Below are 65,990 nucleotides of genomic sequence, written 5' to 3'. Positions count from 1 at the left end.
TGCAGGTCTTCAACAACTCACCCGACGAAACTGCTTTCTACAGACATGTCCTCAACCATGAGGACGTGAGCAATTCCCTCATCATGATCCAGCCCACGCTGGATACGTACACCTTTGACCAGGAAGGTGGACAGCCTGTACTGCTCGACTCGGCCTCGATCCAGCCCACTCACATTCTGCTGCTTGATACCTTCTTCCACATTCTCATTTTCCACGGTGAGACCATCGCACAGTGGAAGAAGGCCGGTTACCAGGACCAGGAGGGATACGAGAACTTTGCCCAGCTCTTGCAACAGCCAAAGGAAGATGCCATGGTAAGTTGAGCACCCTACTCAAGCGCATCTTGATTCAAATCATATACTAAAACCCTGTCTAGGAGCTCATTACGGACCGATTCCCCTTGCCTCGTTTCATCGTGTGTGACGCAGGTGGATCTCAAGCACGTTTCCTGCTTTCAAAGCTCAATCCCTCGACAACACACACTACCGGCGCATACGGTGGCGTGGGTGCACAAACGGCACAGACCATCTTTACCGACGACGTTTCGTTGCAGACTTTTATGGACCACCTCATGAAGTAAGTCTGGCCCTGACGATCATGCCATTAAACAGAGCAATGCTAACATGGTGGTTCCTCACCCACAGGTTGGCTGTTAGCGGCACCAACTAGTAGTAGTCGACTTGAGCTGGTAACTTGTAAGCAGTGATGCAATTGGGTCCCCGGAGAAAGGGAGTGGACAAAGCGATGATGACTATGTGATAGTTCTTTTTTTGTGGAATTTTCAAAATGGACAGCGCCGTTGGTTTTACCAAGTAGACGGGGGCTACAGTGCCGCAATATTTATACAACTGATGAATCCTTTCATGGCAGCTAGCCGCCATTGATATGAGTATGGTGATGACGGGGCTCAACTTTTTGAGACTGACTGGCGGAGCGAGTGGGTCGTGCCCCTTTGGGCAGATCATTGCAAGCGTTGAAAAAGTCTCCCAACCGCTTGCAGCACTCTTTATGTTCCAAGATTGACGAATTTTATAGACGGGCTCTCTGACATCTTCACCTGCGTCGTCGTCACAGACGACAACGTCATCATGGTGTTGGTTATTCGTTTCACCCGTTACAAATGCACAATGGCAAAAAGTCAAATGGTTATGGTAATGATTAGTTTGCTTGCGCGTGGTTGTCTGGTATAATATATACTTTGGTAATTTTAGTGCTCCCTGTTTTGTTTTGTTTGTTTTTTTGGTCCCCCGGATTTGCATATATAGGTTACAAGAATAGAGAATAGAAAAGAGAAAACGAAAGAAACGATAAAAGAAACCCCTTTAAACATCCTCAAACTCAATCTCGTCATCGCTCTCATCGCCTCCAGCGGCATCTGCTGCAGCGGTGGCTGTTGGTGTTGGCTCTTCAACCTTGACCTTCTTTGCAGGTTTGCCCTCGGAGCCCGATGAGGCCTCGCGTTTCAGCGACGACTTGGGGGTCTCCACGGCCGGGGTGCCGCCTGCGACGACGTCCTCAAACATGCCCTCATCATCCTCGTCGTCTTCGTCATCCTCCTCCTCGGCCTCGGCCGCCTTCCTGGCCGCCTCGGCCTCCTGCTCCTTGGCGAGCTTGGCAAAGTAGTCGTCGATCTCGGCGTGGTCCTTTGCGTCCAGCGCGTCCTTCTTGGTCTCTGTCGTGGCGGTGCTGGCGACCGCGCCGGCGAGGGCGCCGGTCCTGGCGGGGTCCAGCTCGTATGCGTCGCCGCTGATGGTACTCTGGGCGATCCAGCTGGGCAGAGCGTTCTGTTCTGCGTGCTTGGCCTTGCGCTGGCGCTCAGCCTCCTTGTCGGCCTCGGAAGGCCCGTTTGCCGACAAGAGGTTGATGTCGATGGACTTGGGGCCCGTATCAGCCAGACCCTTGACGGCGGCCTGGCGGTGGGTGGGCTCGACAGCGACGCTGGCCACAACCTTGTGCAGGGCATCGCGGACCACAGGGCGCGCGGCGTTGTAGGCTAGGTCAAAGGTGCACTCAGGGATGACGACCGAGTCGATCTGGGGTAGCATGCCGGTGATAAACTTGAACTGGTCGTTCATGCGGGTCGACTGCTTGTGGCCGCCACCGCCGCCATCGGGATCGTGCTTGAGGACGGAACCACAGTCGTGGCATAGGAAGCCTCTTGCGCTGGGCTTGTCAAGGACCTCCATCAGCGAGTACTCCTTCTTGCAGCCGACGCGCAGGCAAAAGTACTCCTTGCGCTCGTCGGCCGGCACGGTGACACCCTGCATCTGCTTGTCGACCGTGTAGACGCGCCATTTTATGGCGTCGATGGTCTGGCGGTAGTCGATAAAGTAGTACATGCGGTTCACGGGCCGTTGCTGGCCCTCCTTGAGCTCCGGGCGCGTGTGCACCGTCAGGAACCGGTCCTCCTTGAGGCGTCCGCACAGCTTGTGCAGGTCCTTTGTGTTCATGTTCATGAGGTAGGCCAAGTCGTCGTCGCGCAGAGCCGAGTGAATGACGAGCGCGTCCACGACCAGTATGTGCTTGGTGTCGTAGAAGGCGCGCACGACGGAGCGCACCAGCGTTCGGGCGAGATCCATGGTTGGGGGGCCTGTCAGTCAGATGCCGTGGTGAAATGGAGCAGGTCCCCTCGTCGGGTGGACTGCGACAGTTTTGGCAGTCTCTTTGATATGTCGCCTGAGTTCGTTCGTCTGGCTCATCCGACTAGTCGAACCTGCGGGTATTGTGTTTGTATGTCTTCTCAACCACACAAACTCAAGTCTGCTGGGAAGCGATCGTCTATCGATTTCGAGATTCGAGAGGGGAGAATAAGCTTCGGCTTCCTGACCGCAGCACGCGAATGGGTGCTACCTTGCCCCAGCAACAATAGTCATTGTTTCTTCGCCGATGGCGGCTACTTTGGGCAATGTGCGGGTTTTTGCGCAGGAGTCGAAGAAACCTGCATGGGTTTCCGAGGTTCAAGGTGTGCCTTTGTAGCAAGACGAAAAGCTTCCGTCTATAGTGTGTGTATGTTAGGCGCTCGCTGCTGGGGGTTTGGTGGCGCAAAGCATCAAAACGGTTTCAAGAAATTGCGCCCTCGCTGTGCGACTCGACTCGTGGTTTTGTCGGATTGGTGGCAGACAAGACTGTTGCGAAGCTTGGATGGTTGTGGTTGCTCGTTGAAGATGGCTACCTTACCTACCTAGGTTGGCGGCGGACATGGAGCTTCAGATGCCTGCCCTCGCCCACCAGCCAGGTTTGCTTTGACGAATGCGGCGGAACGGAGTACCCACACTTGTACAAAGGAAAGTGCTGAGTCAGCCAGGTTGATGTTAGCCATCATACCCTAACCCTTCTGAACCCATTTCAGGCACATCATGACATCGTCTATTTCCCCAAACTTCACTTTCCATTCGTCACTCTTACATCTTTTATTTGTGCTGGAATTTGGCAGTAGATAATTTGGTGTCTTTTTCACCTCTCTCTGACTTTAGTCTTGTAGCCCAGTTGCTATTTTCGCGCCGTCTTTCGTTGACAAACACCGAACTATACATCTGCAAGGTACACGCCAAAAACTCAAGTCTATAATCGTGTTAGTTTTAGACTTGTTCCAAAACTAATGCGGAAATTTTAGAGAAAGCAAAGGGAAAGTATTCTGAGTATGTACTCAAAAGAAATTCACTTGTTGACTAGCTTCGGATTTCATCAGCCTCTGAACGACAAACATGGCACTTCACTTCCCAATCATTTATCTGCTTGCCTCACACATGGACCCGGATGAACTGTATTCCACCGAGGAGCAAATACCTACTCTCACATACGACGTGAGGGAAGCAGAGGTTGTGATTGGCAAAGTTGGCAAGAGGGAAAGGGCCCTGTTTGAGCTCCGTAGGATTGGTCTCAAGACTAGCGAGGTGCCTTTGGGAAACCTCGAGGCAAATGAGCCGCCGAAAAAGCGAAGGAGAGTGTCAGAGAATGACGACACCCAGGGCCCAGAGGCTAAAGTGGGTGACAACGCAACGCCTTCGACAGTGGGAAGCCTCATCAAGGTGGCCAAGTTGGCGTGGTTTACCGACTCGATAGCCAAGGGAGAGGTGCTTCCCATAGACGACTATGTTGTTTACCAAGGCATAAGCCTGGGACGAGAAGAGCCGTTTCCACCCGTCAATCATATCGCGGCTAGCTTTAAGGAAGATACCGCAACCTCGCCAGCTGGTGCTGACAGCTCACATTCGATACCTTCGTTCAAGAGACGACGAGATCAACCACAATCCTATATACCTCACCTGATGCCTGAATCAACTTCAGAACACGACGCCGCGGAGAACCTGCCCCCAGTACCAAGCTACCTCCATAGCGTATACTCTTGCCAGCGGCCCACACCTGCGAACCCTCCAAACTCGGCCTTTATTGACCAGCTGAAGGAGATAAGAACCACTAGGCTTCTGAACGGAGACTCTATCGGCGTGCGGGCGTACTCGACTGCAATAGCCACCCTGTCAGCGTACCCGTACAGCTTGACGACACATATAGGTACGTGTTCCTGCGCAGCCAAGTTTTTTTTTCATATTCGCCTGGTTAGGATCGAATCATGCTGACAAACTCCATAGAGGTCCAAAGGCTGCCTGGATGCAACGAGAAAATCGCTGTTCTCTATCAGGAATGGAAACATACCGGCAAGATTAAGGAGGTCGAGGAGGCCGCTCAAGATCCCAGACTCAAAGTTCTCCGGGATTTCCATGCAACATGGGGCGTAGGCGACACGACCGCCAGGGATTGGTACAACAAAGGATGGAGGGACCTCGAAGATGTCGTAGAGTATGGCTGGGATTCGCTCACACGCGTCCAGCAGATCGGCGTTAAATACTACGACGAACTGCAGCTCAAGATACCCCGGGATGAGGTCGAGAAGATCGCCGACATAGTTCTACAGCATGCCAACAAGATTCGAAATGGTTTTCAGATGGTCATAGTTGGCGGTTACCGCAGGGGAAAAGCTGAGAGCGGCGACGTCGACCTGATCCTCAGCCACCCAGACGAGTCTGCGACAGATAGGTTCGTTACGACGCTCGTAGACAGTCTCTCGGATAGTGACTACGTCACGCACACTTTGAGCTACACGGTCAAGAACTCGGAGAGAGGCCAGATGCCTGTGGCTTGGAAGGGTAGTGCTCCCAAGCCGCCCGGTTCAGGCTTTGACACGTTAGACAAGGCTCTGGTGGTGTGGCAGGAACCAAAGCCAGGTGCTAAGAAGAATCCAAATCCCCACCGGCAGGTGGACATCATCATCAGCCCCTGGAAGACGGCAGGCTGTGCTGTCCTCGGCTGGACTAGCGGGACCACCTTCCAGCGAGATATGCGCAAGTACTGCAAGGAAAAGTTGAATCTCAAGTTCGACAGCAGTGGGATCAGGTCACGGGCCGATGGCCGGTGGGTGGACCTGGAGAGCAGAGATGGCGTGCCGGCGCCAGATATGCTCACTGCCGAAAGGAGGGTTTTTGAGGGACTGAAATTGGAGTGGCAGCCGCCAACGGAGAGAAACACGGGCTGAGCAGCAAAACGTATGGTGTAACACTCGTGTGAACCCTTGGAAATGCCCGGAATTTGACTTGATGATCTGATTTTCTGTTTTGTCTATCATTACTCCTGAATACATCGAAAATCCGAGTTACGATGATGCAAATTGCACCTAAAGGTGCACAACTAAAATACTGGACCGGTCTGCTGTTACTCGTAGCAACAGAGAAATCACTGACCAAACGACAAGCTGTAAGCGGCGTAGAATGCCATGAACTTCAGGGACAGGTCAGCCAAGGCGGAGCCGATGAAGCCGCTGTTGGAGTGTGAGAGGTTAGCAGATAAAATATTAATAATAAAATAATGACAGTAATCAAAGCCAGAGACGGATTAGATACTTACATTCCACGACCCTTGGGGCCGAAAGAAGTGTAGCCGCTGGCGTAGATGATGCGGGAAACAACCCAGCCGGCGCCGAGCCCGGCGCTTGGGATGGGGTACTTCAGGCCTGAGATGAGCAGGGCACCGAGGAAAGGTGTGAGCTGCAGATTTATTAGAGTTGGTTCAGTTATAATGTTCCAACAGTTTCCCGTTTCTGTAAAGAGGACGCATAAAGAAAGAAAAAAAAAAGAAAAAAAAGACAAAAAAAAAAAAAAACAAAGAAGAAAAAAAAAACTTACGTTCTCGGTAAAGTTGGTCTGAGCCCGTTGGGCGCAGTTGAAGGCAAATGCCTTGGGGTCCTTGGCCGCGACTTGAGCTTCGGCGTAGGCGATGGGGTACGCCAACCCTGATTCCTTGCGGGCCTTAGACGACAGTACCATGTGGTACGTCTGGAGGAAAAAGGACGAGGCAGCGGCCAGGAGGACGTAGCTGACGATTGTAAAGTAAGTATGTATCTTTGTTTTAGTTTCATGTATCTTTTCCCATATATTTTGTCTTGTCTCATTTCACCCCCCCAAGATTTACTCCATTTGGGTGGGTGTGTTTGGCCCAATGTGAGGGCGGGTAAAGTAGACAAGCTTTGATTTAGGCCATTTTTTTTGGGGTAGCCTCCAAACAAAACAAACCCATCTGATGCATGCTGTGCTACGAGCAAATAGGATCAAAGGATGTGCTTACCCGTAATCTCCGGGGAGGGTCAGAGTGATGGCTGCTGACATGATTGCTGGATTGAGGCGAGCTGAAAAGTTCAAGATGTCTTTTTTTAGTCGTCTAGACTAGCTGTTTTCTGCAATGATGCAAGAAAGAAGGTTTTTGGGGTTTGATAGGTGAAGAAGATTGCTCAATCTGAGTATGAGATGATATACAATAAATGGATTGCGTGATCACAAGGTGAGTAGGGATGCCTTTTATAAGTCAGTAAGAAAGAATGTTTGACGGGTTGTTTCAATTTATTACTGACGGAATCAGAACCGTACTTGGCCAATCGAATGGGGTTGGAATTGCCTAGAATTTGCCCGACGTACAGTAATGGGTCTTCTGGAGCACCTGTCCTCAAGGCGGAAATAAGTCAGTTGCGGATCCTCGGGGTCTGGAATTATCCCGGCAGCGGAACGAAGCCAACTGTGATGAATAATTGACTGAGCAGTAGTACGGTACAGTACCTGTATTATGTAATAAAAAGCAAGCACTTTACTGTAGAATAGTACCTAAGTTAGCCAAACCCGGGGGATTTGGTGTGGCCCGGCAGTTGGCGGAATTCCGCTGGCTCGATCCGAGCCAGTTTCGAATTTGCTTTTTTTTTTTTTTTTTTTTTTTTTTTTTTTTTTTCTTGTAGAACACCCCCTATTTTGACCTGAGCTACGAAGTATTAGTTCGTTGCCCTATTTTTGGAACGTCATTCCCATCTCGTTCTTTAGGCGACACTCTGACCCGACCGGCTGTATCATTCAGGCCGATCCACGCCGTTCGTCCATTCATGTTGATTGTTGGGGAAGTCCCTGAGTTAAACCATTGTTGATCTTACTAGCGTACGAGACGTAGATACGTACATACAAGTCCACACTTGTTCACACTGAAGCCAATCGTTTACTCCCGTACCGGTACCAATCCATCATGCCGCCTGCTTTTCAACGTGAAATCCCAAGAAGCCCAGCTCAGTATGGTACAACTCCGTCATTACCGCCAGATGAGGGCTAATTTATCTGTAGTCCAAAAAAGAAAGCAAAGACACCTGACTCCCAAGTACATAGATCCAATAGGAAGGAAGAAGAAAGGCCAAAGCGGCATCACTAGAAATAGGAGTTATCAAGCGAAAAAAAAAGGTCGCGTTACATTCTACGTCCAGATGACCAGCTTTATTTAACGCTTTCTCCGGCGTTTCTTCAGCTCGGTCATCTCATCAATCTCTGCATCCATGTCTTCTGGTTTCTGCACCGTAACAGGCCCAAACGGTCTCGACGACGAAACTCTCTCAATCCCATTGTTACCACCAAGAAAGTCCGCGTAGAATTTGAGCGCGTTGAAAACCTCCTTGCCCGTTGGGATGATGGCATCTGGAGGAAGCAGGAAGCCGTAGCTACCCCTGTCCCTCAACTTGATCTGGTAACTATACCTGGCGTGCATCTCATGGTAGAACCAGTCCATGGCCGATCCACCGGGCGGCTCCATCCTATGTACCCGTTCCCTGTGGCCGCCATGTCGCGAAAGCACAGCACCCTCGCAAGCCGAGAACACATCGTACTGCTCGCCACTTGATAGCCGGATCGCCTTGGCCAGGTCGGCGGCGAGCTCTTCGAGATTCTCAACGTTCGGCGGCTCCGGATCGCAAGTGTACTCGAAGGGATAAAGAATCTCTTGAGAGTACGAGTGAAGGTCGATAAATCCAACAAACTGGGTGTTGTGATCCTCCACCTCCTTCTTGGCCCATTGAGAGAGCTCCCTGGCCTCCACAGCCTCGAATGGCTTCTGACCACCGTAATCCTCCGAACATGGTTCGCGGAGGTTCTGGTTCCACTCAAAGTCGAATGCGTGGTTGAGGTCAAGGCCCCGGCAGAAGTTAAATGGCGTGTCTTGTCTCGACTTTCGCCAGAGACGATCTGAGTCCCAGCTGTACACATATCCATCTGGGTTGGTTACTGGGATGAAAACGACCGAGTAGTTGTTCAAGAACCGAGTCAGAACCGGTTCCTGATCGTAAGAAGTGATGAGGGCCCAGACAAGATAGTTGACCGTCGCAGTCGCGATCCACTCGCGGGCATGCAGGCCGCCGTTAATGACCACCGTCTTTCGCGGGGCCTTGTTCTTGTCCGCATCCTCGGCATACAAATGATTACCAACCCTGAGCGCAAGAATCTCGCGGCCCTCGAACGACTTGCCGATGGTTTCCAACTTCACGATCTTGGGGAACATGGACTCGAGAAGACGCATCCATTGGTGGATGACATGTAGAGGTTGGTAGTCGCGGAAGAAGACATTATCGAACTCTTCAGCAGAGTCAATCACCGAGGGCTTCAACGTCTTGCTGCTGCTCGGGTCGAATCTCGCATCATCCTTCACGCGTCTGTTGTAGGTTGCGGCAACGGCGGAGGGAAGATCGGGGATCAGGGTCGAAAAGTTTCCTCGGAGAGAGACGGGTAGGAGGCTCAGCAGCGGTGTGACGTCGTTTTTGTGTATGCGGATGTCGACGTGGTTGCGCGTGAAGCCCCAGACGTCAAGGAACAGCCGGTCGGCGGCATCGGCAAGGGCATTTTCGTCCTCCTGACTCGAGACGTTAAAGCGAAGAACCGTCTCTTTGGAATACCTGGGATTAAGGGCGCCCATTCCCCGTGCTGGTGCCGACTTGGATTTGGCCGAGCCCGGCCGACCAAAAATCAACTCAACGGCCGAGTTGCGCAACCATGTAAGGAAGGGGAAAACGCCATTGTTCGCATGGGCCTGCGGCGGTTGGTACGAAGCGTAGCCATGGTCTAGTCTTACACCAGCAGCCGGTACGGTTGGACAGAAGACGAGGGCTAGGGCTAGACAGAGCAGGATTGAAGTGGTGAAATATGGCCTGGAATGCATCTTGGAAATTTTGGCAAGCCTTTGTTATTGTTGTCGTTGTTTTCCCAATCGCGATGTAAGGTTCGGCCCGTTCATCAAGTTTGCGCCGAACCGGACACCAGTGGCACCGGGGAGGCTTAACTGGGGGGAAACCCAAAACAAAAGATCGAAGAAAACCAGAACTACCCAAGTTGCGCAAAATGTCAATTGAGACTATGTAAATAAAGATAGAAATGAAATGACGCAAAAGCAAAAGATCAATCAAAACGGATCCCGCAGCCTATCGTATCGATGGCGAGAAGGTGTTTCGTGTGTGAGGACGATAAGCCGACAAAGATGGGGGACCGTACCGGCCGTTCCTACAGTTGTGAGAGGGGCTGACTTTCCAGGCTCGTCGAGCGAGTTCGTAGCACAGCCTGGGTGTGGACTGTGGACTAGGATTTTGAGGCAGGAGACCCCAGTTTTCACTCTGCACTCCCGCCCCTTCCAGTCCCGTCGGCAAATCCAAATGGGCATACATACAAATCCAGATCTTCAACCAATCTTCAACTCAAAGAGTCTGCATCAGGCTGCATTAAAAGTGGACCCTGAACCTGCCATTCATTCCATCGTAGGCCCATCGTTTTCTGTAAGTAATAACGAAGTGTTTGCCGACTCCAATCCAATACCTACGTACCCAACTGCCGGCAGTATAAGTAGTATTTTTTCTCATGGTGAATGCCTGAAAAGACTAGGATACCAAAAAGTAAACCCGGTAATTATTTCCAAATACCTAAACACGATAGCGGATAATATTTAGAAGCACAACGAAATCGAAGCGTAAAATAAACCGAATACAGGAAGGATCACTCTAATTATATCCCCTTCAGTCGTGCATTGATCGATATCTATCTAGGTAACGTTGGCCTGGTCTAGCTTTGCCATTTTGCTGTTTTAGTTTATTCAATTCGAAGCTGACTGATGAGGCGTCAAACGGCCGGATTTAGTTTTTATATTTTATTTTTTTATTAAAAAAAAAAAAAAAAAAAAAACAAATCAACTTGTAGCAATGTTCAACATTGGAGTAGATGAACCGCGCTGTAGACAACTCGGTGGGTTTCCACATGGGCCGCAAAATCATACTTTTGCGGCACAGCAACCGTGGCTTGCAGACATGGGCACAGAACACCGAGCGCCAAGGGCCAAAACGTTGAGCGACATGGACTAAGCATAGAGTGCTCGTTGTACGACGTTCAAAGTAAAAGTACGCAGGATGCAACTTGCATCAGTGGCCTACGCATACGAGCCATACCAGCTGAACTACGATAACATAACAGCACGAAACCAACGATAATAATAAAACATACCAGTCGTACAAGGAATGGCAAGGGACAAGGCTCTACTCATAGTATATCAGAGATGAGATTTTTTTTTTGATACGAGTGACCAACCACCTCTGGAAATTCTCGAGGGATGGTTGGTTGCTTTGTTCAAGGTAGTCGGCTGTTCTTGCACAGGAGCGCTCGTTACTTCGTGGGGCCACAGGAGATCGCTGGGTTCTCGCGCCATTAGGTGAATCTTACAGCACAGGCGTTCCTTGCTGACCTCCCTTTATACGTCTTGACGTGTCCTGGACGCCCCCAAAAAGATGACAGCAATTTCAGATGGTTGTGTGAAGTGCTTAGTGATTTTTTTTTTTTTTCTCACTTTACCGAAATGGAAGAATTCCCTGAATCTTTGTTTACAATCGCTAACTTATCTAGGTGCCAACCTACCTAGGTACAGGTAATTAGCACATAGTTTCTACAAGTACCACCTTACCCAAGCAACCATCTGTGGTCCATTCTCGGTAACCCAGAAAGTTGGATTTTTCTTCATCCCTGGCGGACTGCACGGTGGGAGGTGGGCCCCGCTGTGCAGCATTCTCCGTCCTGGTTGGTTAAGCTAAACCGGCTCGCCCCTTGTCCCTGCACCTGCCTCCTTTCGACTCCTTTCCGTTGCGTGGGTAAGGTGGTCCAGCCCTGAGCTCCCGCCCGGCCTTGTAGCGCACTTTAGCCCTCGTTGTAACCCTTTCCTACCTAGCCCAGCACCGTCCGACAGGCCAGCCTCGTTGTCAACCCGGTCCGTCCATCAAAATCAGTTTTTATTATTCTCGCATGCGCTGGCATTGAGTGATTGATCGAATTATCTGCCCAACTGCGCGTGTCTGTCGTCCTTCGTTTTTTTTTCTCTCTCTTCATTTGTTTTTACCTCCCCAATTCAAACAGACACGCATGCGCGCTCGTTCCCGTCCGAATCCATCCGAAACAAGGACCCCAAGGTCGGCCAAATGTCATCATTGAGCCCATTCAAGCATTAGGTGAACCCCCAAGGGAGAGCTTCTGCCGGCCCTCCCAGCTTTGCTTGTGAGCATAACTCCCTGCTCTGCCATGATCTCGTCGTGAGGGTCGTCAAACACAGCTTGGCCCCAGCCTAGCATGACCGCCCGCACTTGTCGCCATGCCGTTTCTTCGTCGCCGCGGCGTAATCGCCAGCGAATCCGATATGCGCCGCCATGCCAATTCCGATGAAGTGCTGTCGGTCGATAATCAGCCGCCCGCCCCCGAGACGACGCAACCGGGCGAACCTACCTTGCCCGACTCACCACCTTCAACTCCGCCCGACCCGGCTGCCGGAACAAGCGCCATTCTCGCGCCTACCACCACAACACCTCCTAGCGAAACCTCTCCTGACGCTGGACAGCCCTCCTTGCAGCCGATTCCCTCGATAAATCTACCTCAAAGATCCCAATCGCCTCCGCTGCCGGATGATGCCAGTAAACAACGTCGTTTTTCCATGCTTAGGTTCCGCAATGCCTCCGACTCTCAGCTCGCGACAAGGGCAAGACAGCAGGCACAGGCTGAGAAACGGCCGCCGATGCCCCCAATCTCTCTTTCGCACCAGCACCACCAGCCACGTATGTGATCAATCGAAGATGGAACATCCTTAAGCCCCTGCTATCCCACCAAAGTTCTTTGCACTGGCCCTTACGACTCGAAAATGCATGCTAACCCTATAGTTACTAGCCCCCGAGATAATCAAAACCTCCCCGACCGTCGATATGAATACAATGCCACTACCGAAGAAGTCTTCCCGCATGAAGCTTCCATGGGGCATTGGAGACAAAGACGAGAGCAAAGACGAGTCCGGAGAACAGGTGCCACGTCCAACGACCAAAAAGGACCGCAGGAAAACGCTCAACTTTGGAGCGACATCTAGCAAACAGAGCGTCACCTTCGATGTACCCGGGAGGGCTAGCACTTCCCACCAGCCCCCTGCTTATGGTGACGATACGGATGGAAACGGGCTCCCCCTCCCGGCAACCAGGCTATCCGAGTCCTCGAGATCGGATGGCAGCTCTGGCGATCACCGCGTGTACGGCAGCACGACGACCACGACCCACACAGTCCAAACCACAACCACCTTCTTTCGACTCCCACGCCGGCGACAAAAACAACCGGAACCTTTATTCCCGATAGCTCACCTGCAGAAGGGCGGCAGCTCTCAGTCGGATGTGCAAAGGCCTACCACGGGCGCTTCGCTGTCGACTGCCACGCCTGATTCTTTTAGAGCAAGTACATCAGGCCGGCCTGCAGGTCAAAGTACAACGCCGACGCCCACCCCTTCAAGACCCACCTCGTCCAGGCTCACATCTTCTGCGACGTCCCCTGCTTTTCACCTTTCCCACAAGGCTAGCGTGTCGCCTGCTACCGCGCTTTTCAGGCCTGAGTCGAGAAATTCAGGCCGATCTTCGCCATCCAAACTGGCTCTCAACAATAGAGGGAGGTCCTCGACTTTCAGCTCGTTAGGAAGGCAATCGATGGACGATGGTCTGCACGCGCCTCCGCGCACTTCGACATCTACAGGGCGCAAGAGCTTTGGCGACCTCCTTGGGCTGAACAAGCTCCGTCAAAACAACGATCTTTCGGGCAGACATGGTTCACGGACACCAGCCACACCTGGCTCCACAACATCCAAGAACAACTCACTTCAGATCGCTCGTGAGCAAGCGCTTGTTCTTCCGGAGAGACGAGATGACGATACACCGGCGAAGTATCTGGCAAGGTTAGAGGAGGTCGTCAGTCGCAGTGTTGTTGCGAGTGCTCTTTCCAAGAGCGCTGACGCATTCTCCCAGGCAGTGTTACGGAGCTATATGCGCAGGTTTAGCTTCTTCGGGGATCCAATGGATATGGCTATCAGGAAGCTGTTGATGGAAGCCGAGCTTCCCAAGGAAACGCAGCAAATCGATCGTTGTCTGCAGGCTTTCGCGAACCGGTACCATGAGTGCAACCCAGGCATTTATACCAACCCCGATCAGGCTTACTTTATTGCATTTTCTCTGCTCATCCTACACACCGACGTTTTCAACAAGAACAACAAATACAAGATGCAAAAGGCGGATTATCTCAAGAATACACATGGAGAGGGGATCTTTGACGATATCCTCGAGTGCTTTTATGACAACATCACTTACACGCCTTTCATCCACGTTGAGGATGATCTGGATATCAACGGGGAAAGGATAGTTGCCCACAAGGCCAAGAAGAAGTCACTCTTCAACGCTAATCAGGATCCGGTGAAGAGGGCCGCTAAGGAACCGATCGACCCTTACACCTTGATCATCGACCAGAAACTTGACATACTGCGACCTAACCTCAAAGATGTGATCCCCCTGGAGGACACTTACAGCTATCTGGGTACTGCACAGTCTTTCAACCTGCAGGAGCTTCAGAAGACTTTCTTTAAGACGGGCATTCTTCAAATAGTGTCGGCCAGGTCGCGGCCGGACGCTTTCATGTCTGAGAAGACAGCTACCAATCCAGAGGAAGCGCAGCAAGGAATTGTGGACATCAAAATCACCAAAGTTGGCCTACTCTGGCGCAAGGATGTGAAGAAGAAGAAGACGAGATCGCCCTGGCAGGAATGGGGTGCTATTCTGACAGGAGCTCAACTATACTTCTTCCGCAATACGTCATGGGTAAAGAACTTGATGCACCAGCTCGACAGCCATATCAAGCATGGGAACGACGGCATACCTGTTATATTCCAGCCGCCACTAGAGCACTTCAAGCCCGACAGTTTACTTTCTACCAATGATGCGGTCGCCCTGCTCGATTCGTCCTACAAAAAGCACAAGAATGCTTTTGTCTATGTGAAGCATGGGGGCTCCGAGGAGGTGCTTTTGGCGGATAATGAAGAAGAGCTGAACGACTGGCTGGCGAAGTTGAACTACGCTGCAGCGTTTAGAACGTCGGGTGTACGGATGAGGGGCGTCGTCGGTGGCAACTACGACGGGCAGACTCGTCGGGCGATCAGAAGGCTAGAGTCTGACTCCTCAACCTCGGTCCAGACGCCCAGCGGCGAAGTGACCATCTCAAGGAGTCGTATCGACCATAACCTAGCACAAGATATTCTCGAACGTCGGCGTGAGGTCATGTCGGAAAGAGTTTCAGACGCCAACGAGAGGTTGCAGGAGCAGGAGTCCAAACTGGACGCACAACTGAGAAATGCTAGGCACCTACAAATCCTGGCTCCAATCATGCCAAAGACGAGGGATCAGATACTCTTGTCGGCGGCTCGGATAGCTGCAAAACTAAAATGGACGCGCATGGAGATGTGGAAACTAAAATGCCATCGTGACATCCTCCTCATGGACCTGGAAGAAGAGAGGAAGCTACTTGGTCTCCCGCCGGCCTTGATATTGGGGCACATTGCCAACCCCGAAAAGCCGGCTCTGGGCCGCGAAATATCAAAAGCCAGTTCCTCTACTGTGATCCAGCAGAGCCCCAAGTCAATTTTGCAGGCGCCACTCCGCATAGCCCCGCCTGCTCCCGGAGATGCTCTTGACTCACCTGATGGCGATGTTTTCCAAACCCCGCCAACCAGCGCGACGTACCACAAGCACAGTCTGTCATGGGAAAAACCAACCGTCAGTATTGACCACGCAAGTCCCAGAAAAGAATCTAGTGCTAGTGCTACTGGAACGCCGATGTCGGGAACTGCATCACCGTCGCCAAATATGACTAGTTCGGCATCCCCTTTGGCAGTCACAGGCCTGTCGGTTGCACTCCAAGCACCACAAGCTGCTGGTAAACCCAGTGATGAGCATGATGCGGCCGAGAGGGAGCTGCTTGAACAAACCGGGCTCCTTGATAACGAGTCGTCGAAAGAACCCGATAACAAGTCCTCTACCGCACTTTCCGGGGATGTTTCGGACAGCCGAGAACGAGAACTTTGGGAGAATAATTCACCTCTGCCAGGATCAGGCTCTGACAAGCAGGATCGCAATAAAATTCGGCGCAGTCTTCAACGAACGCTTCGCGAAAGTGCTGGGCACTTGTCCCATGTACGCAGTCGCAAGGGCAAGGAGCCCGCTGCTCCTTCGAGTGCCGACGAGGAATCGTCGCGCGACGAGACAAATGTCCTCACCAGAGGTACCGGCTCGTTCGTCGTCCATGGCAAGAAGGCGTCCGTCATCAATTTTGGCGGTGATTTGCAAGGGAGCGCCGCGGACCAGAGGCTCAGGAATCGCAAGACGCAGCAGACCATGGATACTCTGCGCATCGATGTGAACTCGACGCAATTTTCTGGAACTGATCCCAGTCCCACATCGGCAACCGCGGCCCCGGACTTTAGGACGATTCTTCAATCGCCCAAAGACTGTGAACGCCGTGAATCAGCCGCCAGCGCAAGCACTGCCACCGCTATGAGCTTTCGTGAGCTTCATAGAAAGTACTCAACAGCCCAGGCCACAAAATCTCATGGAAACCTCTCGCTCCCGGACGAGGATAGCGATGCAGCTCTTAGTTTCTCGGATGGCCGGAGAACCCCGCTACCTCCGATCGAACATGACTCGGATGAGGAGGCAGACTTGGCCAAGGAGGTTCGGCTGAGGCTGGGATTGACCTTGGACCAGGGAAAGAGAGCTGTCACTAGTGATGAGGACGAGGAGGATGTCGAAATTGGAAGCAACGGTGATGAGATGAGAAATGGCGGTTTGCGCAGCCCTGCTGAAAGCACATTGCAGCAGAGGTTCTACACGCCAGAACCACCGTTGTCGCCCACATCTGAAACGAGCAATGATCGCGACATTGATCGTGGCCATACACAAACGCCGCTTAGTTCGCCGCCGCAGCTCCAAGCCGTGAATGGTTAGTTGGGCAAGAGACAACCAAAACAGAACTTACCGAATAACCATTATGCAGGTGATGAAAATGGCACAACAAAACAAAAGTATCCCTATCATTTTCTCTCTGTCTTCTCTCTCCTTTGTACTATTAGGCATTTGCGATGTATTGGAGGCGCGTTCGAGCTCCTCCGCCTCGACAAGGGATGGGAGACTGGGCATCAGCGTATAATGGCCTCATTCTGGGGCCCACAGTTGATCAACCCTTATTGATACCTGCAAAGGCATTCATTTGTATCTTCATACCTTTTTTTTTCCTCTTTCCTTTTATTCTTACCGTTTTCCTTTGTTTCTTTTTATCAATTTCCCTCTTCCTCTCAATCGCGAACTTGGGTTTCGCGCAGGTTCTGTTATTTCGGCGGGCAATGGATCATAACCACGGTTGGCCTTTGGTAGGAGTAACGATGGATGGGATAGATAGTTAATTGCAAAATAGGCTCAGCGTTTTCTGTACGATTCCCTGATTCTCGAGAACTGAACGTGTGCATGTTGAACTAAAAAAGAATTCATTATGAGACGTCGGGGTGCCGCCTTAGGTCTTTTCCCAACTCTGACCTAATGGATGATGCCGTGGCGTATGTATCGGCGGTGGTCATATCGTCATTCCGACAGATCCTTCGCACATCCGTTTATCTACCATTCTTTATGTTTTGTTTATACACCGATCCAACCAAACAAAAAATGACACCGTATTCGCCAATGACCCTGGTTCCCAAGTAATGCTTTTCCCAATCTTGCGTACGAATAGCCTTTCGTCCCTAGATCTTTCAGACCTCCCCTGGTCTCGCCATTTCATTTCTTTCCCTTCTTCTTCTTATTGCTCGCACCTCCTTGCGGTACCTTTTCGACCTTGACTGCCCCGGCGCCGCCCACCAGCTCGAGCGTCTCGCCTTCCTCCTTTACCATGCCGCCTTGCGTAGAGTCGGCGACACGTTTCTTGCCCTTCTTTCCCTTGGGTCGATACGTGCTCCTGTCACGCAGCGGCAGCCATCGCTCTGGGTCTGGTTGCTTGTCTGGGTCGTAATCCTTGGGCAGCTTCGCACGGCTACGGCGTTGCTTCTTGGCCGGCGCCTGTATTTGTGCTGGCCCATCTGCTGAGCGCTTCTTGCCGGCTACCGGCGTCGGCGTGAGGACTGCAACGCCAGCGTCGATGAGAGCAGATATATCCACGCCCTCAGTCAGCTTATCGACGGGAGTGAGGTTGTCGATGTAGGGCTGTGTACGCGAGCGATCGCTTGTGGCGAAGCTAGCCACAAGGCCAGCCTCGGCAAGGCGGTCACGCTGCTGCTTGCAAAGCAGAGCAAATGCGTCGCCAGCAGTGGCGAGATCTTCCTCGTCCTGTGAGTGCAAGAGCTCCATGCCGGCATGGCGGAGTAACGACGTCGCGCTGCCAGCTTCCCTGGTTGTTTGGTGCTGCCAGTACGTAGCTGCCCGGGCCAGCTCGGCGCGGATTGCCGCGCGACGGCCTTGTAGGCGATATAGGGCCACAGCGAGAGCGACCAGACCTGGGGCAAACCTCACGTCTGAGTGATCTTGGCTTGTGGCCGATTCGAGACGCCTGAAGAGAGCCTCGAGGAGGGCAAGGCCCGGCTGTGGATTTGCTGTTTGGATATAGAGCTGGATGATGGTGAGGAGTAGCCCAATGTCGTCGGGCCTTGATTCGAGTAGCGGCAGGATGCTCTTCAAGGCCTCCTTGCCAGTCTGCAGGTGAGAGACTGCAGCGGCGTGCAGAACTCCGAGGTTTGTGGCTGCGGGCGAAATGCTAGGTGCGTCTGGTGATTCCCTCTTCAGGGCAGACGCAGTCCTTGAGCGAACACCGCGAAATTTTTGGCATTGCAACTCAATGACCTGTTTGTTTCGTCTTAATATTGAAGCTTGGCACTCAAAAGGTTTGCTGTTGCCTGTTGGTATTGAAAGGGTTTCTGCTTTGCGAGCCGTCATGTATGGGTTCTCGCCGTGGTTGAGCACGAGTGAGTTGTTCTGTGCCACGAATTTTGCTGACTCGTCCGATATACTGCCAGTTTAGGCGCAATTAGAAGAAGAACTAACAGAGAAGACAGAAAAAAGGTAGAGAATTGGGCTGTCTGTCGAGGGTGTCACAAGAAACTTACTCAGATATGCTTATTGAGCTCTGGCACTCAATCGCTGCATCGTTTTTGCCGAGCCTGGTAAGGACATAACTTGCCTGCACCAGGATAGGGATCAATTCTGCTTGCTTCTCTTCCTCGCTTAGCTCTTCTGACGCCTCGCACAAGGCTCTCGACCTCTTGAGCAGTACTTCGGCCTTGCCGTAGTCACCCCTTGCCATGCAACCGCACGCGGCATTAAAGGCAGTCTCGAAAGTCTCCATGTCCCTCCTCGACGTTTGCCTCTCCGACTCGGCGACCTGGTGACCATTGCCAGCCCATTCGAGCTGGGCGGCAGCTGCCAGCATGTTGATCCGGAGCTCGCCCTCTTCACCGGGCTGGCCTTCCCTCGCAACCGTGTCTAGCAATTCTTGGTAGCTCCTGGCGGCCTCGGCAAACCTCTCTGCTCGGTAGGCGACCTGGGCAGCAACGTGCCGGGCACCACGCATACTACTGCTGTGCCCGGTGTTGAAGTTTGTGCAAACTTGTGCTGCAGCGTCTAGCTGGCCGGTCTTGTAGAGGGAGTAGGCATTCTCGAGGGCACAGTCGGTGGCGAGGCGGTCACCACCATCGGCTATTGTGCGAAGAGCATCATGGTAGCGGTCCAGCTTGACCAGGGCCACAACCTTGGCCTGTTGTGCAGTGCGGACCTCGGGGCTGCTGGGCGAAGACGAAGACCGGATTGCGGCGTTTGCCAACCTCAGAACCTCATCGTGGTCGTCGATCTCAGTGCCCCGGAGGAGCGAGTTGAGTGCAGAGACGGCGGGGTCCGCCATGGTTGTCTCACAGCTGAACTACTCTGTCGGGCGGGGCTTTTTTTTTTGTGCTTTTGTGTGTTTAGGCACAGGCTAGATGAAGTGTGCTAGAAGTAGTGAAAAACTGTGAGGCATTGCCCTTTGGGGATATGGCACGGGAAAAAGAAATCTTAGGTAGTGCTTTTTTGGGAGTGGAAAACAGAGCGTTTGTTTGCTCGGGAAAAGAGACCAAGGACAGGCAGACGAGCAATTGCTGTGCGTGACTTGGAAGTGGTCCTGCTTGCCTGCTTTTGCTCTGCACTTTGAGAGCGCTACGACTCGATCAACGAGCTGTGAGGGGACCATTTCCCCGCTATTTTTTCAGTGTGGGGCTGAGAATTTTGCAGGGTTTGAGAGGAAAAATTCAACTGGTTGTGTGATTTGCTGGTCATGCATGCTGTGTTTAGTGTGTTTAGTGTGTTTGGTTTTTTTTTTTTTTTTTTTTTTTTTTTTTTTTTTTTTTTTTTCTTTTTTCTTTTCTCCGCCCAGGTTTGCCGTTGCTGCGAGTAACCAGCGCAATTTTCAAACGACCAAGGATTCAACATCTCCGTACTTGGTAAGATAAAGAATTATTTAAGATGCCAATTGCGGAAAAAAAGCAGATCTGCAACGTGACTTTTATTGGATGCATATACTCTCCAAATCCAAGTAAATCTGTTCTCGATGAGGCACCTAAACAGATCGGCATAAGGCATGCTAGTCCTTGTTCCCAAATTCTGAAGGTCAACTTCACGTCATTCACGACTCTCCAGTGCTGTTTGTTCTTGGACCAAAGGGATTCATGACAGGGAGGAAATCTCAACGGCATCTTGAGACTGGCTGTACTTCCTGCCAGCTGGAGCTGCTGGCAGCTTTTGCTACAGCTGACAGACAGACAGACAGCGCGGCCTTGACATTGGATGGAGCCCACAGAGAGAACCCTCAATACCTCCCCGCCGGGTCATCCCCGCCATTCATAGGCCTCAGCGCCCCGACTATCCGTACCTTAGGTAGGTACCATACTGTACCTTACTCCGTATCCGGCCAGCTGAGCTGCAGTACCAAGTAAGGTATCCATCCGTCTGTACCTTTGGGTGTGAACCTGGACAGGCCTCCATTTGAGATGAAGTCCCTGCCAAGAGTCCCTTGAATCTATTGTTTTGAATCATTTGCTTAAAACAAGGAGCATCCTCCGAGCTTGACCTCACCGCCGAGCAAAGAGCCTCCAGATCGTCCTGGATCTTGGTTCCAGCGATGGATAAGGCTTCAGTGGGTATGTTGGCCTCACGTGAGCTGGGTAGCACCCAGAGCTGTCCGAGTCATTTGAAATGGTGTTTTCCTTCCTGAGCCGTCGTCTTTCAGGGATTTCTCCCAGCTTGGTGCTGTCAGTTGAGCTCGACATCATGGATAGCCTGTCCTGTCTGCTTGCGACCGAGGTGCCACTGTGGCGTTTATTTTGGCTGCATCTTTCCTTGCTTCGATATCTGGGTCTTGATTTTGATCTTGATGTTGACCCTGACCCTGATCTTCTATGGTCTTTCACTTGCGGCCGGACCCTAGTTTTAGACGACTTTTGCTGTTTGTCCTTTGAAAGCTTATGCTTGCTCTCGTCCGAGCTGGTTGTTGAAAACCGCCTAAGATCGCCCACGGACGTTGGCGACACCAGGGAATTCCGAGAAGTCGCATTCCCTAGCCGTTGCGAAAGCTGATCAATGGCGCTTACCGCATCGACTCTCGAAGAGTTGGAGAGTCGCTGGAGTGATTCGTAGTCCAGGAACGGTTGCTGATCCTTGCTGGAGTGCATAAGCCCGGTGATGGCTGCATTCAGCTTCTTTAGTGTTTTGCGGATCAACCCTCTCGAGCGGCCTGGGCATCAAAGTTAACAAACCACACCTCGCTTCGGTTGATCAGTACACCTTTGAGGGTTGGTTCCGTTCCCGCAACTTACCATCGCCCTTTTCGAGGCGTTTGCCATTTTCGCTTAGTCTAGACGAATAAGCTCGGCGGATTTGTGACCGATCTGATCTGATAGAGCTCCTTAAAAGGGAGGATGCATCATCCGGGTCGCTGCCGTGCTGCTTCTTGAAGACTTTGAGCAGTCTGAGGCAGTTAGTGTAAGTATCAAGAAGCTTGGCGACGCCTTCACCAAAACCCATGTTGGTCGATCAAGGCGGTTGATACCGTCATCCGCGATTATGAAAAGAAGCAAGCAAAACAAGGTAGTTAATAAGGCAAGACAGACAGCCCGGCTACTGCAACTAGCGCTCGTTTGAGACTGTCGCAGACTTGATCGCCCATCCACCACAATCGCTCGACACCTCGACGAACCATCAGTCAACATTCCCCTCCCTCAGGTGAAAGGGTCCGTCCTGTGGCATCTTGACTGGACCAATAGTGGTGCGGAGCAGAGCCGGGCGTCTAGCCGTCCAACCGTAATTGTCAAAACAGCACTCGGCAGCTGATATGTTGCAACCAATCAACCTGGTCACGCCATATTCTGTGTGTCTTGCGGTACCTTGGGTACCTACATTAGTTGAGACTAGAACTAGCAATAATTCCAGTACAGACTAGGAACATTGAGTAGCGCGCAGAAACGGCAGATATGAACTTAAATCTTTATCCCGTGCAGGTAGCATTTTTGTATTTACCTACCTACCTATTTGGAGAGTCCATCGCCAAGCCAACCCTTTTCTGCTTCCACTGTATTACTCCTACTGTACTGTGCGGTAGGTTCGGCCCTCTCCCATTCTACCATGAACTCACTGCGTCATTTCTCACCCTTGCTAGGTACTTGGCCTTATGCGTACCTCTCTCTGAACAGATTAAAATCAACGAATCAAATTTCTCCTTTCTACTTTCAATCTGAAATACAAACCCCAGGCGTGCTTCAATATACTGTACTTATGTACATATTCCTTATCTCGCTGTTAGCTGAAGGGTCATGTGCCCGCTCTTGAAGCAAACATAGCTATTGTTCCTCTCAGTTGTGCATACTGAACAGGCCAACTAGAGCGATCGGATCAACACAAACCCACTCATCTTCGCCTGAGAACGGTAGTTCTGGCATAACCCTGGACCAAACACCCCTTGCGAGGCGGGCGTGGGGGTCGCCCAAAAGTACCCGAAAGCCCTGTCACACATTACATAAAAAAAGCCGGCAGCGGGTAGCACCATGTGAAAAGGGGTACAATGGGGCCAAAACTGTGACATGTCATAACGCGATAGGAAAAAAATGCATTACATGGAAGGGCGTATTCCGGCGCCTCTCTTGGAAGCCGTTGCCACCTGCGGTTGCCAAGACACGGGAAAGTATCATATCTCTACGGAGTACCAGCAAAAGAGGAGTTGACCATGGCGGGATTGGGGAACCCTTATTTTTTTCTCTGCTGCTCAAACCTCCCCAGCAAACACAGGATCAGCAGGTACCCGCCTATCCGGTTTGCTGTACTGTAAGCTTTTGTTATCGCGACCTGTGATGACGCCAACCGGGAGCCTCCCGGAGGTGGCGAGAGACACAACAAGTGAAATAGAGTGAGACAAAAGATAGGGAGCAAAAACAAAACTTGCGAAAGGGCTTTCTTCTGCTCGTTGGACTATCTTATGTCCCAGTTCTGTTGCCATTCAACCCCCCCGCCGCTTTCGGCTTGATGCAGCGGCCATCAGCCATATCGGTAAATTGTGTTACAGCTGGCGGTAGCGGGTAGGTGGTAATCGTGTCCTGCTGGGCGTCTGTGATTGGGGGATCCGGACTGACAGAAACAATGCATCAGCAGCTGGGCTCTGATATGGTAACCTCCCCTTCCTTTTCGGATATGAAGCACCACGTTCCGAACGAGGGAATCACCGTTGAGGCTTCCCGCCCAGCCTGGCCGATAGAAAATCCGGATTGCATGCATGCGCTGCGCTGGATGCGATGCGGAAACGTGACGAAGACCCTCCCAAAAGCGAATGCACAGGAAGTTTTGTGAGCTTCGAGGTACCTGAGCCGCCTGATGCTGCCAGAGAGGTACCTACTTGCATTAGAAAGAGCTTATCTCGACCCCCACCACCACAGCGTCTGGCCTCGGCTGAGCGCATGTGCGAGCGACTTTTCTTCTGGAAGTGGACTGCGCAGGCAAGGCAGGGTGATCCTTGTCACCGCTTCAGGTACGTGTGGAATGGATTGCACGGTTCATTGTTTTGTGTATCTGTATTCTAAATATTCCACTTCGTCGCGCAAATTTAACAGAGCTACGATTGAAAAAAAAAAAAAAAAAGATAAGGTGAAGGGGGGATGGCGAGATGAATTAACCTACCTAGGACGAGAAAAAAGAAAAGAAAAGAAAAGAAAGGCATGGCAAAAATCCCCTCAACAAGGCCGACAGCCAGATACCCTGACTGCTCCCACCTACGTAGTTCTAGACTGGGCGTTCAAGAACAGTGCTCGGTTAAAGGGCCCACAGTTCATCCCCCACGAATTGGATCTGACCCACTCGCCACGAATGGGCATCATCATCTTCATTTCATCACTGTTGAATTTACCACGACAGTATTCCCACTTTTGCATCGCCTGCAATGTGCTTAGGCCCAGGGTCTTGTTTGGTACTTGACAGTTCTTGGTGCAGTTTTACCTATCTTTTCCCTCGGCCATCGGGCGATCATGATACGCTGGTAAAATCCCGCGCTGTCAAACCAGCCGGGCCGACAATCCTTTATTCATTCTTGGGGGGAATTGGGAAAACGGAAACGAGCAACAATCTCGAAACTTGACTGGAGCGATGTGACGCCAACAAAGGCAGATAGGCTTTGGCGGCAAGGGTTCTTTTTTTTTTTTTTTTTTTTTTTTTTTTTTTTTTTTTTTTTTTTTTTTTTTTGGTAGGGCTGTTTGTGCGGTACTTAAGCCGAAGCCAGTAAGACAACAAGCCATCCATCCAGCCAAATGACCACGTTCTCTTTCCAACTGCCATTTGAGCGCATCCAATTTTGCAGTGTACTTACTGTATAGTAGGTTCAGTATAGTAAGTATCACATCGCATCGCATCGCGTCGGCTTTTGGTGGAGGCAGCGGCATCCAGGACAGGGCGGCTCGACATGGCACAGCATGACCTCGATCGAGGTGGTTTTTGCAGAAGAAACGTGGGCGACCGGCGACAAGCGAGAGCTACGTACAACGTACCGTAGGTAGGTAAGGTAGGAAGGTAGGTTAATCGCCTCCCTGCGAGACAGGAACCTGGACGAGTTGGTTGGTGTGGGTGGTGGGCTTGGGCTTGTGTCTGGCTGGGTAGGTGGCCAAGTAAAGGTATCCATCCCATCGCAAGACCCCTGCCTGGCAGCCCTCCTCCATTTGCCTGCCGCGTGGAGCCCCCCAGGTAAGGTACCTCTCTAAAAGTACTTATCCACGGATAGGTCTAGGGCACGTCAATTGGTCACTTTTGACAGGAACTATGAGGCCATTGATGGCCAGGAGGATGCAATGCAACTCCTACCCTCCCTTCCCTGTCACTTCTATCAAGGACCCTCCCCCATGTCGCTAGGTAGGTAGGTACTCTTCTCTTATCCTTTGCTCATAAGGGGTTGTCTGTCCTCCTGATGTGCCTTCTTGAAAAGAATGCGCCCAGTTATCATCAACAATCAACCTCAACCATTCAATTTCGACGGGCAAATCTTTTGATCTACCTACCTTAGGTACCTACCTTAGAATATAGAAAAGTTACCAAAAAAGGTTTCCAGGTCGGCGCCTGCTCTACCAGACAGAAGCTGCGACCCCAGCTGGCTGCAGGCCTGGCAGCGTCTCACCACCTCCCTGTTCACCGCCAGCCAGCCGCGAAGCAACATTTGCCAAAAGCTTGCTATCTTTGAAGATAGGTACGCTGCTACTGAATCAATCAACCACTGTGCAATCTCGTCATTTCTGCGCCTCTGCCGCGCCAGCATCACGACATATACCCTGCAGGCGATATCTTGCTCACTCGGCACTCGAGACGAATTTCTTCTCGGCCCAACTTGGATTATCACTCAACTCACGCCCCACCCACTTAGGCCAAAGAGCAACAAAGCAGGGTCACCAACCATCTTTTGTGATCGTCGCCTGCCTATTCCCATCCTTTCCTTCTTCATGCTGCACGTTGCCGCGCCGTTGGACACGCATTGCCTTATCAGTTCCGGTGCCTCAGGGTAGCAGGGTCCTACCTCCCTGCTTGCCTACCGTACTCTGACAGAACACTTATCTGATCCTTGTGTCTGACCACGCACGCCCGCCCTTCTTTTACCTACTACATACCTACCTACCTCTACCTGGTACGACGAGCGACCTGGACGACAAGCCTGGGCTGCTTGCTGGCCAAAGGACCTGGACAAAGAGGCACATTTCTCAACCAGACTTTTTATTTCGCTATCGTCGCGGATTTTATCTGCCACCACTCAACTGCACGCATCACACTGCCTTGGATTGCTTCCCATGGAACCCCTGCGATCACCCCATGCGCTACACCATTATACGGTGTTCTGATGTGCCCTTTTTGATAAAACAAGTCACCCTTTTTTTGGAACCTTTTCTCCCTCCCCGCTTGCCCCATCATTCATTCTCTTATCACCCGTCATCTCCGGATGCAAAATAACTAGCCCGCCCACCCCACTGTTCCGTGGTCCAGACTAAGTTAGTCAAATCCTGGAGTAAACGACCTGGACTTTTTCTGACCCCATCGCCGGTCATTCTAAACCATTCCATCGACACTTCATCCAGGCCGTTCCGTTCACACCACGCGCAATATAACCGTGACCATGTCATCACACTCTTCACCCTCACCACCAGCGCCGTCTCAAAACCCTGTGAACCAGGGAGACAGTAAGTTCCCGAAGGGCTACTGCCGTTATCTCCTTACCGATGAGGGACTTAAAGGGCAGCGGTGCGGATGTGCTCGCTTTGCACACAGAAACAACATCCCTGGTGCAATATGCATATGCGGTCATCAGTCATGCTTTCACACCAACGAACCCTACGTGCCCGAGCTGGACCACTTGAAAAATGAATTCAGACTTCTGAAGCTCGAGTTCGAGAAAAACGGCAAGGAGCAAGTTGCCATGAGGAACAGAGATCGCAATGACTGCATCCCTCGGCTCGGAAGTCTAGAGGAACTTGTCGAGAGGAGCATGGGTGAAGTCAGGTCTGAGCTTCTGAATGCCTGGTCAAATATCAGTCAAAGCTGGAACAGCATCCGGGAGCTCGAGAGGAAATTACAACAGCAGAACGAACGTCTTACCGACCTTTTGTCTACGGACCAGAGGCGTACTGGGGATGTCGATGTGTTGAGGGCCGATGTCAAGAGGCTTGAGGACCGCGTGAAGGAACTTCATGATGCCGATATTGCTCTAGAGGAAAGGGTCGAAGCGCTCGAGACTGCCGAGGACTTGGAAGAGTCCGCAACACCATTGAGACCACGACGCTCTTCAATAATCGAGCTAAACCCGCGCAACTCGGCTCCGGACGTCACTGCCTTCAACTCACCTGTCAGGAGCACACCGGCTATCAGACCACGTAATCTTCTACCACTGGCCCCTGAAGGAGCTACAACGTGGACAACGCATATATCTCTGCTCCCGGATAAGACAACACCGTTCCCTTTTGAGAAGGACACCAAAGCATATCAACGTTGTCTATCACGAGGCTTGCACCAGACTGTTGTGGTAAATGGGTTCAGTGCCGAAGCTTTCAGCTCGGCCGTGACCAATGCATTTGCTAGCCTTCTCAAAGGTCGCCAGTGGATGCCCCTAGAGGCACAGTTGTGTAATGCCAAGACCCTGCAAGGCCTTCCGATGCTGCGCCAGCTCTCTGATTCGCTGGTGCATGGGAAGTACGACTACCAGTTCCTCCGCAGGTACTGTGGTGTTTGCGACCCGAACGGAAGAATCGAGTCGCTGTATATCGCAATGAGATTTGACACCCTGTCATGGCATGCGTTGCGTCAGGCACCCGTTTATAAGGAGAGACTCGAGGCTTGCTGGGAGTACGATCACCAACTCGACCACGACAGCGCCCTCCTGGATGACGATGACTTTGGGGGAAACAACAGACCATCGGCGGGGGACTTACTACCGCCGACGGTCGCGAGCAGTCTCAAGCGCACTGCGGCGGAGATCTCGAGGTCTAACAGCTTTGGGTCGTCAACGCCTGCGGCTGGATCTGTTACAATCACATCCGAGGGTGAGGGACAGTCCCGACCCAAATCGCAGCGGGTTGCTCCTAACATGGTTGAGGCCCGAAGACGCGCCGAGAGAGTTTGATACTGGTCTTATTTAGCCACATCCGCACTGGACTCGAGCAGCAATTTAGTAACGACAGCAAAAAGCCAAACACGACCCATTAACAACACATCATTACCCACCACGATCACGACCGGCTAGACTCTATTACCCAGCTTGCCCACGGTCGCCACAATAAAACCCCGCATACTCACATAGATTCGCACGCACTCGATTTCGCCTACCACAGAAAACATATCTGCATCACAACTTGAGCTATAGAACCTCACAAGGAGATTTACGATCGAAGGGGACGTCGGATATGATAAGACGGCATCTTAGGATTACTTGTTTCACCTTGTAAGGACATCTGGCAACTATTGTTTATATAGATACCTTGGATATTCGGTGTTTTTCTTCTTTTTTTCTTTCCCAAACTAATTCCATTGCATGGTCGAACGAGGAAAATGGATCTTTTTATAGATTATGGAGCTATTTATAGTTAGATGCGCACTTAACATGTTAAGTAGTAAAATAGGTTGGTGCCTGTCTATCAACTCTACTCTCATTCAATTCAGCATGATCTCTTCAGTTTCTCTTCGTTGATCTGGATTGAGTCTTAAACTTGAACGATGGCACTGAGGACCGAGATCCCATTTTAGTCTTGATTGACGTTGCCAAGTTTAGTTATAGGTTATAATTAGACAAAAGGGTTAAATCCTTCCCATGGATACCTAGGTACAGGTAGGTTTGTCTTCTATTAGTTGATTGGCTGCTTTAACCAATCAAATGTGGGGTCATATGCCAATTCAGTCGTGTGGTCGCAAAGCTCGTCCCACCTTGACGCGCCCTGAACCGAACACCACTCACTCACTCACCTATTTACATCTTTTCTAGACTAGTCAGGATTCCGTTGGTTTCTTCACAAACTTTGACTGAGCCTCAAGACAGATTAAAGCTTCAACTTTACGTTTCGCATTTATTTCCAACCTCTAAAACCGCGCACCCACAGCGTGTCACCTTGCTCGCACATAATCATGTCACCCAACAACTAAACTTGCCTCATCCTGCCTACCTACGTTACCTATCTCCCAGAAACTTTCGAACTCGTCCTGTCCACTTCAAAAACTTGACGGTCCGAAGAAATCCGAATCGTGAATCCCAGGGGACCACATTCTCTTCTGCTAAAGCCGGGAAGGCTACTGCACCTAAGCAAGTTTAAGCAACCAGTGAAGATTTGCCCAACATGGACGACTTCGACATCGAGATGGGGGACGTCGAGACGTTCCCTGCTACTAGCTACGATGCAGACGACATCCTTCCAGTCGACGATGATATCCTCTCCGCCGACGATGCACAGGTGCGCTTGTCGCGACGACACCCATTCCCACAGATCGAGCGACCACTGACCGAGGCGTCGATCCTCTTGCTAGGAACCTGGAGAGGTAGACGAGTCGCCGAATGCGACTACCCCGGGGGCAGACGACAATACAGTGATCCCGACCAAGGTCCACCTACGCGGGTTGGACACCATGTCCCCAGAAGATATCAAGTCATACTTTAATCAACACGCCGGTGGCATGCGATATGACCGCGTGGAATGGATTGACGACACGTCGGCAAACCTCCTCTTCGGCTCAGAATCGGCTGCGGCGGAGGCGCTGGTGTTTTTATCTGCCATAGAAATCACAAACCCTACAGCACTGCCACCGCGTGAGCTGCTTTCGGCCAAGCCCTATACCGCCAAGCCCGACGTTGTATTACAGGTGCGCTTTGCGGTGGCATCTGATCGCAAAGTCGCAGGTGCTGCGGCGCGAAGCCGGTTCTACCTCTTGAACCCGGAGTACGAGCGTCAAGAGCGCAACCAGCGTAGGGGTGGACACAGAGGAGGTAATAGGTATCGCGATCGCGACGACTACGACCGGCGCTACTACAATCGGAATGATGGCGGCAGGTATGATGAGCGATACGAGTACGACGACGAGAATGCGGCGCCGTTTGACGTCAACCTGTACGACGATGACGAATCCTCTTTGTCAAAGCGCAAGCCGAGGGCGAGACGATCACGATCGCGGTCAGGGTCACGGTCGAGGCCGCGCTCGGGCGGTTCGGGATCGGACGGCAGCGGGCGGCCTGATAACAGCGGCAAGGAGCTTTTCCCGGACCTCGGCAAAAAGAAGGAGCGGCGCAGCGGTGTACGGAACCGTTCGGCCTCGCCCGCGCGTAGCGATCGCGACGGCGACGTCAGAATGGACGGCGAACGCACCAGGTCTTCGGCAGTCCGGAACAGAGACAAGGCTCAACAGATAAAAGAACTCTTCCCTAACAAGCTTGCCTCGGGTGGCAAGGTGGCGCAGATGGACCGGGTCGATAAGGTCGACAGTGTCAGCAAGCGCCTCAGCGGTATGTTGCGTCTTTTCAGCTACTAGCGCGACCACAAGCGTCTCGTTGGCGAAAATGAGAACGACAAGCGTCGCTACTCATTAGAGCCGCAAAAGTGGATCTTATCTAAAGCAAGTTGCTTTGGAGTTGGGGGTCAGAGACAATGAAGGGCCTACATAACAAGAGCGCCCACATAAACACAGAAAAACGAGACTGGCAACATAAGAATGTATGTAATTGAGCGAATATTTATTTCTAACGCGAAACAGATCGAATCACGACGAGACCTCAACCAGCGACAAGCGTTACAACAGGGAGTGGCGATACGCTCAACATTCGCGGCATCTCGAGATCACAGGCTGGCGATGCTGGGACAGGCATATCCATAAAAGGTCGGGCTACGGCTAAGGAGCTGTTTCCCGAGAAGTTGGGTAATGCCGGAAAGGAGCTTTTTGCAGACAGGATAGAAGGTCGGGGTCGTCCTAGAAGAAAGGCCGAGGACTCGTTTTATTAATAACAGTCACTGGGGGCATGGTGTGAGTTATAGTGCCCTGCTAAACCGCTTCTTTACCCTCATGAGAATGCGCTAGAAAAACTAACTGGCCTGTCTCAGACCTTTATTCTTGCGCAGCATCGTCGAAGGCAGTAGTACACCGAGCGAAAGATTCAAAGTTTATCAAACTCTTAGTCTACAGGACATCTTTTACTCCATTGTGTTGTCTGCTTCCCGTCATATGGATAGTTGAGACATTGGGCATGGGCTCAGGCAAAAAACAAAGACCAGCTCGCATTATATTTGACTACTTGATGATACCCATATGCGGACGGCCAATCTCTACACGGAGTGGCTCTTGGGTGGTTATGGGAAGACGGAAAATCAAATGAGATAAAACCATCGTGGAAGTTGGATCGTTCAGGACCAAATACTTTTAGAGCAAGGGAGAAAAATAAGCCAGGCATGAATGAATGCTCGGTCTTTGCAGCGGCGATTTCAAGGGTTAGAGGCAGCTTTTTTTTTTTTTTTTTTGCCTCGACTGATGACCAACACAACTGTCCGCAAGAATAGACGGACCATCTTTAATGAAATGGGAATGAAATATCCTTTAGTGGCCTCCTTTTTTCCTTCATAAGGTTGGTGGAACATGAGTCTTTTTGATGAGCATCTCAACGGGACTGCTTGCTGGATCTTTGACTGTGGAAGACATTGCTGGGACCTTTGACGCGTATTCTGATGGCCAGCTTTCTCTTAGCTTTGCTGCTGCTATCGACGAAATCAGACAGACCCTGGCAGTAAGTAACGCTGCTCAGACCTATCTTACTATTGTTCAAGGCCCAGGTTATGCAGTCTTGGGTCGTATTACAGCTTACCATGACATCTCCCGGCTATCAGGGGTTTCTTCTCAGATTCCCCATCCACTTGCCCATAGTCATCTTGTCCCCGAGACACCTATATTAAACAAGTCAAGGCATATTATGATGATTCACATGAGCTCAAGGGGGTTTGGTTGCGTTTGGCAGTGGAGTGGAGTCGTGGTGGTTGCCTCCCCTGGTGTAGAATTCCTGTCTGGGAAGGCACAACTGATACAATCAATCTAATAATTGGCAAACGAGCAGAAACTGCACTGTATGGTAAATTTGATGACTGAAGTTATCACTGAGGGCCTGAAACCGAATGCGTGCTTTCTACATCCCATTCGACTGCCCGCTGATTGTAAAAGTCACCACCGCTCTATGGGAGCCTCCTCAGACCTCATCGTCACCTCGACTACCTACCTACCTAGGTAGTCATATCTGTTTCCACTTGAATTGCACACCTATAGTCCCACGGCCTTCCATCGTCGGCACAACCTCACAAGGTTACTTTCCCACTCACTCCTATTCAGAGCTACCGATCGATCTGCTTCCATCATGGACAAACACCCTGCTGTTTTAGGATGCAGATCCAAGCGAGCCCATTCGTTTCCTTCAGAAGGCAAAGATGACGAGGTATCTGATTCCCTTTCCCTATACCCACCATGGCCACGTCATTCAACCCGTCCTCGCTGATTCACCTAGCTGACCTTGTCGCAGCACAAGACGCGATCAAAATCACCTCGGAAGCCACATCGGCCACTCGTGGCCTTCGCTGCCAAAGTTCTCCCCCTGACACCCCTCGGAGACAAGCGAGATCGCTCATCGCCCGGTGGCGTTGAAGACACCAGCAGCAGTCCAACCCTACTTCATCCCCCTATGATCCAACATGCGGAGCACGAGCACTTGACATTCGGCCCTCTGCCCAAAGCCAAGTCTTTTGATTCTACAACTTCCCAAGCCTCATTTGCTACTCAGGCGAGCGAGATGCTCGATCCATGGGATGCGCCAGCCTACGACCCTCGCATCGGAACAGACCTCGATTCCTGGGACAACCCACCGCTGCACAAGATTCTTGACACCCTCCAGGTCGCAATGATGAATCGCTGCCATGACGCGCACGCCACCCTCCCGCAGGAGCTCAACGGTCTCGTGTCCCAGCTGATAGAGGCTTTCCCCGTCATGAACCGCAAGGTCGCCATTGCCAAACGGAAAGTCGATCAAGTTACGGCCGCCCGGGAACGGGATCTGGGCAAATTTCGAGAATTGTCTCGCGAATGGATTGGTCGTGAAAGAGATTACAAAGCAGAGATCCGAAGACTAGAGAAGTTGCTCGCCAAGGAGAGTAGCAAAGGAATGGAGGCCGTCTCGCTGGCGAGGAGTCGCTCCGTTGTCAACCGTAGTGATACCATGCGTTTCGTACGCAGTCTGGATCAGGTGGAGGAAGAGGTTAGGACAAGTACGGATGGTCAGCGTCACACCTGTCTGTTCCTTGCCTAAAAACTCTCAATAACTAACTGTGTATACTGATATAGATTTCGACACTCGAGCGGAGAAGAGTGGTGACATACAGGACTCGGCTACTTTCACGGCAAATCCTGCTTCAGAGCTGTTCCCGTTTGACGAACAGGCTCCATTTCATTCTCTTAGGCTAGGTACATGATTGCTAACTTATTCAAAGAGCTTGTTCAACACTACACCAAAGAACTGATGAATTTCCGGTATCAGGCTGACGATTTTGTAATCCAGAACCACCACGCGTAGCTTTCGACAATAACCATGACAGGGAGATCACAAAGAAGATGGAACAGGCCAGAAATGACAAGAAGAACCGTGAGGTCATACTTCCGAATCATCCAGGGCGCCCTCATGACAAGGGAGTACGTCTGTTTTCGGCCCATCTCTGGCAGACTAGAGACCAGAGAAAAAGTGAGCGTCAGAAGAAAATAGCGTCATTAAAGCGACTCGATACATCCAAGCGACCACGAGCGCAGCCATCTAACACCAGTGCCAGTAGCCCGGAGCCAGTTTCTCAAGGCACGAGCAAGGTGGAAGATAGTGTGTTCGGAGGAGACTCGGCCCAAGATACTTGCGAACATCTGAGGACAACCTTAACACCGCATGGGAACGAGACCCAAGGTGGTCAGGCTTGTGAGCATGGCAAACTTAACCGCAGCGAGTGAGTTCCACTTGTTACTCATAAATTTCATAGAACATGACCAGGGGGCTGCCTAGCCTGCTTTGGCCACCACCTTTTGTCGCAGCCAACTTCGAAAGGCATGTTGGATGTCTCGCTAACATAGCTTTACCCCCCCTCCCAAAGCACTTCGGACTTGGGACGGCGGCTTGGCCCTGTCGATTCGGCCTCTTCCTCCAGTGGAGACTCGGACTTGGATGCCGGCGCCCAATGTGGCTCTGCCCCCATGTACTCTGTGCTTCCTGAGCGCAGTGATACCGTCACCCAAGCAAACTACAACGCCAGCATCCAACCAGATTGCTCGTACCATCAAAGTTGGCGACCGCTTAGCCACATACTTCAGATAGATCAGATGTCCGGACAAAGACGCTTTTCATTTGAACTAGGCGAAGACTCTATTGATCTCAGTCCCATGCTGGCGCCGAATGAATACACGGGTTATCCCTTCCCCAACATGAAGAGCGATGGTGATGCAGACACACCAACCGCCACATCCGATATGACTCCCTCGTCGAATTTGGATGCAGCATCTCTCCCACATGCTTCTGGTTTTCTGGGAACATCCCCACAAGGGTCTGGTAGAGTATGCGCTGATGAACTTACCGATTTTGAAAATCAAATGGCTGCCACCCCGATGGCTGCACCCTTTAACCTTCTCCCAACCACCCATTTGCAGAACCATGTCATCGGCTCAGAGCACACCCCTACTGCTGAGAGATCTAATTGCAACAAAGCAGCCAGAAATACAAACAAGAATAGGAGGACAGCTAAGTATACGTCGCACATCAAGGGGTCTGCGGAACCTTTGGTGGCTCATCAGGGAAAAATCCCCATCAACAGAGATGCCATAGCTGCGGCTGTTGCTGCCTCGTCCAAGGCTTCTTCAAGCAGTGGGGACTTCATTCCTGAAGTGCAGGCCACCAAGACCAGCTATCTCTCTTCGACCTTCCATAGTGACGTCTAACACGCAGGTAGTGACCGGCCAGGAGACCGGTCAGGGATCAACTTGCGGCCAAAGTTTCCCAAACAGCAGCAGCAGACACTATCTCGAGAAGCTACGGGTAAAGAGCAGGTGCCAGTTCAAGCTTGGTCTCTCTTTTTTGCTGTCGTGCCGACCTTTCTGGGGTTAGTTTACAGCATAACTCTAACGACACCAGGTCTGGGCGCAAAGCGTATTCGATTTTTGTTGGGCCGGTCAGGCATCCCGCCGATCTCGCCCATGAAAGCCTCTGCTTCTTTAACAAATTTGAAAGAAGGTTTGACGATGCTTTGGGAACAGCGGCGACTTATTTACGGAGCTACCCATTGCGCCAAGGGCTGTCCACTCTCTGTTTGCGCCTACGCCTGTGGTCCAGTGGCCCACTTGTTAAATCACTGAAGGCACGGATAGTGATTCGGGGAGCACCAGTCTACTACGGCGGCGAGGTAAGCTTTCTACTTGTGCCTAGCAGGATCACTTGAGTCCCCGCACATTCCCACAGATGGGCTTCAACAACAATTCATTCTAGCTCTTACTGCCACGATCATGTCACGAGACCTCCATCAAGTATGAATAGAAAACAAATGTCAATATAGTCAGCCCTGCGCAAGATTACACCATTCCAGGCACAATTTCCGTTGAAAAACGTTACTTTGGTGGCTCTCATTCATCAGCTTCTGAAGTCCACTCGCCCACGTTAGAGTCGAAGGTTGAGCAGGAATAGTGCCTAATCATCCTATCTTGTTACTGTTTCCCAACTGCCTCTCTGCTTGGTTCTTTAGCATAGCAGCTTGAGGGAATAAGCTGGATGCAAGCCTTGGCGGGTCTCATCTAGGTTGGATGATGGAGGCAAGTTGTGGCGAAGGATAACCTTAAAAAGGCCAAGTACCTTAATACAGACACACCCTCGAGGTCAAAGCTGTTGACTTGTACCTTTTTCCAAAAGTGACTTGGTGGAAAAAAACGTATTCTAGCTGGTCAAGGCTTCTGGATGCTCTCGTGCGATTGGTGTCGCAATGTGTCAACTCTATAACGGTGGCCCGGGCGTGCATGGTCCAGCTATTTACTTGCCTTATGCAACATTGTTAGCACAACACGGGGGCGCCCACCGCTCATCGGGGTTGCAGAAAGTTCGAGGTCTAAGCACATTCTGGAGCTGGCCGTTGTCAGTTAGGCAGGACATCATCATGTATTTTGCCTTCGGCTACAGCTCCCGTTTCTCTCGTACGATAAAGCTCTGTTTGCTGAAGCTTCTTTTAAAGCTCTGAAGAAAACGCCTTGCATGGCACTAGCAGGTGTCTATTAGATGCGCCGAATCAAGGCCGTGGCCGATTTTTTTTTTCCATTTTGATCAGTGTCAAGTGAAGAAATCAGCTTGGCAGGTGAGGGAGGGATCAGAATATCGTACGATGATCTGGCCCCCCACACGAACTTTTCAGAGGCGTCCAGATCAAAAGGGGATAGCGAGCTGCGCCCGGCTAGAAAGGAGAGAGGTTGGGGATGGGCTATTTTGAAGCGCCCAAGTACCTACACAACCTATACGGTCCTGTTTCTACCCAATGTGCCCATGTGTTCTGAACTCTGTGCACGCACTAAGAGTGGCGAATCTGGATGGGTCCAGGGCAACCAGCCCTATCATATCACTTGTCAGTTGACGGTCTAAGTCTAGGCGATCAATATCATCATCGATGGAATGGCTTGCAGTACCTCACTTCCAAAGGTCCCCCTCCCTTCATGCTGTCACCATCACCATCTTTTTTTGTCCCGCCTGATGACGCCTCTCCGGTCCAGACTCGTTCGGCCAAAGTATAGATGGTTAAGAATAGACAGACAGACGGGATGGTCCGTCCCGCCAACCCTGGTGTATACGTCAGTTGGGATCAGGGATGTGGAGAACACAAAAAAAAGGGGGGATTGCGGAGATGGAGTACGGGGGTGGGTAAGATGTAGGCTCCGCGATTCGCTCACCAAGCCGCCAGTGAGTGTGGGAGGGGGTAAAGATCCAGCTCAGTAAGCGACGGCGCGATGGGGAGCTCCCTTTTTTTTTTCTTTACCGCGGCTCACTCAACCTCTCAACAAGTGGAGTTGACAAAGGCAAGGCGGTGTACCTGGCATACGTCAGACTGAGAGTTCAACCCAACAACCAGGAAGAGGAGGAACAAGAGCTTGGGCAGCTTGACTCCCTTGCGATTCGCCTGTCAAGCGGCCAAAAGTCAAAATGTGTATGTTTGTCGATAGGGGACCTGTAGTGCTGGGATGAACCCTTTCCCCACTCCAGCCTCCCTCCCTCCTCCCTCACTCACTCCTCCTTCTTTCTCCTAATCCTCGGCATACTCACAAAAGAAAAAAAGGAGTCTGCAGCCTGATCCTCCGCTCGCGATTCGTCCATGAAGCGGCAAACGTTAAGCGGTTTATTTCCAGGCTGCATCATTTTCTCTTTTTTTCGGATGGTAGCCAAGGGGGGAGGGGTATGACGACGAGACGTTGCTCAACGTCGACATTCGCCTTGTAGAAATGGAAGTGGGCAAATATGAAGTTTACCATAGTCGTTGGGATGAAGGCTGAACCAGGGGCTGGCATGATCAAGGTCTGCGATTTGCCCACGAAGCGGTTAAAGTCGACTGCAACAAGGTGCAGACGCAGGAGTACTGGGGTCATCCATATACATGGTGAGGCGATTCAAGGCACGCGATTCGCCTATCAAGCGGCAAAGAAAGAGAAAGCAACTTACCCCACGACGCAGCCGTTTCTCGTTCTGTTTCTGCGGCGATGAGGCCCGGCGTGGCGGTGTAAGTAAAGACGCTTCCGTCCTCGCGATTAGTCCACCAAGCGGTGGAGGGCAACCGACATGCTTGTTCCTCGGTGTAGATGCAGTCAGGGTGCAGATGAGCTTTTTTGGATCCTTTGGGACGAGCATCATGGCATCCTTTGCGATTCGCTCAGCAGGCGGCTACGTCTTCTATAAGCAACGCGGGTGATTTCTCCGAGGTTCAAATCTAGGCTCGCGATTCGTCTATCAAGCCGCCAAAGGCAGAGGAGACGAAAGAAAGAAAATACGCACACGCCCATCTCAACCCGAGGTTGATGAACATAATTTCGGACGGGATGCTGCATGATAGATCAGTCCTGGCTCGCGATTCGTTCCCCAGGGCGGTTGTATTGTTCAAGGCGGCCACGCGACAAGCATAAAGCTTAAGTAAGAGGAGCAGAGTGATAGAGGGAAGAAAAAAGAAGAAGAAAAAAAAAGACAAACAGACGCGCAGTGCATACATGAACCTCGGGAAGCAGTTGATGAGGCGCGCCCTCTTTCGCGATTCGTCAATCAGGGCGGCTGAACGTTTGTTTTGAGTGAAAAAACCAAACATAAGTCCGCAGCTGTCAGCTCATTTGTCCCGAGGATGATAGGGAAAAAGGGTGCAATTGCTCCTTCTCCCTCCCTCCTCACATTTACGATTCGTCCACCAGGCGGCTAAAAAAAGGAGGAACCGTTCCCGATGAGATTCCTCTCGACTTGCGATTCGCCCATCACGGCGCCAGTCCAACACCCTCTGGTAGCCTCGGCCCCTCCCTGTCGCTTGAGAGCTTTTCCTTCAGGCCTGACTGGCGGGCAACGGTCCGTCGACTGGATGATGGGGGTGCTTCCCCCGACCCCCGTCCGGGGCAGGGGTGGTTCTTCCATAATGATCCCGTCATAGGATGACGGAGGGGATAGGGGGGGCGGAGGAAAAGAATAAGCACACACTGCTGTCTGGTCCTGCACACACCATCTTTCAGGCACAGTAGACGGCAGCTGCAGCAGCGACAACAACAATGAAGAGCAGCAACCACACAGTAGACGCAAGCACGCAGGCAGAGTGAGTCGACAGGAGGCAGGAAGCAGCATAAACTACATGCTTATAATCATCAGTCAGCGGCACCCTTGAGTGTTCGCCAAGACTCATCGTCCCCTCTTACCGAGGACCGTCGGTCTGGTTCAGCCGTTTAATTTGTTCGGCACCTCGGTCCTTGGGCTGTGATTTATTTATTCTTCTTCTCTCTCTCTTTTGAGCCGGGAAAGACGGTTGCATGTAGATGGGATGGCATATTGATTATAGGGAGGGGTTTGTGTGTGTGTGTGTGTGTGTGTGTGTTTTTTTTGGGAACCTTTTTTGGCTGGTGTATCCCTTTCGTGTTTCTCGACAGCGGCATGAAGGATGATGTTACGACGGCTTGGACGGTTGTACCCCACCCAACCAAAAAGTTGTGCAGCCTAAAATCATCAATCATGTCGATGCCAAGAACCATGGTGCCGGGCATACAGATGCGATTGGTTTTCGGAGATGTTGTGCCAAGCCGGGTGATTTTTTGTCTCGAGAAAATTAAAAGGACTGACGAAATGAAAGGGGGAGGAAAGAATTAAAAAATTTTTTATCGTGATGCGCCTCTCAATTGATCAGGTATACATCGTGGGGATCGTAAAAGTAAGTGTACCCTATGCAAATTTCAGAACGAACCAGAAAATCGCTAGAACCCAAGGACAGATTGCTTAGGTCGTAGGTACTACTTTACTACTGGTAGACTACCTAGCACAGCGGGAAGGAAAAAAAAAACACTCAGCCCCATGTCACCAACGTCGCATGGTCGAATCAGATTGGACCCAGATCGCTGGGACAAACCCGTTCGTCCCCGCCTTCGGGAATCGGACTGCGGGACCTGACCCGGGAGAAGGGGAAAGTGGTCTGGTTGGTACGGCGATCACCCGCATCGGAACGGCTTCCCAATCGGGAACTGCACTCCGAAGGTGACCTTGGTATTTAGCGGGATACAAAGTGACACAGTTGTACAGTACATGGGCTTGTTTTTTTTTTTTTTTTTTTTGGTGTGACACTTGTCGCACGTAATATTTGGGGGTTACGTATCTAGGCACTTTGCTTTCTTCTTCTTCTTTTTTTTTCTGCAAAGAGAGAAAGAGAGGACTCAACTTCGACAGTAAGAACCCACTTCAAACAAATAAATGACAAAAGCCTCGGTTCAAAATTCGCTTTCCTCAGAAATAGCCTCCCAGAATCCGGTTTCATAAATCTTACTGCTTGTTTTCTTCTGCACAATGACCATGTTTCGCCTCTGACTTCAAGTAAGAAAAGACGCCTAACGTACCCGTATGTAACGCAGCAATTGTCTTGCCGAGGATGTCTGTGAGCTGAAACCTACATGATGGCAAAAATAAAAAAAATTCAGGTTGAACCTGCATAACTTGAAAAAACGGCGATGACATGAAAGAGAAGGAAATAGAAAATAAAAAAAAGCACACGCCCTCTGAGAAACTTTCACCAGATCATCGGCTCAATCTGTCTGCCCACTTTCCAACGTTCAAGTCTTGGCAGGGTCGTTGGTGCTGGGAGTTTGAGAAAATGTGTTTTTTTCAATCAGATGAAAAGATGATGAAGCCAGAATTGCGGTTGCAACTACCCACAGGTCGGCAACGTTCGGCATTCTTGATTGCTGGTGGTGTGGTATTCAACCCCGACTCCTCAGATCCGAATACAGAGATGATGCAGACCCCTTGACGGACCGTTTGCCTCTCCATATCGCTCGACCCTCTCGATGAACCGGACGAAAAAAAAGAACAAGATAACAACAGAGAAGAAACACTCGGCAATGTATGGACGCGTGTACTACAGAGGTGATTATGAGTAAAATGAAGCCAAGTATCGAGCATTGCCCAAAGCCTTGGGAGATGGATCAGTAAGTGTCTAGTGGAACTTGGGGAGGCAAGATTCCAGACGCTGAATCCGACTCTGTGGCTCGATCGTTTGCGCAAAGCGGTTTCTTCCCTTCTATCCTCTATGTCTGTGTTTTCTCGTTTTTTTTTTTTTTTTTCAAACGTACCGTTGATCGAATTCGTGTTTTTCTCGTATGCTTCTGGGCGCAACGTTACGCGTTTCTTGTTACCATGGCGCATCGCAACTTTTTTTTTCTTGCCACTTCAACGCTCACATGAACTAAAAAAGAAATCCCAAATACCTGTAACAAACGGGGTGCTTTGTTGTCCTTTTTTGCTGTTTCTTTTCTCTCGCTTTCTCTCTTTCTCTCTATCTCTCTATCTCTCTATCTCTCTATCTCTCTCTTTTTTTTGTTCTTTGAAAACGCCGGTTTACCCGTTCGTGCAGTTTGTGACTGTTTGAGGCGTCGTGCACTAGTGGTTTATCCCACCCCCTAAAAAAAAGAAGTCGAGTAAAAAAAATAGGTACTCTAAGAACAAAACGTTTGGAGAAAAGTCGGGCGGGCTACTGGGCAAGTCTCAAAAAGGTTTGGTGAAACAGTGGTCAGCCCGTAAGGAAACGAACCTCACCGAGCCGGTGTGTGTTTGGTGCATCGTTGAGACATGATGATTGGGGAATGAAGGAATGCATTATTCAGATGTTTTGTTTTTGGACACAATTCCCATGGTTTGCAGAATATTTGCTTGCTCCGGCCGTCATTTAGGTTGGGTGTAAGGTACCTTGCCTGAGTGAGTGAGAGTACCTTGCCCTACCTACCTACCTACCTACCTAAATCAAGCTACTGCTTACATCATTTAGATTGACCGTGCCACACATTTCGTAACAGTAAAGCCGACAATTCCGCTTTGTCACGTCGTTTGCTGACTTTTTTTTTTCTCCCTCCCAGCGCAAGTGCCAAGACAAGGGAGGTTTTCCTCCGTTGTCATAGCTCCCATTTGGCTTCGTTTTTTCGGCGGTTCGAAAAAAAATGACTTGGAGGGCTTAAGAAGATGTGCACTATTATGACGACAGTGGGAAAGTCCAGAGTGAAAAAAAAAAGATCTTCGTAGGTGAGGCCATTGGTTTGCGCTGCGGGGTTTCCCCTCCGAGATCCAGACCGACAAAGCTTGTTGAACCGGACCGACACCGGCTTATCGAAAATGTCCCCTGGTTCGCCAACCAAGTAAAGCAAGAGAACAAAGGGTTGTCCGCTAGATTTTTTTGAACAAGGAACAAACAGAGAGAAAGAAATGAAAAAAAGCCACCGACGCCTAGAACCATCTCATAGATCCAGAACAGAGGAAAGAGCTTAGGGGGTGTGTTGAAGTGAGTTGAGCAACCAGAGACATCTCCACCGTGAATCCCAGCTAGGTATCTTTTTTGGAGTAAGAAAGTCATGTTAACTAGGAAGAGTGGCATTGTTTAGTTGAACGGTGTGCGGAGAAAGAAAAGAACCAAGGACAAAAAAATCGTCCGAACTCTCCTCACCAACTCCAAGCTTAAACAGACAGAGACAGCTCAGCCACGTCTTCCCCCCTGAACTAGATGCATCCTTTAAAGATAAGGTGCGGGAGCTGCCGAGTAGCTCAAATTCCCAACCCATCAAAAATAAGACAGACGTAAGAGACTGTTCGGACTTCCTCTAAGAGATGGTTGGAAACGCAACTACAAACACACTAGGTTTACTCGGATGGTTGTACAATAGTTACATTGCACGCAATGAGCAGGCCCTGTTTGATTCGTATCCACAAAACAAAAGGTGAAATTCTGCGGAATTTACCGGTAGCCTCTTTGTGGGCGTTATGGAAGACGGGAAGAACACAGAGGGAAAGTAGCAGAAGAAAAGGTTACACACAAAAAGAAAGGAAACAAAATAAAGCACCGAAACCACTTGCGATAGGTTAAATGGCAAGCAACCATGCTGATAGCGTGGTTAGACCCACAAGAATACTCCGTACTTCCAAAGCGCTGTACTAGCAAAAAAAGCCTTCATCACCGTATAGACAGGGCTCCCTTTACAAATAAATGTCTCTAACTTACCAGGAATACCTTGCTTGAAGTTCAATCAACATGGAGGTGAGGTGTTCGAGGTACCATAGCCAAAGGGTGTCAGCCAGTCAGGTCAGCTGGTACCGCATACAATAAATCCATAAATAGTAAAAATAAATGTGTCCATCACAGGCTTCGCGACGACTCCTCTTTTGGAAAAGAGGGCAGTCCGAGCAGTCACCCAAATCAAGACAACTTCATACTTGGGTGTGCATATCATCCTGCAAATCGACAGCAAGGGTATTGGTTTTATTTATGACCCGTAATCGTTCATGTCTCACTTAGTAGAGCCGAATTGCCCGAGAGAAAAGAGAAGAGGAAAAAAAAAAAAAAAGCAGTGATGCCATCCATGAACATGCATGTCTCACTTGCCTCGACAATGCAGATTGCCATGGACAATAGCGAGAAGAAAAGGATGGGAAACCCAAATGGGAAAGAGAGACAGACTGGCGTTGACAGGGCAAGGCATCCCTTTCTCTTCTGCTCCACCTGGCAATCCAAGAAAAGAACTATGGACTGGGGTTCCCAGACTCTGGGGATTTTCTCTCCCCCTCCCATCACCCCCTATCGTAGTAGCTTATTTGCTGGGGGGGGGACGATCCGCCGTAAACGGGATCCACAATCCGGCCGCACTCCATCCCCATTGATCCACATGTTTCCCCCCCTCTTTGATACGGTGCCCTTTGAATACTACGTACAAGACAGACAAGGCCGCCCTGGGCAAGAAAAAGGCCCATATGTGGTGTTGTAAACGCCGCCACACCAGAAAAAAAAAGAGAGGGGAAAAGGATATTAGTTCCCAGCCGCAGACTGGGGTTGTGGTGGGTGGTGAAAAGACGGAATTTATTTAGATGGGAATCTTTGGTCGACAGGGATCAACAATGACAAATTCCATGGAACTTTGCAATCCCGAGCATGGGATATCTTGTAAGTGTGTGCTACCTACCAAGTAAGTAGTAGTATGAGTAGAGAAAGTGTGTGTGGGGCAAGGCATCTTTCTGACTCCTCTAAACCTTTCATGTTCAAGCCTATTTCTTTCCGATGGATGTGCACCAAAAAAAAAAAAAAAGCCAAGAAAAACCCGCACCGGTCTGGGCTACGTGCCTTTCATCACCGTGCAGAAAAACAAAACCTTACCAGAAGAGCTCTTTATGTTCCTTGCCACCATTTCTGGCAAGGGTGGAATGCACGAGGAGGGGAAAGGGAAACAATGTACACCCCCGAACAGAAAAAAAAAAAAAAAAAAAAAAAAGAATACGACCGACAGGCTCCCGGAAACCCGTCCGGGACCCAACTACTACGTATGCCCGCCTACCTACGCAGTGAACCCACATACCTACTACCTCCCCAGCCCAACACAACCCAAATACGACCCGCTCGCGGCTTTTCCGTCCTCAGCTATGTGATGAATGAGGAGAAGGTAGCATTTTCGGTATTAGTCACTTCCTGGTGGAACATCGGGGTTAATGTAGAGAGTATGATGGTTAGATGATCACTTGGGCAGCGTAGTTTACTTGGCTGCCTACTTTTGGCCAGACACTTACAGACACACAGACACAGACACATCAAACACCGTTTCTTATTTGCACCGATAAAAGAGAGCGAAAACGTGTTGTAAGGAATGACGAACCATGCGATTCTTATTGATCTCTTGGTTGTTTGTAGGTATTTGTTACTATTATACTATTTCGCAGAGCCGGGCCTCGCCGACGACTTTTGTAGGTAAAAATATTAAAACTGCGCGCGTCCCTTTCCTTTGTTCTCCCCAACTTTTTGCCTCTGTCCGGTTCGTCGCCTGTAGGGGGTATATGTGCGAGAATGAAGAAATAAACAAAAAAAGAAAACCCACCAGCCCGAACCCCGATACTCCTTGAAGGGGCCCCTTTGCTTTGTGAAAAGAAAAGGGGAAAAAAGAGAAGCCGTTCCTACGCCGCCGTGATAAGAAAAAAAATCAAAACGCTTTCCTAAATCCAACTCCGCGCTGGAAGCCCATATGTGACGTGTTTGAGTGAATGAATGAATAAGTGAATGTTATGGATAAAGGAATGAGAAAACAAAATCCCTGAAAATGCAGACCGCGTCAACCCGATAGGGGACATGGCCAAACAATAAAAGGAAAAAAACGGCCGTAATGAAACGTGCCGCACCCGCGATCAAATGAATGATGCTGGTAGTTGACCCTGGTTAAAGAGTATGATCAAGGCTACGATTATTGCCTATCATGGTGTAGTGTGATTGAGCTCCGGTGCGAGTTGATGTCGAGTGCAAAAGATATTAATAATGATGATATAAGTGACCATACTTTTTGTTGTTACATTGCAACTTTTTTTTGTGTTGTTTTCTTCTTTTGTTGGTTACTTTTTTTTATGGTGTTTTTTTCTTTTTCTTTTTGTTCTGATCGACTCGCGAGGACTTTTCAATTGCTGTGTCAAGACAATGAAAGATAGAATGCTTGATATAGACAAACATTTAGTTCATGATGGAGGCGATCGAGCACTTGGCCGCGGATTTGGCCTCGCGGGCTTGTCCGTTGGGGCGGTAGCTCTCATCGTGGCCTTGCCAATGCTTGGAAATGGGCGACAGAGGGGGCAGCGCCTCGTGGAACGAGTTCCTTCGGCTCTCGTGGCTGATGATAGGCGACGGTGCCAGAGAGTGAATACTGGGAAGCCTTGCGGGAGACCTAGCCTCGTCGGTGCAAACCGACTCAACCTCGTGGGTCAAGCACGGCAGTGACTCACGAGACACTGGGCGGCCATTGTTGGACCAGGTCCAGCTCTGCTCGCCAGGCGACGGGGCCTTGAGCTCGTGGTGCCCACTGTACCTGTATCGGCGTTCATCCTGGTAGTCCTGGAGCGTCTGGCCATAGCGACGCTGATGGGTCTGGTGGTGGAACTCGTGCTCCTGGGGATGGCTGTAGCTCGACGATCCTGGCAGAGGCATCTGGCCGGCAATTTCCCGCGGGTCAACCCTGGGAACATCAGGCATACGGAAGCGCTGTCCATTGCCGACTGATGCCATCTTTGCAGCTGCCTTGGCATCCTGCTCAGCTTTCCTCTGAGCCTGCTGCTTCTTCTCTGCCATCTTCAGCTTGTTCTGGCGGCCGCACCACCAATTCTTGACCGAGTTGTCAGTACGGTTGTGGAGGGTCCTCGCGATGTCGGCCCAACGCCTTCCATTCAGGTTGACCAGCTCGATGATTTGTCTGCCCTCCTCCTCGGTGATGGGCCTGTGGTCGATCGATGGCTTGAGGTTCTGGTGGTACCTCTCACGGCACTGCTTGGGTGTCCTGGCGCCGCTCATGGCGTTCGAGATCTGAACCCACTCATAAGGTCCGCCGCGGGCACGAATTGCCTCCTGGAGAGCCTTGTCCTCGGCTTCCGTCCAGGTGCCCTTCTTGGAAGGGGCTCTTGTTGCGCTTTGTCTAGGTGAAGGCATGTTGAAGTCTTGATGATAATGTGGGGGAGAGAGGCTGTGTATGAGGTGTTAGGCCAGAATTTTCTTGAATAAAAAGGGAAAATAAAACAAGATAACTTACGTGTGAATGCTCTCTGTAACGATCGGAGGAAGGTGTCCAAAGCTCTGGCGTTGACCGAAAGTTGGAGGTGTTTGTAATGGAGCGATGATGGTAGGCACGACTCTGTACGACCTAGGAAGTGGCGAAGGGGCCTCTTTTATATGCCCACTTGACGAGCAAGAAACTGGCGAAATGGGTGGTAGAGTCATTGAGCCTTGCAGGATGTATATGCCGGCAGTTTGTTTTTATGTTATATATGTTTTTGTGTCCCGCGTTGCCGAGCAGCTGAGGGCACAAAAAAGCTTCTCGAGTTTAAAAAAAAAGTTTGTGTCGACGAACGTGACCCGGGTCGCGTTGAGTTAATGCAGAAGCGCACGAGGTAACGACTTTCGGTGTATAAGTCGAGAGGCTGGACTCGGAAACTTTATGTTGATTATGAATGTCCTTGAACTTGTTCTTGTTATTGTAAATAATTCTGATGTAAATATAGTATGTAGTTGTATATCGTCGTTCTTGAAGAAACACGGATTTTCAAAGTAGGAAGCAGTAGTGTACGTTTGGTAGCTCCGGGGACGGGAGACGTTTATATCTTTGACAGCCCCAAGGACAGGAGACGTCCAGTAAGGATTAAGGCTACGGGAGTAACAACTGGGCTAGCGCTTTTTGCCTGTGCTGGTCAAAAGCTCGGAAGGCAGAGAGTGGGTTGCAGATGGGTGACGCGAGCGCCTGGGCCACAGGGGTGAAGGTACAAGGATAGAGAACAGGGTATAGGAGCAGGGGAGTGGACGAAAGAAAGTAGGTACGTACCGCGGTACCTGGAGGACAAGGGTCGAGACCCAGCTTGCAGGGGGGTGTGGTACGACACAAGGATCTTGAAGTACCTGGAGCTTTTTGTGGACATGCAGCGGCAGAAACAAGAATAATAATAATATTATTATCTTAAAAAAAAAAAAAAGAATTGAGACTAGTTCAATAGCTTGTCAGTGCGCGACAGCTTTCTCGGATCGACTTGAAAAGGGGTGCAGGAAACCTCATGCAAATCTACACTAGACCTGAGTAGGATAGGTAGGGTAAGGTTAATGAGGGAGTGCACCTTGCTGGTTGGGCTTGCCTACAAGGCCATAGGGGTAAACCTTGGGGGTGAATTTATGTATGCCTCTCGGTTTACCTGACTGCGAATCCTGTACGTTACCTCATCCTATCTGTCTCTTATGGATCTTTCCGATATCCTCTTCGTAGTGGTTTAATGCAAGCATGGGTAGAATTTTGTGGCTGCTGTAAACATGTGGACGTCTAGATAGGTAAGGTAGATAGACACCTTAGGTAAGGTAGTTATCATATGCTGTGTAGGCCTCACAGGCCAGCTAGTTGCCGGTCTACAATTAATTCATCAAGCAATGTCACCCAACAAAGAGACTTGCATCTCGTCCTCCCGTCTAGTTTATGAACCCGTAGTCATGCAATGATGCAGAAAAAAAAAAAAAAAAAAACTGACGCACGTACCAACAGTTTGCTCTTTTCGGTTCAGAGATAGTTTCGGCTAGTAGTGACACCTTTGATAATTATCCCCAACCGCAGAACGTAAAGAGTGTTCTGGAGACGGGCGGGAGTCGGCTTTACCCAGGCAGTTTGGGTCTAGGCAAGACAGTTTTCCAGGGCAGAAAGGGTGGCTTGAGCGGTAAGGTAGGTGGTTGTAGATACCTCTCTAGAACTAGATAGACTGGTGGTCAAGTCGAGTACTCTAGGCCCGCACAAGACTAAGAAGCGGCCAGGAACTTCATTTCCATTGCCCTGCTTATCTCCTGGACGCCTTCCCTGCTAGGCAAAGTTACTCAGGGTAGAAAAGGTCGTTGAGGAGGGGGCGTCCACAGGTTCAACACGGACCGTTCACTGGCTTTTGGTTTGCATCATTCCATTGCCCCCCAAGAAGCCACGCGCAAGCCAACAAACCGAGCTGCCGCCGAACGCTTGTCAAATTCCACTAGGGCATGTCTTGGGGTGTTGAGCTTCCCCGCTCGCTCGCCTACCCGTCTACCCGTCAGGTAGAGAAAGAAAAATAAGAGACGGTTTTGGAGCCATTGTCAGACACAAGCCATCAAGCCGAGACCAAGTAACTGGGAGTGCATCCCGAACCGAACGAAGAGGAATATCCCGCTCCGTGGAAACTCGTTAGAAACGTGCTGCAAGCAGTACGATAATCGTAGAGTGCTTCTCGTGTTCGATATCAATATTGTTGCTAAGAAAAAGAACGGGGCCACTGAGATGGACTGCAGTCAGATTTGCCTCGTCGCTCCATCCATGCATCCATCCTGTCTTCCCAAACCATGTTTCTGGATATGCAAGCTGGTTCATCCCATCTGGAGCCTCCGGGAATCGTGTGCAACTCGGTTATGTTTCTGACAGCTGAAGGTAAACAGCATTAAGCATAACGTACCTAGATGACCGTAGGCCGCTGTCGAGTTCAAAATGGGTGACATCAAGGACATCCCTTGGTCGGCAAAGTGTTCCGTGACCTTCTTTAGAGGAAGCAAAGAGTGCTATGTGTACCGACCCCGGTTCATCTGAGCAACCAAGAGCAAGCAGACAAGGAGTCTCCCGTCTCTTATCAGTTTTATTGAAGAGCCACCGGCGGCTTGGCAGAATTCCCCTGACAGCGTGCGTGTTTGCATATGAACTTCAATAGCATTGAGCACCTAATTGCCCGACGGTAATTGCACTGCTGGTTCTTGGTAAGCCACGAGGATCCGCTTTTTGCTCTCTATGCCGAATGCAATGCAGGAATAATGAGATTCAAATCGAGGCATGTGAACTGAGTTGAGTCGCATGGAAGCCATGTAATTAGTTGACTTGTGATTTGTTTGTTTGCTTGATTTATTTCGAGTCGCATCTATCTTCATAAAAAAAAAGAATGCTGTTATTGAGTTGCAATCGACTTACCTTAGGTAATTTGCTGACAGACTTTTTTTTTTTTTTTGCTTCATTCTTGTATCTGATCTTCCTTTCACAATTTGATGAGGCGCCGGGATTTATCTGCTGCCTTGTCCAAGATTGGAGCCAAGCAAACAAAGTAGGTACGGTGTAGGTACACGAATGTGCATTGGTGGTAGCTCTTGCTCGTTGTCTGGCAAAAATTCACACTCGCTAGACATGGTAGGTATGGAGCACGAGTAACCCCTGGTCGTTCTCATCAAGATCCACCCCTGCCATTGAACGCCTGAACAAGATCTAGACAGGGATCCCATGTTACTATATGCCCCAGCCCTGGTGCTTTACCTCCGTATGGGAATTGGAAAGTATCGAAGAGAATATCTTACAACTGCTTGATTGGTCTGCAGCCTCGTCAGGGAAGCTTCGCCTCGGCCACCTTGAAATTACTGAGTTTTCGTCTATACAGGCATCCAGTTTTATCTTCAATTTAATACTGACAAGTATGTGATGCATTCAGGGCACACCGGCACTATAAACCTACGTCAATAAGAATTGAGCTGCATCAGCTTCCCGACCGCTCGAGCAATGTATGTATCCACCTACCTGGCCGAGGTCCAACTAACATTTTTCTTTTTCTGCTCTTTTTTTTTTTTTTTTTTTTTTTTTTTTTTTTTTTTTCTTTTTTTCTTTTCTTTCCTGAGACGACGTTTGACAGCATTGCATCAATGATGACCAGAACCATACCTATGCCTACCTGCCTGCCCGCCCGTACGTACATTAAGCCGTTCTCTGCGTGGCGCGCATTGACAAACGGTTCCCAAGGACGAATCGCATCGAGGAGGGACTTGAGGAACTTCAAACCTAACGGGAGACTGGCGGAGAAGAAGAAATTCATCCAAAGCAACGCAAGCATGCTACGTACCTTTTCCCATCGCAACGTAGCTCATTGAAGCGGCTATGCAAGAGCAATACTACCATTGACAGGGACGGCAGAAGGGTAGGTAGAGCAGGGTAAGGCAATCACGTAAAGCAAATCTCAATGTGGGGGGCAGAAATACCTAGCAGGCTAGTAGTCAAGGGTACTTCGGGACCGAGCAAACAGAAGCTGGTGCCCAAAGTACCTAATAAAGCCTAGCTCTTGTGTTCGTTCTAACAGTGGAGCCCGAGAAGCGGCACGCCTTCCATTGTTTACCTTGGCTCTTAGAGTTGGACCCACCCAAAAATCTCCACCAAGAGCAATGATTTGTCAATTGTCGCCAGGAACTCCAAAGGTCAGCCACGTTAAGCAGTTCGCCCCAAACACGTTGAGCAAGCCGTTTCGCCATGGTGCAAGTGAGCGGAAACTTGTCGATAGTTCATACCGCTTGCTACCTTCATTCAAACCCGGCAAGAATACAGACAACAAGGATTGAATCTGGATTCTGCCACTCCTCATCCTATAATCAATCCTGTTCTATATTAAAACCTACCTAGGTATCTGAGCTTGTGGCTGCTCACTGTCTGCCAAGCCTTGCTCATACTTGGAAGCTCATGACACACGAAATCCATCTCATTGAGGATACGATACTTACTTCATTGCCAAGTAGCTAAGGTACCTTACCTTCTAGCTAGCTATATCCGGACTTTTCTTCAAGTCAGGCGGAAGTACTGTAGGTACGGTCGGAGTCATGCATCACCGTAATTAACTCTTAACTTTTGCTTCTATTCCAAGTTCGCTCACCCGACCCCAGTCCCCACACTCCACCGACCCTCCCATGTCCAAAGACGGCTAGGCGATAATAGCTGGGCGTCATGGTGTGGTTACACTAGCTGACGGGCTGTCCGTTGTGCTCATCCATTCTGTCGGGTCCGTTGGGCATGAACCCCAAGACCTCCAGAATACCCATCCATGGACGAAACAGGGTCTTGGGCACAGCCTGGCGATGGGGTGGTGCAAGATTCGCTTTCATTACCATTCTTGATCACAAATGCCTGCCTCCGTGAATTGATGGATTAACGGGGGGGCACTCACGATTTGAGCAGATTTGAGTGGTTGCCGACAGGAGATGTCAGAGACATGCCCAAAGACAGTGTTTAAGCTTGTCCTCCCAACAACGAATGAACCGGGCCCGAGGCGCTTCTGTCCTAGCCTTGACCGGCAACGGGGTGGCTTCTGACTCTACCACTCGCTTGGGACTCCAGTCGGATGATTGCAGGTGTACTAGGGCGACGAGACAAGACGGTGGTTGTGTACCCACGAGAAGCACCTAGCATCCGATATGAGGGTTGCATTGCGAGAGAGTTGACGTGCTGCGTCGCGGCACTATCTGGATCACAGAAAGATCCACGACAGGCATCGCAAGTAGGTAAGGTAGGTATGCACGGTATGTATGTGTGTACAGTATGTACAGTATACCGCCCAGCATGTCTAAATACCGGCCAAGACTATACCATACTATTCTAGGAGCTCAGGTCAGCCAGCAAGCCGGGTACCTAAGGTAGGTACCGCAGGTAGGCGATGGTCGGTGGGTACAACAAGTCAGGGGCCTCACAAACCGTCCGGACAAACCACAGTACTATTAAATTGGTTACTTATAGGAGGAGTACTTTTGATCGGGCTGATGTGATGCAGGGAATCTCCAGCCTCACTGCAACGCTGTGAGGGGGAACATGGATGCCATCCTAATGATACAAACGACTACAACAATTAATATACTGTAGAAATCCTCACAGAACCCAGATGGAAAAGAAGGGTTCATTCAGCACGAATGAACAAAGCTGGACGACGCATCATCGATGGATGGATCAACGACGGCCTGGACCCAGAGAGGGAATGGCCCAGTTTTCAAGCGGCTGAACCCTTGAACCCTGTCGCACTCCAACCCAGTGAAGGAAGGAGCGACCGGGAATGTTTGTTTCCGTGCGGACTGATCGACAGGCAAGTGGGCCTCGATAGCAGCCCTGATATTCATCCATCTATTGCCATCTCACTGGTGCAAAAGTGAGGATGGTGGTTGCTGCGAGGCAAGCAAGGCAAGATTCTGTATGGTACATTCGAACTGGTGTTGGAGAACAACTTTAAGGGGGGGAAAAGCCAACACTGTTTGGTCTATCCCAATCACCCAGATGACCCCTAAACCGCCATGCGGGTTTCCATGAATTTGACTCATCATGGGTCGGCTTTACTTTACTTTACATTAACTACAGTAACTTACTTACCACTGAGTGATTGTTTCGTCAAAAAGGCCGAGTCCAGCGGAGAAGTAGTGAACAAGAGGGGGGGAAAACATCCATCGTACTCGAATCCATTGTGCCATATCCACTCTGCCGCAGTCTTCCAAAATTGTTTCTCTTACCCCTGCTTCCGTCGTCGGCAGGAGATTACCGACGCTGGGGGGAAAAGCTCAGTCCCGCCGTGCTACCCTCCACCTCCCAGCGAAGCCCTTGGTGGAACCACAGTTTCGGCGGTCGTTCAGTAATCAGCAAGCTCCTAGGCATTGCATCTGGGAGACTTGGCTCGCTGATTTACGGAGTAGCTACCTTGCGCTACAGTATAGGTGCATTTAGATGTGGAGGCGTTCTGCATCGTCATCTCCATGATACGAATTGGATTGGATTCGATTTCATTGGGGGTCTTCTGCAGGCAACACGACGACTCTCATTTCGGTTTCTTGTTTCAAATTTCTGGGGACACTGTCGCCATCGTCATTAAGTTGCCTAAGTCTACGGAGTATCTGCACAGCATCTACCAGTTGCAGTCCAGTTCAAGATTAATTGGATTGACTATGGAGGCTGGAGGTAACCGCCATTGGCTCGACTGGACCGGTAAACCCAAAAACCCTTGCAAACGCACATCTCCGTCGACCAAAACAAGAAGAAAAAGAAAAGCAAAACAAAAAGGAGGTGGTTTGTCAACCGGCAGACTCCACATTATCATGCATCATCTGCACCAGTCAATGTGACAATGGAACGCTGTCGCCATCAAACAGGACAAAAAAAGAACATATTGATTTATAAAATTGGAAATGATGTTACAGTACCTTACAGAAAGAGTACATGCCTTGCGTAGGTACCCTACTTTGTTTGTCGCCGTTAGGACTCGAGTCCTTGTTTACAAAGTTACCAGAAGTCTGGATCTCTCCACTGACGACCGACCGGGCCAAAGCCGCTGCAACCGCTATCATTGGTTTTGTTGGAAACAAATCAAACAAAAATCCCCATGAATTCCACTTTCTTGTTTGCGTTGTCTGATCATTCCTACAAGGGAAATTTTCCTGCTTGCCCGACGACGGGAGCCCCGGTAGCACGTCAGCGCTCTTCCCCCCCTTGGCGATACACGAGATACGAGGCGGATCGATCACTGGAGGTAAGTCCCCACCTTTCTTTCCCCCGAATTTCAGGCGACTCAAAGGGTTGGCGTTGCGTTGCCCTTGTTTTTTTATTTTTTATTTTTTCTTAAATTGTTTCTTGGGAGAGGCACCCAAATTTGCCCGGGGAGCGGTTGCGAAATGATCTGCGCCAGGCCCGGCAAAGTGCCGTGGGTGGGTGGAACACTGGAAAGGATTTACTACAGCATCTACGGTACAGTACCTGTTCCTTGGCTATAGCAGCTATACAATACAGGCTATAGTAAGGTAAGGTACGGTACAATAGGTAGGTAAACTGCCTGACTGCCTGCCTGTCCTTCCTTGACTGGGTCCCGGCTGCCTTCCATTCTTGACCCTCATGAAAGACCCCTGTTGGCGGCCGCTGCTCACCCGCTTCGGGCGATTCCAAGCGAAAATCTCAACATGAGGCTTGCTCAATTGCTCAGCTGAACTACGCCCCAAAGGCTACGCTCATCAGCCAGATCTTGGCCACACTGTCCGACTTTCCGGATATTGTGCGATGCTTATTTCCATCGGGATTTTATCATCATCACGATCCATCATACAAATCTGAAGTTTGATTGAAAATAAAAACAAAGGAAAGAGTAAGAATTGCCATTTACTTACTGTAAGGCCAAGGAGGGGAGGGAGACTGAAACTTGATTGATGTGATGTCGATGTGCTGATGAGTGGGGTTTGGGGATGAGAAAACTACAGTACCTTCCTTACCTTAGGAGGTACCTATCCTAGGTCTCTTACCTAAAGGGGTTCACGGAAGACTACTAACCAGTAAACCCCATTTGAATCTTAGCAGCTGGGATTGGGCTCCCTTTCCAGGACTTTCTGGCACGCAAGTACGATCGTTATTGCCAACGCTCCCTATATGTGCTCGTTGCCATTACCCAGGGCAGCACGTTTCTGTTCGTGGAGAAAGTGAGTGCGGACAAGGGTGTTAAGGCACAGTTGTGTCCTTTGCTTGTTTCAAAACATCATCCTACCCTGGCACGAATGCAACCTCGCTTCACCACATGATAAATTAGAAACCGGTGCAAGTACCTACGGTAAGGTTCTGTTGCATAAAGCATTAATGTATCTCACAACTGACCCAAGATGGCAAGCTCCGCGATTTTTTTTCTTTCGAGTACGTACCTTACTTACCTACTACGTACTGTACAATGAAAGGGAAAATTCCAGACTTGCCAGGGGGTGTGGCCCCATGCAAACAACGGCTCATGCTCTCCGTATACCTACCTATACCAATACAGCATCTCACACAGTACCGTACTACCTTACCTGTCATATCATTATGCCCTAAAAAAAAAGCATTTTATTTTATTTTTCTCTCTTCACTAGCTCATCGTTATTTCCAGCCCGCACGAGGCGCACTACTCTTGCATCTGCCGCTAGCCACCAAGATTCTGGCGCCTACCCACAACTACTCCCAGGCTTGATGAACCCGACAGAAAGGCCCCCTGTCCAGCTGGACTGACTGGGAGGGGGGAGGGGGCACACATGTCCAGGTGACCTGTGACCATTCCACTCTCGATGGGAAGGATGGACATGAGGGTTGAGTGGAGAGTCACTTTCGAACCTCCGGAGGCAACCCGGCTTGCCCGGTCCCCTCTTCTCTCGGGTGGACCTCTGGGTTTCCCAGAGTCGCGGCCGGCGAACTGCCTTTTCGTCATCTCCATTGGCTCCGGTCCAGAGGCTGAGTTGCGGGTGGCCCACCATCCGTCCCTCGTGGGCTTGGCTAATGCCGTGTTGGGAACATCAGACCTGGTGCTTCTTGACCTAAACCAGCTCGATCCAGACGACCAAGACGCTCACTTTTGAGGAGGGGGCTTACCTACGGAGGCGGAAGTTGCCGTCTTCATGGCTACCACGAGCTCGAGTAATAATGATGAAGTTGGGTTGGCTCAGAACCCGACCGACCCTGCATTTGTTTACCGTGTACACTAATGCAACTGTTTTCTTGTCTGTTATATCCGACAGGGGCGCAACCTGACAAATACAAGTAAAGTAACGTAACTAACTTCAAGACAACATCCAGTGAAGAAAGAACCACTCATATCTGCTTGGGGATATTTCCTTTTCCCCCTAACCGTTCTGCACATACGCCACTACGGTTACAAGGTGGTGTGAGAGAATAACGAACAAGTCTTTTTCTTGGTGATGATCAAAGCAAGCCTCTGATGGTTGCATAAACACACATTTGCGCCACGAAATCTGCCGTCATTGTGACCACCATCGCCCACCTAGCGGATTGAATTTATGTGTATGATCTAGTGGGATGCACTAAACTACACATGGACATGAGCTGTTCTCCACTGACAGATAGGCAGTGAGAACGCCATGCGGTTTTTTTTTCTTTTTTCTTTCTTCCTTCTGTTATACCCTTCGTCTTTGATATAGCCCTTTTGCAGTCGATAACCCCCCTCTCGCTTTCTGGGATATTCCATGCTTGCAGCTTATGAGAAGCTCACCTCTCCTTCCTGTCTCGCTCAAGAGTTGGAAGCCTTCATTACCCGTTTTGAGGGTTTGGACCTCCAATGAGAGTAATCCACCTACCCAAGAGATGTGACTGGAGTGCGTGTGCACCTCTTTTTGCCATCAACACCCCCCAGGTTTTGAATGGCAAATGGTGGGCTAATCTACTGGTTGTATTAGGCCCGGACTAGATATGCACACGCCTATCCCACGGTCTGTTTTGACAAGACCTGACTTGGTGGGGGCTACCTGACCATCCGCCTGCCTGAGATGTCTCTTCCCGGGCTAGCCCAAAGTACCTCTGGCAGATGGCAGCTACTGCGAGATGAGCTCAGATTTCGCACGTTTTCTTTTGTCTCTTCTCCTTCCTTCCCCCCTTTAAGGGGGGGCGACGTGATCCGTTGAGGAAAAAAAACATGCACGGCATATCTTCCGACAGGAACGGGGCTGCTCTAGTGTCAAACGTCCCTCGAAGCCTATCCTCTAGTGCAGCCCGAACACGCCGTCCTTTTGGACGCTAGACTAGCCGGTCAAAACGGCGGCCGCTGCCCTGTGCTTTTTTTTTTTGCCCCAACCATTGCTGGACTCTGTATACGGTTGTAAGAAGGGGGGTGTTTCTCTTTTGTGGTTTTATCTTAGTCCTTTTCTTGTCGCTCGGGTCTCGTCTATTTGTTTTGTTTCGTCGGTTTTATGAACACCGTTGTCCACACCGTTTGAGGTCATCTGGTTTTGTCTCTCTCTACGGGGCGAAAACACGACATAAAATGAGGCTCGATCCCCGTACTTCAGGTTTGTCTGAGCCAAAGCCCTGAATGTTTGATGTGGAGAGGGGAAAAAAAGGTTGGGTTGGGTTTCTGGATCTAGGAAGGCGAACCGGTTGTCCCGAACGCAAGACTAGTTGGGCGTTTATCGCTGTTCCTGCGCATGACATTGGTCACACCCAGCCGGCACAAGTTTACCGTTGAGTGTCTCTATCGGCTTTGCCCTTTTTTCGTTCCTCCTGTGGCCAGAACTTTTTTTTTCTATGCTGAAGCATCAGCCGTCCATGAATGGCATGATGTCTCTCTTTTTTTTGCCTTTTTTTATTGTCTGTCATGCGTTAACACACTAACCTGAATACGTCACTAACAAGGCACAGACTACATCCGAATTTGTTTTTTTTTCTTCTTTTCTCTTGTCATGATCGCCGTCTTGTACATTAGTAGCATGATGACTGCTTTGATGAGCGGCAGTGATGAATTAAGGGGGGTGTCATGCCAAAACCAAAAAAGAATACACCCAACAGGCAGGCTACTCTTTGGGGGGAGAAACGAAAACCCTCGACACATCTCGATGCATGATGAGAGGTTTTTTTTTTTTTTTTGCTTGCTTGCTTGCTTGCTGACGGAGATCGTTTCCAGGGTCGTATTCGCACAGAGACAATAAAAGCTATTTTTGTCCAATCAACTCGGCATTTAGAATACCACCTCGGGAGGGAGCGTTGTCATATTTTTTTTTGCGTCTGTGGGCACATTGTGTAAATCATTTCAACGCCAAGTGAACTCTTTTTTGTTTGTTTGTCCTTTTCGGAATTCACCCGCCTGTCTTACAATGGTGATCTCTGCGGTCACTACCCTTGGCGTTCAAGGGGAGAGGAAGGGAAAACATAATCACACATCAACCCGTCACGAGCGGATAGTTCCAAGAATAGCTGTTAGTTTTTTTTGTGTTAATATATTTGTGAACCAGCCTCATTATAGCAGATGCCTGATGAATTATTAGACAACCCACAAAATCCACTGCCCGTCGGATATGGGCCAGATTGGCCCAAGATGGTTAAAGAAAAAAAAGAAGGGTTGATAGGTAGGTACCTACCTAGTAATAATATGAATTTGGGCAATCTTAGCGAACATCAAGTTCGCCCAGGAGGGTTGACCAATCCCGTGGCAGCATGGGGAGGTTGCAGGTCGCAGGCCAAACACACCTCATGCAGGGAGCAAAGTAGAGTGAACGCCACCTGAAAAAGAAATCAATAATAACCCAAACCCGGGCCGTTATTGAGATTTTTTATTCTTGGTTCTCCTTGCTGTTGCTGCTGCTGCTGATGATGATGATGATACTACTCTATTTGTTCTTTTTTTAAACTCTGCTGAAGAATATTGATAGAAGAACCACCTGTAAAAAAAAAGGGAGGACAATCTTAAAATAAGAGTCAAGGGAGACTCTCTTCTTGGAAAGACAAGACCCAGATTTCGACGGTCGGTGTTCGTTTCCGCATAGCTCAGTTGAATGCAACCTTGGGCAATTGAATTACCGATACATCCATTAAGCGACACTCTATTCTAATTGGTCAAGTTGCGCATTTTACCCTCCTTATTCCCNCCCCCCATCCCTACCCGCTTTGATTTCATACCGGAACTTTAAGCAGACTAAGATAATAATATAGCAAGCACGAAAAAAGAGCCTCCAAAGAAAAGAAAAAGAAAAGAAAGAAAAAGGAAACTTCTTCGGTCAAGAAACGTCTTAGTGTAATAATGTAATCCCAAGAATAACAAAATCAGAAACTCGCTTGGAGGAAAGCGAAGGTGAAGAAGCAAAAAAGTAAAAGAGTAAAAGGCAAGCGATAGAAAAAAAAAAAAAAACGGGCCCCGGGTTTTGGGGAGCAACAAGAAACAAAACAGGGACCCGTCATGCTCACGTTGTGCCGGGCCTTCTAGAAGCTGACAATTAGTTGGCTTTCTTTTGCTTCTTTCTTCCTTAGGTCCTACTCGCAACATTTCTCCGCCTCATGCGAGACTATGTGGCGGCTGGGGTGTTATATTAAAGAGAGGGAAAAGAATATAGGGGGAAAAGATTAGCGGGAAATGAATTAGAAAAACGAAGGACTTTGGGATTTCATGGCCCTTTGCTACAGAAGAAGATAGCCATCGAAGGACAGAGAAGGTAAGTACAAAAAAAAAAAGGTGTGGATTATGCACAGAAGACAGCCATGTTTCTCCTCGTGTCACTTTCTGTAGAAGCAATAGACATGCAAACAAAAACAAAAAAAAAAAAGATATGCCCAGGAAAATTAATATATACTTGTTTTTTCAAGGAAGTCTTCTCGAAGCATGAACGTCAAACCAGGATTAAAAGAAAACAAAAAGAAGCTGGCATGACGTTTCCCCCCCGTCTCCTCCTCTCCACCCTCAAGATGATGAGCGACCAAAAGAGCAGGGGAATCAAAACAATCCCAAGGAATCAAAAAGAAAAATATTTGGATAAAGAAAGTAAAAAAAAGGAACCCAAGAGAGAAGGAGAAGAGAGTCAACTTGGACTGGTCACGAGCGCGGGTACCTTTCCAGTGGCTTTTCTTTTCTTTCTTTCCCCCCCTCCCCCAATGGCATTATAGGGATATATAGAGATGATACTATTGAAATGGGCTGATAATCCGTCGGCCCGTCTTAAAATACCCTCCTCGTATTTCCCCAAGGAGAGAGGTACACTGACGATTCTTGAGAAAAAAAAATGTCGGATAAAAAGAAATAAAAATAAAAATAAAAATAATAAAAAATACCCATGGGGTAGCGATTTACCGGTTATACCCCCAATTGTCTTTTTGAAACGTTCGTTACGAGCTTGGCAACAGGGCAAGAACGGCTTCCCCGTGAATGATATATTATATTATGCCCTGATATGATAACCGGGAAAAGGCCAAGAGCTCCCTTCCCACCCCCATTCAACAATCGGTGACAAATACCGACAAGAAAAAAAACATCAAAAGAGGCAATGGAAACGAGAAAAAGAATCTTGTCATCGCCGTCGCCGCCGTCGCGTCTCCACTAAACTGGTGGCAAAAGCTCCGTGGAAGTACCTACCTGCTTGGGGAGGAGTTGTGATCACGGATGATATGCCGTGGAAGAGGAGACTTTTTTGTTTGTTTCTTGTTTCCCCCCCGTTGCGCATTAACTCCAATTAGTTTCACCTGTCTCGCATCGCATGACCCTGATCTCGCAAAACAAAAAATACACATGGGTTGTTCTTGTGCTACTGTAGAATGTGCCTTGCCGGTCCCGAAGAGCCGCACAATATCCGATGTAGACAGAGCTGAGGCTCAACCAGCGACGTCCAGTGGGCCAGGTGTTGCGGGAGGGGACACTTGGATTGTAGAATAATACCCTGGAACCTGGAGTGAGAATGAGAGAATGGGCAAATAACTTACACAAAACCATTAGATAGATGATCATGTCATGTGTGTGTGTGTGTATCATCAAGTCCCTCTCGCCAAACTTAGACCACAAGGAGCAAATGTATGGGTACCACCGAGCAAGTATGTCAAGTAAAGCATGTGACGTGATGTGAACCATGATAAATATATTTTGAAAGAGTAAAGAAAGAGAATCTTCCTTGCGAAAGACAAGTTCCTCTAATCCGATGGTTAAAACTCAAAGCCTCGCTAACGTCCCGAATGTTTGTAATGTAATGATCCACGAAAAAAAAAAAAAAAGAACGCCCATCTTCCATTCCAAAATGACCCGTTAAGGAGATCAACTTGCTGTAGCAGGTATGTGAACGACACCAAACATGATAAATGAACTGCCCAAACGTTACAAAATACCCAATGTTTGCACAACCAGCCATGCCCCCAAACCTGCAAGGCAGGAGAACAGACGGCCCAGGTTGTGCTCCAGAACTCCCATCATTATGCCGCTCGAGTTGCGTATATAGTCATCAGCCAACAGACAAAATAAGAAGAAAGAGAAACAGGACAAAACGACCATGAGAAATCGCTACAAGATAGGGTATGAAGAATGACGAATGACGACACCAAGCCAAATAACCACCGACAAACAATATGAGGATAAAATGTCCAAACATACAATTCCCACAAGATCAAGAACTCCCACAGCGAGATTCGTATAGAACTTGAGAGCCTTGACAAATGATCATCCACAACTTCAAGGGAGATTCACCTCAAAGGTAAATGTCACCGCCTTCGCCCGCCACCCATCGCCTCCATGCCTCGTCGTAGGCATCTTCTAGATCTCTCACCCAACGTTTGGTATCGAATAATGCACAGCCGAACTTGCTGTCCCAGAGAAGCTTTCTCAGCTCGGCAAGACGGCCAGATCCCTCACCGTACCCCCTCTCAACGTTGGCTCGGTACGTGAGTCCATTGGCAAGACTGACTGCCGACTCCTCGTAGTCCTTTTCGTCGGATGCTATAAGGTCTGTCGCAGCACGAGTTCCCTCATCTGACTTTGGTAGAGCACCCTTGAGAATCGAGGCTGCCATGCGCGAGCACATCTTGTATTCATATCGAGGCAAGGTAAGAAGAGGTGTGCTAGACCAGAGGATATCCGCTGCTGTTGTGTGCGCATTGCATTCAGGGGTGTCAAGGAACAAGTCGCAGACGCGGGCACGCGAGATGTGTTGCTGCTTTGGTGCGACGTCTGTGAATATGATACGGCTTGCCACCTTCTCACCCGCCCAGGCCCTGGCCGTGTTCCGCAAGTTGCACTCGCCTAGTTCAGGAAAGCGAAGAAGCCACAGTACGGCCTTGGGAACCTGAGACAAAATCCTCAGCCAGGTTCTGAAGGTTGTCGGGTCGATCTATCACGATGAAAGTTAGCAGGCAACCACTTTGACGGCATATCGACTTCTCCAACTCACCTTGTACAGCTGGTTGAAGTTGCCCAGGATGATGGCGTCGTCAGGCAAGTTGGGGAATATTTCCTTGCGCATTTTCCAGCGCCTTGCCTGCTCATCTTCCCAAGTCAACTTCCTGTCGTCGTCTGCATCAGACGACTGCGCATGGTCACAGCAGAAGAAAGTATCCCGACAGTAAATAATGTTCTCTGAGTATATCCACTCGCCCTTGTCTTCATCACCTTCATCGCGGAATATATCCTGTACATCGACATTACGCCTGTAGGGTCGCAGTGTCGAGGGCGGGACGGCTGTTGTATCGGCCAATAGATAATCACACCACTCTGCCCCCAGGGTTCCGGCAAAGCCCATGAATGACATCTGTATCGGGGCGGGACGAGCAGCGAATATCTCGTTACGTGCCCCACGAGTGTAGCCGTTTAGGTTGACCAGAATATGGATGTTATCCCGCGCAATCTGGTCGACAAGTCGTTCAGATGACCAGTTGCTCACATCTCGAAAAACCGGCGCCTCTCGTTCAATCTGCTGTCGGTGTATTGACTTGTCGCTGGCCGTGGTTGCATAGCAGTGGGCTTTGACACGTGACTGATCGTGAAGGCCGAAAACAGACTGCATCAAGTGCGCCAGTGGATGGTTGTTAAAGTCCGAGGAAAGATACCCAACGTTGAGATATGGCTGGGGTGGTGGTGGAGGCTGGTAGACGGTACTGGGCAGCCAATGCGAGCGTAGTGTTGAGGCAGAAATACGATGTGCGTTCCGCTGCGAGATCATGCGGATATCCCGAGCCATCAAGGGACAGGTAAAAGTGTGGAATGGCAGTACCGTTGGCGCCGTGGGCACTGAAAGGCTGCCGGGTAGGCGTGCCCGAGCATATCCCTCGGGCGATTCTCGGCCCTTGACATACTTGTCAATGTACCAATTCCTCATGGACACCCTCGTTGACCTTTCGATCAGACGAAGTATCCGGGAGCCCTCCCACACCAGCCCATTCCATTTGCGCAGCTCGGCCTCCAAATCGAATTCCCTACTCACCAGCTTGTCGAGCTGGACCTTGAGTAGCTTGATGACAGCTTCCTGCAAAGTCCCATGGCCCCAGGATGAAGACTCATTGAGCTGACGCTTGACGATTTCTGTGACACGTTTCATCAAGCCGCTGCCCTGCGGATTCTGCCGCACGTCTCTGAGCATGCCATCCTCGTCCACATGCCAGCGATCAAACTTTCCGCCATACAAATAGACGCCTCCCCTGCCTTTCCAATCGCAAACAGAATTCAGCGCAGTCGATAGTCCGCAGACGGCTTCGGCGAAGTTCGGGTTTGCGTCCACAGCACGCCTATAGTACATGACGGCGTCATGAATACGGCCACGATCTTTGACAGCGTTCGCCAGGTTCGTGAGAGCAATGTCGAAATTCCCATCGCAGTTAACTGCGCGCTCATACATTTGAATTGCCATGTCTAGCTGTCCAATATCCTTGAGCAGGCTACCGAGATTCGTGTGCAGGTGCACATGGTTCGGATCTATTGTCAGGCCGTATCGGTAGTAAAGCAGCGCCAACTCGAGCCCGCTGCCGCGGACAATGCCGGGAATATGTTGCACGAGTGCAGCAGACTCTGCCGAAAGTGGCTCTGCCTGCGTTGACGATTGCTGAACACTCGCGAGCAGTATACCTACGTTGTTGGCCGTCGATGGGCTTTCTTGCAGTGAAAGTGACAGATAGTAGAGCGCCAAGATATCACCCACCCCTGAGGGCTGTCCTCCCTGCCCAAGCGGCAGTCCACCGCTCGACATTGAGTCCTGGAAAATCTTAGCCAGTGATAGCAATGAGTTGCTGGTCGTAGTTATTGTCGATGCTCGATGCTTTCCTTCGCCGATATAGCGCAAGCCGGGGAGTTGGCCGCGGGTACCTGCAAACAAAATGTCGGCTGTGCGCTTTGCCTTTTCTGGAGGTAGGAGCATAGGGCTTGGCTTCTGGCCAGTGGCTCGAACCGCGTTGAAGGCCATCCGTGGTGATAATGCAGCCTGAATTTCGCGAATCAGGTTCTGGATTCCTGGGGCTTTCCTGCCAATGGCGATCATGACTACCTCCTCGAACGCCTCCGATGCCTTTTCAATCTCCTTCAGGGCGTAAAGCATGTTCCCTTTGGCGTGTACTAATAGAAGCATGCGTCCGTTGTCGTGGCCGGGAATCATGTAGCCACTTGATCCGAAGCCTGGCTGACTTACGCTGGCGGGGGATGGGAAAGACTTTGCAAGTTCATCGTTACAATTAGAAGATCCAGGCTGTGGCATGCGCAACATTTGCTGTACGTTGCCGATGATATCCACAGCCTGCCTGCTGCGTTGACTTGAGCAAAGTAGTCCGACGAGATGTTCTACTGCTTCAAGGTACGCGGGGCGAATGTTGACAGCATCAAGCCAATGCTTTTCTGCCTCATCATGCCTGTTGAGGCAGTAAAGGGTAGCTGCAATATTTGAGATGGCTTCCACATGACTGTATCGCAGTATAACTTGTTAGTAAGGGTACCATGGCCAAGTTTAGCGTGAACAAGAAGTAGACTCATGCTTAGCTGAGACACTGGAGAAAACCCAGCGGGTAAGGGGTGGAACTGTACTGACCGAGCCTCCAAATTCACAATCCTTTGGAACCAATCCAGAGCCTCCTCATAATGCTCCAGTCCATAATGCAAACACCCACCAAGTAGCATACCATCTATCCACTTCCATCCACTTTGCTCACACAGATTGGTGAGCATCTCGAGGGAATGCCTAGCGCCATTGACAGGAGACGGTAGCTCCAGGGGGCTGAGACCCGTACCATGATAAAGCTTGCCAGCGTACGAGAAATTAGGTTGGTTCGAGTTAACAAACACACTACCGTTCGCATGTGCGGCTGATATTTGTCGCGAGTTGATAGAGGACACAAGCTGTTTCGGCACAGTCGGAAACACAACCATCTTGGAGGACCCTTTGAGACCGGACATGGATTTGCCATAGTGAGCCTGCTTCGTCTTGTTCAGATGATCAATCAGTGTAGCGTAGGTTCTGTGGGCAAGACTGAGAGCTTTGTCCTTGAACTGTGCGGGGGTAGACACGTCGCCTTGCAGGCCGAGATGGCCGCCGTTAGGCGAAAGTTGGTCCAAGACACCTTGAGGAGACGGCAGAGTATTTTGAAGCTGCTGCGCCATGCTAGGGTCTGGATCAAACCCGGACAGTAAAGACCCGCGCATTGACGAGCCCTGGCCGAAAAAGTTGCCCATAAGCGGGTGGTGCATCGATTGCTGATTGGGCATGTAGGCGGCATCGACAACCGCATTCTGAGGAATATAGCCTAAGTTGGACAGGGGGACTTGGCGACTATAGTCTGAGACTCCCGTGTCCCTCCAGACGGGTGGAGGAGTGAACCCAGCAGGGTTGAAAGCCGTGCTACCCATTTTTTGCTGGTACGCTGGCCTGAAAGCATTTTGTAACCTTGGATCGCAGCCGTATAAATGCTGAGGGTAATAAGGCACCGAGTTTCCCTCGGACAAATGGGAGCCATCAGGCTGTATTGACTGACCCAAATTCCATCCCGCAGGCTGAGAATCGAAGTTGCTTGGCTGGTTTTGTGGTTGGTATTGCCAGCTCGAGGTAGGTTGTAATGCCATCTGTCTGTTGTTGAGTGTGGCGGGCTGTGAGCAGGTCTGCACAAATGCCGTAGGGTAGATTTTCGAGTTCGCCGGTATTATGAGTTGCTTCAGCGGTGGTGGCCCGAACGTGCCAGCCGGTGACCCATCGTAACCCGCATCTATCGTGCCGCTCGGAGTTTTCCTCCGTAGCTGGTGTTGGCTATGCTCCGCCTGGCGTTGTATGTGGTCTAGGTTGAATGAACCTGTCGGCTGGCTATGGTACGGCGATTGAGCAGGCTGCGAGCTGCGTATGGGAAATGCCGTCGGGGCCCGGTTGCCATTCGGATACTGATTAGATGACCTCGGTTGTTGACGCTGGTATGAGCGCTGGGCCATGTAACCGGGCCTAATGTTGGATAAAGGCGAGATCTGGTCGAGGTGATCGATATGGGGGTCGAGGTGAGGCGGAGTGGGCACCATTTGGTGCATCTGGACTAGGGGTAACATGGTTTTGTTCGGGGGTATCTCGAGATACAAATGAAGGTGGAACGGCTAGAAAAGGCACAAATGTTGTATTCGGCGGAATTGGCGGCTTCCGACCAGAATGTCGCTGCTGCTTGGTTAGAGCATTGCCGAACTATGCAGACTGTCTAATGAACATCTGGGCCTCTGCGGCGGCAGACCGGAGTCGGCGCCTAAGCCAGAGAGAAAGAGAGAGAGAAAAGGCCGTCGGAACTGCTTGCGCAGCAAAAGATCTTTTCCCCGCTGCTGCTGGTCGGCGACGTCTTAAAGAAATCGCCGAACGCCGATTCTGCCTCTCTCGCTGTGGACTGGAACTGAACCCGACTGAACAGCACCAGGCGGCCACGGCGACGCCAGAGGCTCCACCACCCGGGAGAGAGGGAAAATTTTGCAAGAGGTCGTCTGTCGATGCTGTCTGGGTAATCTAGTTGAATTTTGCCTCGGGACCGGTCGGTGTCG

At 50.2% G+C, this 65,990-nt stretch overlaps 18 protein-coding genes across 18 annotated transcripts in view; 9 read left to right on the top strand and 9 right to left on the bottom strand.

The window, feature by feature from the left end:
* Positions 1-1,047, top strand: part of PgNI_05990 (uncharacterized protein) — a 3,434-nt gene extending 2,387 nt beyond the window's left edge. The window contains exons 5-7 of the mRNA XM_031126019.1: positions 1-314; positions 377-576; positions 645-1,047. The exon at positions 1-314 is cut by the window's left edge and continues 778 nt beyond it. Coding sequence (XP_030981947.1) covers positions 1-314; positions 377-576; positions 645-669 — 539 coding nt within the window. The 3' untranslated portion in view covers positions 670-1,047. The remainder of the gene's footprint in view (positions 315-376; positions 577-644) is intronic.
* A 275-nt stretch (positions 1,048-1,322) lies between these two features.
* PgNI_05989 (uncharacterized protein) lies at positions 1,323-2,579 on the bottom strand (the record flags this gene model as incomplete). The annotated part of the gene is made up of 1 exon (XM_031126018.1): positions 1,323-2,579. One exon carries the CDS (start codon positions 2,577-2,579, stop codon positions 1,323-1,325), a length of 1,257 nt encoding a protein of 418 aa, XP_030982338.1.
* Positions 2,580-3,704: 1,125 nt separating this feature from the next.
* On the top strand, positions 3,705-5,530 carry PgNI_05988 (uncharacterized protein; the record flags this gene model as incomplete). Its single annotated transcript, XM_031126017.1, has 2 exons — positions 3,705-4,512; positions 4,590-5,530. The coding sequence occupies 2 exons, from the start codon at positions 3,705-3,707 to the stop codon at positions 5,528-5,530; spliced, it is 1,749 nt and encodes a 582-aa protein (XP_030982339.1).
* Positions 5,128-6,909, bottom strand: PgNI_05987 (uncharacterized protein). Its single transcript, XM_031126016.1, has 4 exons — positions 6,616-6,909; positions 6,177-6,366; positions 5,899-6,038; positions 5,128-5,812 (listed from the first exon to the last, which is right to left on the bottom strand). Exons 1-4 carry the CDS (start codon positions 6,654-6,656, stop codon positions 5,728-5,730), a joined length of 456 nt encoding a protein of 151 aa, XP_030982692.1. The 5' UTR covers positions 6,657-6,909; the 3' UTR covers positions 5,128-5,727.
* An 888-nt stretch (positions 6,910-7,797) lies between these two features.
* On the bottom strand, positions 7,798-9,501 carry PgNI_05986 (uncharacterized protein; the record flags this gene model as incomplete). The annotated part of the gene is made up of 1 exon (XM_031126015.1): positions 7,798-9,501. One exon carries the CDS (start codon positions 9,499-9,501, stop codon positions 7,798-7,800), a length of 1,704 nt encoding a protein of 567 aa, XP_030982696.1.
* Positions 9,502-11,567: 2,066 nt separating this feature from the next.
* Positions 11,568-17,122, top strand: PgNI_05985 (uncharacterized protein). Its single transcript, XM_031126014.1, has 2 exons — positions 11,568-12,415; positions 12,525-17,122. Exons 1-2 carry the CDS (start codon positions 11,959-11,961, stop codon positions 16,652-16,654), a joined length of 4,587 nt encoding a protein of 1,528 aa, XP_030982688.1. The 5' UTR covers positions 11,568-11,958; the 3' UTR covers positions 16,655-17,122.
* Positions 17,123-17,419: 297 nt separating this feature from the next.
* On the bottom strand, positions 17,420-19,812 carry PgNI_05984 (uncharacterized protein). The gene is made up of 2 exons (XM_031126013.1): positions 18,796-19,812; positions 17,420-18,698 (listed from the first exon to the last, which is right to left on the bottom strand). The coding sequence occupies exons 1-2, from the start codon at positions 19,584-19,586 to the stop codon at positions 17,477-17,479; spliced, it is 2,013 nt and encodes a 670-aa protein (XP_030982690.1). The 5' UTR covers positions 19,587-19,812; the 3' UTR covers positions 17,420-17,476.
* A 403-nt stretch (positions 19,813-20,215) lies between these two features.
* PgNI_05983 (uncharacterized protein) lies at positions 20,216-21,972 on the bottom strand. Its single transcript, XM_031126012.1, has 2 exons — positions 21,532-21,972; positions 20,216-21,449 (listed from the first exon to the last, which is right to left on the bottom strand). Exons 1-2 carry the CDS (start codon positions 21,737-21,739, stop codon positions 20,788-20,790), a joined length of 870 nt encoding a protein of 289 aa, XP_030982721.1. The 5' UTR covers positions 21,740-21,972; the 3' UTR covers positions 20,216-20,787.
* A 1,372-nt stretch (positions 21,973-23,344) lies between these two features.
* Positions 23,345-24,172, top strand: PgNI_05982 (uncharacterized protein; the record flags this gene model as incomplete). Its single annotated transcript, XM_031126011.1, has 3 exons — positions 23,345-23,506; positions 23,560-23,729; positions 23,896-24,172. 3 exons carry the CDS (start codon positions 23,345-23,347, stop codon positions 24,170-24,172), a joined length of 609 nt encoding a protein of 202 aa, XP_030982723.1.
* A 2,170-nt stretch (positions 24,173-26,342) lies between these two features.
* Positions 26,343-27,842, top strand: PgNI_05981 (uncharacterized protein; the record flags this gene model as incomplete). The annotated part of the gene is made up of 1 exon (XM_031126010.1): positions 26,343-27,842. One exon carries the CDS (start codon positions 26,343-26,345, stop codon positions 27,840-27,842), a length of 1,500 nt encoding a protein of 499 aa, XP_030982708.1.
* An 836-nt stretch (positions 27,843-28,678) lies between these two features.
* On the top strand, positions 28,679-31,191 carry PgNI_05980 (uncharacterized protein). Its single transcript, XM_031126009.1, has 4 exons — positions 28,679-29,160; positions 29,234-30,203; positions 30,452-30,718; positions 30,796-31,191. Exons 1-3 carry the CDS (start codon positions 29,047-29,049, stop codon positions 30,694-30,696), a joined length of 1,329 nt encoding a protein of 442 aa, XP_030982719.1. The 5' UTR covers positions 28,679-29,046; the 3' UTR covers positions 30,697-30,718; positions 30,796-31,191.
* Positions 31,192-32,090: 899 nt separating this feature from the next.
* PgNI_05979 (uncharacterized protein) lies at positions 32,091-34,693 on the top strand (the record flags this gene model as incomplete). Its single annotated transcript, XM_031126008.1, has 5 exons — positions 32,091-32,168; positions 32,253-33,000; positions 33,068-33,187; positions 33,282-33,711; positions 33,856-34,693. 5 exons carry the CDS (start codon positions 32,091-32,093, stop codon positions 34,691-34,693), a joined length of 2,214 nt encoding a protein of 737 aa, XP_030983167.1.
* A 2,694-nt stretch (positions 34,694-37,387) lies between these two features.
* Positions 37,388-37,625, bottom strand: PgNI_05978 (uncharacterized protein; the record flags this gene model as incomplete). Its single annotated transcript, XM_031126007.1, has 2 exons — positions 37,388-37,405; positions 37,440-37,625. The coding sequence occupies 2 exons, from the start codon at positions 37,623-37,625 to the stop codon at positions 37,388-37,390; spliced, it is 204 nt and encodes a 67-aa protein (XP_030982859.1).
* A 7,342-nt stretch (positions 37,626-44,967) lies between these two features.
* Positions 44,968-46,221, bottom strand: PgNI_05977 (uncharacterized protein; the record flags this gene model as incomplete). The annotated part of the gene is made up of 2 exons (XM_031126006.1): positions 44,968-45,919; positions 46,034-46,221. 2 exons carry the CDS (start codon positions 46,219-46,221, stop codon positions 44,968-44,970), a joined length of 1,140 nt encoding a protein of 379 aa, XP_030983168.1.
* A 3,758-nt stretch (positions 46,222-49,979) lies between these two features.
* Positions 49,980-51,581, top strand: PgNI_05976 (uncharacterized protein; the record flags this gene model as incomplete). Its single annotated transcript, XM_031126005.1, is given in 4 exon segments — positions 49,980-50,057; positions 50,071-50,272; positions 50,552-50,589; positions 51,435-51,581. 4 exon segments carry the CDS (start codon positions 49,980-49,982, stop codon positions 51,579-51,581), a joined length of 465 nt encoding a protein of 154 aa, XP_030982863.1.
* Positions 51,582-54,689: 3,108 nt separating this feature from the next.
* On the bottom strand, positions 54,690-55,160 carry PgNI_05974 (uncharacterized protein; the record flags this gene model as incomplete). The annotated part of the gene is made up of 2 exons (XM_031126003.1): positions 54,690-55,036; positions 55,133-55,160. The coding sequence occupies 2 exons, from the start codon at positions 55,158-55,160 to the stop codon at positions 54,690-54,692; spliced, it is 375 nt and encodes a 124-aa protein (XP_030982861.1).
* Positions 54,841-55,126, top strand: PgNI_05975 (uncharacterized protein; the record flags this gene model as incomplete). Its single annotated transcript, XM_031126004.1, has 1 exon — positions 54,841-55,126. The coding sequence occupies one exon, from the start codon at positions 54,841-54,843 to the stop codon at positions 55,117-55,119; it is 279 nt and encodes a 92-aa protein (XP_030982862.1). The 3' UTR covers positions 55,120-55,126.
* Positions 55,161-60,094: 4,934 nt separating the features above from the next.
* Positions 60,095-65,990, bottom strand: part of PgNI_05973 (uncharacterized protein) — a 6,433-nt gene continuing 537 nt past the window's right edge. The window contains exons 2-4 of the mRNA XM_031126002.1: positions 64,021-65,990; positions 61,405-63,895; positions 60,095-61,344 (exon numbers count right to left, since the gene is read on the bottom strand). The exon at positions 64,021-65,990 is cut by the window's right edge and continues 265 nt beyond it. Coding sequence (XP_030982868.1) covers positions 60,706-61,344; positions 61,405-63,895; positions 64,021-65,516 — 4,626 coding nt within the window. The 5' untranslated portion in view covers positions 65,517-65,990 and the 3' untranslated portion in view covers positions 60,095-60,705. The remainder of the gene's footprint in view (positions 61,345-61,404; positions 63,896-64,020) is intronic.

The sequence above is a fragment of the Pyricularia grisea genome, chromosome I (assembly GCF_004355905.1).
Source record: "Pyricularia grisea strain NI907 chromosome I, whole genome shotgun sequence".
Taxonomy (NCBI): domain Eukaryota; kingdom Fungi; phylum Ascomycota; class Sordariomycetes; order Magnaporthales; family Pyriculariaceae; genus Pyricularia; species Pyricularia grisea.
Note: the sequence above shows the minus strand (reverse complement) of the source record. Positions and strands in the feature narration are given on the sequence as shown.

What these genes read in the sequence shown, in the direction of transcription:
- PgNI_05985 (XM_031126014.1), top strand. Translation starts at nt 11,959, where the DNA reads ATGCCGTTTCTTCGTCGCCGCGGCGTAATCGCCAGCGAATCCGATATG. An exon ending in GCACCAGCACCACCAGCCAC is followed by an intron (nt 12,416 to 12,524) that starts GTATGTGATCAA and finishes TATAGTTACTAG; the next exon opens with CCCCCGAGATAATCAAAACC.
- PgNI_05984 (XM_031126013.1), bottom strand. Translation starts at nt 19,586, where the DNA reads ATGGCGGACCCCGCCGTCTCTGCACTCAACTCGCTCCTCCGGGGCACT. An exon ending in AGCTCAATAAGCATATCTGA is followed by an intron (nt 18,699 to 18,795) that starts GTAAGTTTCTTG and finishes CTAAACTGGCAG; the next exon opens with TATATCGGACGAGTCAGCAA.
- PgNI_05980 (XM_031126009.1), top strand. Translation starts at nt 29,047, where the DNA reads ATGGACGACTTCGACATCGAGATGGGGGACGTCGAGACGTTCCCTGCT. An exon ending in TCTCCGCCGACGATGCACAG is followed by an intron (nt 29,161 to 29,233) that starts GTGCGCTTGTCG and finishes TCCTCTTGCTAG; the next exon opens with GAACCTGGAGAGGTAGACGA. An exon ending in TGTCAGCAAGCGCCTCAGCG is followed by an intron (nt 30,204 to 30,451) that starts GTATGTTGCGTC and finishes AACGCGAAACAG; the next exon opens with ATCGAATCACGACGAGACCT.
- PgNI_05987 (XM_031126016.1), bottom strand. Translation starts at nt 6,656, where the DNA reads ATGTCAGCAGCCATCACTCTGACCCTCCCCGGAGATTACGG. An exon ending in AGACCAACTTTACCGAGAAC is followed by an intron (nt 6,039 to 6,176) that starts GTAAGTTTTTTT and finishes ATAAATCTGCAG; the next exon opens with CTCACACCTTTCCTCGGTGC. An exon ending in GGCCCCAAGGGTCGTGGAAT is followed by an intron (nt 5,813 to 5,898) that starts GTAAGTATCTAA and finishes ACACTCCAACAG; the next exon opens with CGGCTTCATCGGCTCCGCCT.
- PgNI_05983 (XM_031126012.1), bottom strand. Translation starts at nt 21,739, where the DNA reads ATGGGTTTTGGTGAAGGCGTCGCCAAGCTTCTTGATACTTACACTAAC. An exon ending in ACGCCTCGAAAAGGGCGATG is followed by an intron (nt 21,450 to 21,531) that starts GTAAGTTGCGGG and finishes TTTGATGCCCAG; the next exon opens with GCCGCTCGAGAGGGTTGATC.